At 37.1% G+C, this 51,468-nt stretch overlaps 1 protein-coding gene across 1 annotated transcript; it reads left to right on the top strand.

Annotated features, from left to right (window-relative positions):
• Positions 1-5,931: 5,931 nt before the first annotated feature.
• LOC135083829 (homeobox protein Hmx-like) lies at positions 5,932-36,399 on the top strand. Its single transcript, XM_063978570.1, has 4 exons — positions 5,932-6,061; positions 16,084-16,393; positions 30,530-30,636; positions 35,585-36,399. Exons 2-4 carry the CDS (start codon positions 16,110-16,112, stop codon positions 36,226-36,228), a joined length of 1,035 nt encoding a protein of 344 aa, XP_063834640.1. The 5' UTR covers positions 5,932-6,061; positions 16,084-16,109; the 3' UTR covers positions 36,229-36,399.
• The last annotated feature ends 15,069 nt before the right edge of the window (positions 36,400-51,468 follow it).

The raw sequence follows: 51,468 nt of genomic DNA, 5'->3' as shown, positions 1-51,468 counted from the left end.
AAAGTATTTTGAACATAAACCAACGTTTTTTATTTAAGTAACATAAGTTACACATACTTTAAGTACCTACCTAAAGTGAGCGTCAAATATAGATCGCTTCATACATAGGGTTGCCAGGTCCAAAATCACAAAAGCCGGACTTTGTGCTTCATTTGGCCGGACATTTTACCCTAAAAGCCGGACATGTGACGGGGGGGGGGGGGGGGGGGTGCAATTAGTGTCAGCTCATGAATGAGTACTATCATCATCGGTTGCTAACCAACATCCTGATGCGTGCGCTTCATATGATTCTGTGGCTCGACTTTCGCCTGGCGCGGCAACCAAATAAAAAGCCGGACAGGCCGGACAAGTCCCTAAAAAGCCAAACATGTCCGGCTAAAGCCGGACGCCTGGCAACCCTATTCATACACGAAGACGGGTGTCACGAACTATAGATCGCCTTTTTGATGCTGACTGTAGCATAGTATGATTCAATACTCAATTACTTTATTGCTTCCATAAGTACTTACTTTATCTACCTAAAGACTCATCATCACCAGTCATTTCGTCTCTAATGCAGGAGTACGAACTTCCCTCTCTAAGTTACCTGAGGCAAATGGAGGATTTGGTCTTCATTTTCCCACCCTGGCCTGTCGACTTCACCTGGTCACACTAGAAAAGTTGGTAGACAATTGAAAAAGAAAGATATTTTTTTATTTATTTTTGATAGAAAAAAATGTTTGGTTGCGGCGATGCTAGCGCCATCTTTGATAATCTAATGGATTTTTATTTAGTTTGCAACAGCGACATCTGTGTCAGATACTCTGAACTTAAACCTAAAAATTTATTTACAAATAGCGAGAGATGTTGGAATTGGTTACCGCTTTGAAAGACAGATGTCACTATAAGTAGAATACTTGTTCAGTAACCAAGAATTTTCTTAGAAAATTGTTGAAGGAAACAATAAACACAAAATAACTGAATTCTTGTGTTTAATTTATGTAAAAATGAGTTTGAATAATAATTCTTCTGAGTATTTACACTCTTGACAGAACAATTCAAGAGTTGCCTTGCCGAACAACAGGGGCCTCTATGAAGTCGGTTACTAACATCACAAGTCACAACATTACAGGAAACGGAGTCGTGAGCCATTCTTATCTATGCGTGAGCCACAACATGCTACGATTTTAGCCGCTTTTTAGAAGCTGAACGCAGCGACCACACATTCCACACTGCAAACTTAAAAACGCCAAATTCGATGATTGAGTCGCTTTCGGTAGCTCAACGCAGCGACAGCAGTCGCTAAATTCAAATTCAAATTCTTTATTTGCTTATAAACGCGAGATTATGTTACTGCGTCCGAACACATGAAGTCGTGAAATCGCGATGAGCTGCATCGAATCATCGATACAGTCGCAAAATCGCCGATGCTAAGAGTAGGTAGCATGGTGAATGTGTGCTGTGGTTACAATAGTATCAAGTGATAGCAACTGGAAACAAAAAGGAACTGTGAGAAAAATAACATTATTTTGTTGCAAAAATATTTAATGGGTTCGCAAATTAAAATTATATCGGTTGGTAGGTAAACGAACGTAAACGCGACAGACTCCGTGACAATCTAAAATGCATGAAGCCGCGGGCTGTCGCTAGTTAACTCGTCTTCAATAATATCATCACATCTGAAAAGGCGCGCGCACAAAAGGTGTCTCCTAATTGTGCTAACTGCGCGTCACCGCGGCCAACCGCCCGCCCAAGCCGCCCGCCCTAGGCTAGGAGATCGTTTACAATTAAATTCAACAATTAAATCTATCTATACATACATGCTAATACTTGTATATTATTTGCTTTTGCCCGCGGCTTTACCACGGATTTGTAATAACGTTATAAATTATTTAGCCCTTTATTCTGACGTATACCTAAGTAATAATATGTATGTACCAGTGTACCTACACCTACCCCTACTTACTGTAAAGTTCGATCGAAATCCGTTATTAGTTTATCATCACAAACTTTTTAATATAATATTAGGTTAAAATATTTTAGTGGGATTATGGAGTACCTACTTATTGATATATCCAAAATACGTTGTAACTCTTCACGGAGAAACTAAGAAATTTAAGTAACATAAGAATAGCATATTGTAGGTATTACGTTTCTTTTTATCTAAAAATCTTACTTACAAATAATTCTGAACCAATCATTGAGTTCGCAGAGTCACTTTACTTAATTTTGTAAAAATAATTTGGTTAATGTATGGGCAATTATTGAATTTGCTAATGGTGCTAATAACTACCCAATCAAATGAAAGTTTTTCTAAAACTAATATAAAACCCTGTGCCCGCGACTTCATACCTAGGTACGCGTGAAAATGGTTAAATATTTTTTCTCGTTTTTTGCCATATTAAATTGATGCTCACCCACCCACCCTCACCTTGGGGCTACTGGATGTAGCGTGATGATAACGCCTAAATCCGAAATTGCCTATCTAGGATAGATAGATCTATCTAGATAGGTTTGTATCTAGGATAGATAGGCTATCTCGATAAATGGAAAAGAACTTTTTAAATCGTACCATTATTTCCTGAGATTAGCACATTTAAACAAACAAACTCTTCAGCCTTATAATAGTACCTATAGTACTCGTAGATTCTCATCTCCGACTCCGGTCCCCTGGCCTACGAATGTTAGCCGGCAGCGTTTCCGCGGCGGTGGAAGCGGCGACTAATTTGCGCCTAATTGGTCTTGTTGGTGCCTCCTCCTTCCGGAGGGCTTCCGTAGGGCTGCGGAGGGCTACAGCCAAGCAGAGGCTAATTCTTACGACAATAGGCCTAACGGGTTGGGTTTTCGGATTACCTGGGAATCGAATCTTTCGGGTTAGTAGTAGTTTCGCACGATTTTCCTTCGCACGAATGTGCGAAACGTCCCCTTTCAATAATATTTTTTTTTTAGTAGGCGTTTCGCCCGGATGATTCAAAAGTATTAAAAACGGGTGCGAATCGACCCCTTTGACAACTAGTAATATATCGCATACTAGTTACTAGTTCAAAAAAGAGTCGATTCGCACGCGATTTTAATACTTTTAATACATTCGGGCGAAACGCTTACTAAAAAAATTGTTATTGAAAGGGGACGTTTCGCACATTCGCAAATTCGCAATCGTGCGAAGGAAAATCGTGCGAAACTACTACTAACCCGAAAAATTCTTTCAATGTAAGAAATCTCATTTATCGAGGAAGGCTATAGATAGGCTATACACCATCACGATACGAGTAATAGGAGCAGAGCAACAATGAAAAATGATGCAAAAACGGGTTTTCACGCGAACGAAGTCGCGGGCACAGCTAGTTAAAACGATAAAAGGTGATAAAAGGAGACCATGAGTGATAATACAGAGGTACAAATAGTTCTATTGGAGCCATTGTTTCCACTTTGAGCGTTTATTACTTAGTGGGCGATTGAAAGATATGAGTTTGCGGATTAGGTACCCACCCGGTGGTGGGTTTTGGTTGCGGGTTTGTATCTTGAGAGGTGCAAATGACAGTTACAATGTAAGCCTTAAGCATTAATTTTATCTGCTAATTATTAAATAAGTAGATTATGTACTGTAGCTACGAGTAAATTAGTTTTGACATTTTCAAACAAACTGTCCTTTTTTTTAAATATTGTTCAACAATTATGTATTTTTTAAACGGAATATTAAAATAAGTAGGGCTGTTTTCTGATCGCCGTACACTCTTTTGCTTACTTTGCTTATTGTTGTGAGAACTAAGAAATTATTAATACCTACCTAAGTGTTTTGTGTTAAAGATATACTATGTCGAAAGAGTGGTTTGAGTTGGTTCCCTGACCGGAGGTTCTTATGTTCCTGTTTTATATTTTATTTTTTATCTTTAAGTATGTTGTTTAGTTTGCAGCGTAATTTGTGGCGTAAAAAGTATAAAATAATTTAAGTACCTATATTAGTAAACATTATTTCAGTTATTGTATGCGAAAACATATAATTGGTGTAAAGCTTTATATTCAGATAGTAAATAAGTCAATTAACACTGTTTGTTTTCCGAATAAAGTAAATAAAATAAAATAAAATAAATAAGTTTATTAACTCTCCATAACTGTAACATACTTTATTTAAAGAACACACGGAACAAAGGAAATATTAGGTGATGTCAACTTAATATTTCCGATTAGGAGACAAAATTAGGATTTTGTCAGGACAAATTAGAAATACTTAATAGAATGAAGGTCAGCTGGTAGAGAATGACTTATGGCATTAAGCTCGCCTTTTTGTACGGAACATTGTTATGTGTGTGCAATAAAGTCTTTAAATAAATAATAAATAAATTATTTCCTTAGAAACAACGACAATCTCAAATCTCCTTAGAGTAGAGATCATCAAGTGGTCTTTATATTATAAGAGTTAAAAATAACTCTACTTAAAGAAGCGAGAAAGCCTACGACTCTATTCGGTGATATTGCAATTTAAATTTCAGACTTTTCAGGCTGAAAACAACTGTAGGTATTATTTGCGTCTGCTTGTGACCACGGCTGCAGCATCGCAGCCGAAACGTCAAGCCGTGAGTACATAATGTAACTCATTAATAAACGTCGCGTTAAGACCCGTGTCTTACTATTTTAATTGAAATGGAACGCGAAAGTTTAGAATCTTATAAGACATGTTATCATGATCCAAAGAGCACAGTCTCCTCATCGGTCCACGTCAAAGGTAGAACTACGTCGAAAGCCTATACCTAGCTCATAAAGTTTGACACGCGCTAGGAACGTGATCTATTTGGTTAGACCTATAGTTAGTCCTAAGAGGCGACTTAGGGACTACACATCAAACAGAGAACGGGCAGCAGCGCTCTCTGAAAAACATCAATCTTTTAAACTGCGATCTCTAACCCGCCTGCCAAGCGTGGGCAAAACCCTCCACTATAGTGGAGGAGGCTCATAGTCCAGCAGTGGACTGTAAAAGGCTGTTGATGATGATGATGATAGTTAACCTGCAAACTACTTAAATAATCGGGTATTATTTTTAAATTGACCTGTAAAGGTCAGTGTAAAAGCAGCAAGACAAAAAAGCTTCATTAGATTCTTACTTTGAAATTTTATAACATAGAGAGAGATTTATCGTTATATGATTCGTTTTTCTCGTGGTATTCATCGAAAAATAAAAATAAATAAAGTGATAATTGAAGAGGAAACCACTAACACGTTTCATCAGATTGAAAACAGCCTTAAATGTTTGCAACAAAGAAAAAAATCAGAGCAATCAATGCCTAAACCGCGCCGCGCTCTCTCTGAACAAAACAGGGAATCTATCTTAAATGTTAAAGAAAAAATAAAAATAGCAAACTACCTAACTACATACAATAAACCTACGTTCAGATATTAATTAAACAGAAAAAGCTAAAACGTTCCAAATTCAAGTGAAAAAAAAACGAAATAAAATCTAACTACAAGTAACTGTTTCTATGCTGGCACAAAACAAAAAACCAAATCACGATCGCTCGTAAACGAGTCCCCTACGCCCCATCCCAACAAACACTACCTCTAAATAACATCTAAACCCCCAAGTAACAAAGAATTAAAACAAAACCAATTCAACCCTGAAATAATCAGGCAAAAACGCCGCGAAATCGAGCCCAAACCTTAATCAGTGTCCGAGAAATTGAACGTATAAACGACAATTCACAACTAAATAGTATTGTAATTCCTTGAAATCATACGAAATTCGGTATTGATCTTAGTTCACAACATTAATTTTACGAGTGTACGTATCGTAATACAAGTGGATACGGTCGAATTTTGCGCAGCTGGGTTTTCGAGGGGAGAGGAGTGTGTGAGCGAGCCAGGTATAGGGGTGCTCCGTAATTTTGGGGGTGGTTCTACACAAGAGTTACGCCCCAGTCGTAAGGGTAGTCAGCAGTCTTAGAGATATAGCGGTGGCGCGACCACGCGGGGTGGAAACCGCCCGGTATAACCTATAAATTGGATTTTACAGTTGAATTTGTTGTTGATCGGACTCAGTGAGTGTTGATGATGTGCTAGTGTTGTTAAGTTGTTGATTTTTTAGTAATAGGTAAGTTAAAAATAAAATTTTAAACGATTTCATACTCTACCTAGTGTTATTTACCGCGTGAACTGTAATAGAGCCGGATTTTCATGTATTAAATTATTAATTGTCTGTGATGTTTTTTTGGCGCCCAACGTAGCAGGGCAGGTGTGTTATTGCTATGCATATTTAGAAAAATATTATATTCTGGAAGAAAAGATTTGTAGGTAAAATAAGAATACTTGATAGGTAGACATTGTATAAATGGATCGTACACACATTAAAACGTTTATAGATTTATAAACGTAGTGAAAAATATTAGAACACTTCGACAAGGTGAGAAATTAATCGGTTTCTTACAGTTGCTGCCATAAGTTATCGGTTTCTAAGTAATATTTTTTTCAAGTAAAAGCTCATATTCTGTAAGTATTAAAGAGTTAATAAAACAAAAGTTATTGAAAGATTACAAATTATTTGTTTACACGTGGAACTATATAGTTTTTGGAACAATGAATCCGGGATCAAAATCGGCTTTTAAGCTTTTATAATGAACATACAAAGCTTTGTGTTCAAATATTTTATTTTATTTTATATGGCAAGAATTGAAACTGTTTTCCTAAAATATGCATTAAACAATTTTTTTCCATAATATTATGAATAGTAGGGTGTTTTTTTAAAGATTTCCTGAAGTAATACTAATAACCACCTACCTAATTTAAAAAATTAATAATTCTAGAGTATAATTTTAGAATCGAACTGTATACACACACACATAAGTAACATTTTTGTAAATTACTTTATTCTCTTTATCTACCTATATTGTACGCCCGAAATGGGCAAACTGTTGGTTCCTGTGTTAATTAACATCTATGTAGGTAACAACAATGTATGCACAGTTTTGACAATAAATGACTATCTATCTAATAATTAATCTTCGGAGAATAGAGATGGATTGAATTTAATAGTGCTAATAAAGATTCAAGCTTTAGCTTTCGTGTAAGCTCTACCATTAGATTTTTCTTAATCTATAGCAAGGGTCTTCAAACTTTGAAGCCTTGGGGCCATAATATAAGCCATAATATTTTTTTGTATGTTGCAAGGGTCATAACAATTATAATTTTGTCGGCCGTTTGGTGTAGTGGTTCGAAACGGACTACTATTCCGGAGGTAGCGGGTTTGATTCCCGCACAGTACAAACATTTGTGTGCATGAACATATTTGTTTGTATTGGACTGGGTGTTTTCTATGTATAATAAGTATGTATTTACAAAAAAAGTATTTAAGTATGTTTATATCCGTTGTCTAGTACCCATAGTACAAGCTTTGCTTAGTTTGGGACTAGAAGCGCAGTGTAAAATGTCTAAGGATATTTATTTTATTTAATTTTTCTGTCCACCTATGCAAACATAGGTCTTAAGCTGTCGCGGGCCGGATTGATGGCAGTGGCGGGCCGTAGTTTGGAGACCCCATTCCCTGAAATATAGTGTGCTTGAAGTTATTTGTTTCCGTATGTTTTTATAAGCTCGTCATTAGTTATAGTTTTTTAATTAATAAGCGCTAAAACGTTAACTTACTAACTCCCTTTTTGAAACCTTCATAAAACAAGAGAATAAATTGTTTATTTTTGAGCTGTATTTTAAATGCTTTTAATTTTAATTTTAATTGAATCGATAACCGCAATATAGCGATATCTGATTTTGATACAAAAAATAATATTCTAAGATGGCCTTCTTCATTCTTGACACTTTTTATGCTTCGTCGCATTTGCACACCGACTTTTTTGTTTGAGATAATTTCTCACTTAAAACGGGTCTTAACGCGACGTTTATTAATGAGTTACATTATGTACTCACGGCTTGACGTTTCGGCTGCGATGCTGCAGCCGTGGTCACAAGCAGACTGGGCGGCTCGCGGCGTCGTCCGTAAAAACATTTCTCACTTGAAAAATTGATTATTTAGTCCGAAATTGCACTGTTATGTAAAATACGTTTGTGTCCGTTGTGCTATGATTTAAGGCCCGTTTTATATCGGATAACTAAATTACCTGATCATTATAATGAAGTACTCATGTACTACATTATAAACGCCGCGTCAGAGCCAGTTACTATCATCTTATGTGAAATATTATAAAGAGGAAAGATTTGCTTGTTTGTATTGAATAAGCTCCGAAACTACTGGACCGATTTGAAAAATTGTTCCACCATTAAAATCCTACACTATTTCTAATGAACATAGGCGGTACGAAGTTCGCCGGTTCAGCTAGTCTTTCAAAGTCAGAAGTCAAAGTCAAAATTTCTATATTTGTTTAGACTAATAAATAGTACTTACAAATCGTCAAATATGTTGCTCTTAAGGAGCCTTTACATGTCTCATAATAATCTTTTTACCCTACCAGCGCTTCGAGAGCAACATTTGGCAAGTGCTGAGAAGAAGCGCCGCAACAAACTCAGTCACCACTGTCTGCCGGTTAATATAAATAAATAGAAATAGCAGTTTATAATTAGGAATTTAGGACCGCCGCGCGCGCACGCGTGCTAGTAATATAATTAATTAGCGTCCGATTGGCCACCCCTGGCCATTCCTAAATGAACTTTTAACAGCGCCATAAAATTACAAAGTCAAATTATATAACCCTTTACGTGCAACTAAGATGAGTTTCGGTGTTTAGAGTCAGCTTTTACATAGAGGTGAACGTTATTTATTTGTCAAATACATAATATAGAGTAAATAAGAGCCTTAAATGTACTCGTATTTTAAAACCATTTTAGTGATGACAGTTAAAACAGGAAAATAAGGGAAAAGTTAAATCATTGTCAGAAAAATTGGTTGATAAATAGGTAATTAAATGTAGCGTCTTAAAGATAGAGTAAAAGTAGCAAATGTACATTTTAAAAATATTTCTCAACTTAGATCTGAAAAAAATTAATTTGTCAAAATTGTGTTTCAAAAATACTTTTTCTGTCATGAATTCTATTGTCAGCAGTTTTTCCTATTTTATCATGTAGTTTGTAGGATCTGTCTGTCACTGTAGCTCATCTTAACTCTTTATGCATAACATCCGACATTTCAGGTTTAGAGAATACGTAGTTAGTCCCCCCGTCCCACATAGGTCACTTTGACGTTTTTAGGAATTAATAATTATTTTTTTCACTATCTAAGAATTGACTTGAAACTTTTTTTATGAATAGAGCAATATGTGGATAGTTTAAAACTTATTCGGTTTTGCATTGTTATGGCATTATTTATGAGTTAGGCACAGGGAAAGTTACTATTGCCGTATTTTCTTGTGCGTTTGGTGAATTATTACAAACTGAATTATAATAATTTTGTATACATTTTGCTTAGCTTTGGAAAAAATAAACGTGATACATTTCAAGCTAAAGGTGTGTACTCACATTTTATTATACTTCCTAAGCCATACAAGATATTTATTTACAATATTTAAAGCCTCAAAGACAACCTTATCAAAATTGCATTTAATTTTTTAAGAACGAGTCCCGATATTCCGATATTAGCGTGTATTTATAGTAATTTATTTTTTTTATATATCGAGACATTATGGCGATGAAGATTCAATAGTTATTTTTTGCAGCCAGTTGCAACCTTTTTAGTTGTGATTTTTTTTTATAATATTTAATATTCTTTCTAATATCGTCTGACCCGGTAATTTCGTCATTGTCAAAATGTGTTGGCATAAGAACTCACACAGAGCCATTGAATACAGATATTTTGAGTCTTTTACAAGACCCAGATTTGTTGTGTGATGACGAAGAAGACAAATTAGTGTATTTTTGTACCAAAATGATTTATTTATCTTCACACATTCGATTTCACACATATTTAATCAGAAAATGTACGCAAAATTAATATTATTATTTATTCATATTTTTATTAACGTTCTTTACGGTTAACGTTTTTTTTTAAATATATGATATAAATGTGTTTATTTTAATGAAGTATTATTCATATAACACATGTTTCGCAGTTTATTGTAATGCTTGGACATTTTAATGACAGCCATCAATTATTACAACCTTGTATTTATCTGTTATCTACCTAAAAAAAATAATTTCACCTGCACTAATTATTAATTGCTAGAAAAATCAAAGTGACCACTGTGCGTCCCCCCTAGACAGAGTTACAAACGTGACAGTTGTAATTCCGAAATCCATACACTTCGGTGTTTTTATTATTTAGTTACTTCGCTCCATGAAGCGAATTCAAAATTAAAACTGTCACGGATGTATTAGGCCCACTTTCGTCTAAAACTCCCGCTCTACGTTCGTTCATAGCTACCATTCGCCGGTGTAACGTTACACTTCGGTGTGAATGACGGCGGTCGTTGATTAGCACGGTTACTGCCAAGTTTACAGCCGATCCTATCGCCAAGTGACCATCTGCCGAGCTTTGTAGTCGGTTAGCCAAGTTGTGCTTGGCGTTTGCTTTCTTTGAATATTTTATAGAGCTGCTAATGGGTAGGGTTGTAGTTAACGGAAAGATTTTTACACCCGTATTCACAAACGATGCTTGCTTAAGTGAAGCAGCAAATCGAACGCACAGCGGTGAATAGAGCTCTGTGATTGGTTCGTGTGTCACCCTGTGCGTCCACGCGCACTGTGAGACCTCATAGTAATGTTTGTGAATACAGGCGTTAGTTCGATGGCACTTGGGTCATAAGTGTGATGAAAATTAATATATTTTGTGGTTAATGTGATAGCTATTATTTTCCTAATTGACTCTGTAGTGGATAAAGCTGGTGTCTGATTGACTATGTATATTTCTACTATTTTTCATATTGTTATAAATTATTTTTTACCTAATTTCTGCGCAGAAAATTTATTTCTGATAAGTTATTCGTGTATCGAAAAACCGCCTCTGAAATAATAAATACTTAGTTTACCTAGGTACTTCAAGAAAGTAGCATTTTTCTAAAAAAGATTTTAACCTTCGGCAGGCAACACTTTTTTTGTATACGTAAAAGGCAACAGGGGTGACCAGTCACCCCAAAAATTCAATTTGAAATAAATAGCTTTGTGATGAAAAATCAAACTAATTAATTATAAGATCTATTACTTTGTTTCATTATAAATCTAAAAATGCTTTCATTCAACAGTTTATATATTTTTAATAAATATTTTTTTAACATTAAGCACAGTTAAAGCAAATATCTTTGGGATGTTGAGGGCATGAGGGTAGTTGCTTCTTCTTCTCAGCACTGGCCCATTTATTGTCCTGAAGCAGTGGTAGGGTTAATACTGGGACGTGTAAAAGTGCTTTTTTTAAGCCTATTTACAGAAATAAATGAGTTTTAATGAGTTTTAATGAGTTTTAGTTGACATTTTATACGATATGTCTTAACTTTTTTGTCCAGTTTTCTTTGACACAGCACTCACCTTGCCTGCTTCTGTAACTTTGCTAAAGGTGCACCCTCAGGAGGTCTCTAGTTCATATTTAGAATGTCATGTGTAATTGCTCTATAATTCTCGTATCTCTAGCAACAGTTACTTTATTTCGTCGTGATGTTTGACTCCAAGGTGATGGAACCAAGAAGACCAAACATGTCCGTTCTTATATAGTAGCACGTTATGTTCGAATTGTGCTAGTAGAACGTCATCGTCGTAACAATTTTTCGCTATTGGAAATAAAGTCTTCCTCCTCCGACTGAACTGAGATATCGTCTTAAATTTTGGAAATCTTATTATCATATGAGCAGCGTTTATCATAGAAATTGACATCAGCAAGTCTATAAATGTATTTTTCGATTTGACCATCCGAAAACAAAGCCATTTTTACTCCAAAGCCAACCATTTACTTTAGCAACACGAAAAAATAAAGTATACGTAAAAGGCAACAGGGGTGATGAGTCACCCCAGCAGTGTCAAAATATCAAAAACAGGAACCTAACGCTATAAGATGACGAATGCGACTAATAGCTTATCCTCCAATTAGAGAATAGACCAAACGACAGAAAGACACAACATCAGCAACGAAACGTATCAAGACTTTTTTGAACTGGTGGGGTGACCAGTCACCCCTGTTGCCTTCCGAAGGTTAAATTAACTGCAAGTATAGATTTTATTAAATCCATTTTCGTATTTAGTTCAAAATAACCAACAAAACTAACGTTCCCACTTTGTATTTGAAAGCAACTAATTAAAATATCTCTCAAACTATCAACCGAGAAACCTAATATCGTTTCAAACATCCGCTCTACCGTGAGAAAGTTATTTTTACCCGAAAAACATTTTGACAGGTCAAAGCCATAGATAAAATTAAAAATCGGTATGATTAGGGAGTTTAATCGATAGAAAGTATCGATTTCAACACGCTCGGTTGATTCGGCAACACCGGGCGTGATTCTTTGGTGTTAGATTTCACAATATTGATTGGTTTTGGCTAGTGGTTTCCTGTGAGTTCGTATGGTTAGTTTTATAAGGTTCAGTAGGTTATATTTTTATATTAAGAAGTGAAAATATTTCAAATTCTATAATAATTGCAAAGAAGCTCTTGATGAATGTATGAATAGAGATAAAATTGTGACCTTATACTTAGTATATTTAATACAGGACGAATATTTTATTTTTAATCTAATTTCGTTTTATTGATTTTTGACACAAACGTTAAATAGAAACTAATTTCGTTAACCTTTCCACTGAAAAATCATTCCGCACCCACAACACCAACCGTGTGAACTATTTAAAAGCCACGCATACAATGAAAATGGTCCATTTATACCACAATAATGATATTACTTGGTCATAGCGTGTATTATTCTTTAATTTATGTGACTTTAAACATCGCCGGCTAGATATTAGGCCGAACCTACCGGTTTTATTTAACTAGTCACGCAATCTAAACACTTGGATCTACACTCTACAGGCATAATTTGATGATAGTATATTTTTAACGCGATATAGATACGGTAATGGCCTTAAATTGAATTTTTATGTCTGTCCTTGAAATAAACGGCAATTATTTTATGTGTTTTTAATTTTCATAGGGAATTAAGTGCTATAGGTAAATTTGGCATTGAATTGACAAAAATTAAAGAATGTTCTATTACTTATGTGGCTGTACTCAATGTTTGGAAGCTGGAAACATTGAATTTTTGGATAGATCTAATTTATTTTGTGTACTATTATTGATATCGTTTGATAGAGCTCGTGAAGCACTCACGACCAGTAACCAGTTTTTCGATATCTTGTATACTTTAGAAATAATCGAGTGAGATCACTTATCGTTTCCACATTGTATACTTACCTACATTTTTATTGCAACATCGCTTCTAATGCAACTATACTCAAAAGATGTCATAGTCACATTATTCTCCTTGGTGCCCTCGGTATAATGTTGCCAATACAAAAAAGTACTCACGGAACACTAAAGGTGACATAAAATAGAGTTAACTTTGACTGCGAGGCGTGGCGGTGGTTAAACTAACTACTGCGGGCACGTTCGGGACTAATTATATGGCAATAAACCATTTTAATAGGCCAGCTCTACTTTAAAAGCACGACTTTGTAAGGTAAAGGCCGCAGTAATATTACTATGTATTACTTTAATTATATGACCGTGTGAAAAAACCGTTTGTTGGTTCGTTCGTTTCAGCCAAATGACGTCCACTGCTGGACAAAGGCCTACCCCAAAGGCTTTCCATAATGACCGGTCCTGTGCTGCCCGCATCCAGGTTCTTCCCGCGACCTTCACCAGATCGTCGGTCCACCTAGTAGGAGGCCTGCCCTCGCTATGTTTTCCAACCCGTGGTCGCCACTCGAGAACTTTTCTGCCTCAACGGCCATCGGCTCTACGAGCTATGTGCCCCACCCAGTGCCACTTGATTTTAGCAATTCTGCGAGCTATGTCGGTCACTTTGGTCCTCCTGCAGATCTCCTCATCACTGATTCGATCACGCAGGGAAACTCCAAGCATAGCCCGCACTATCGCCCTTTGGATGACCGTGAGCCTTCTATAAACTGTAAAAAAAGTATTGTCGGTTAGGTTCGTGGTAGAGCTTGATCTGAGTACGCCTACCACTAATCTTACTCAAGTCTGTCGCCATAACAACAATGTTAACAGCATTGTTCTGTTTCGGTAGTTAGAGGTTAGACTCACTCACTTTTTTCTTCGGCCTGATCATCATTTTCCATCAGGAAAAGCTTTTTCTTTGGGATAAAAAACTTCTTTTTTTTCACTAAAGACTCTAATATATCGGAAAAGGGTAAGTACGGAACATGAAAATGGTTTCCTGGAAAGTGTAAAAGTTTCAGTGAATTGAAACTCGATAACCACAATTGAGGATTAATTAATTTTAATTATTAACTGGAATTGATACTTTGTACGAACAATCCGAAAATTAACAGGCAATATTTCCAATTTATCTACTTCATTTACTAAGACTTACTAATGAAAACACACAGGTTCAAAATTTAATAAACGTTTTATTCAAAAATTTTCCTCGCAAATGATATAAAACCTAATTTAAAACTAAAAAATCTATGACCCAAAGCACTACCAATTAAAAAAATAAAACAAAAGCAACACCTGTTTAGTTCGCAAAACAATTTTCGAACGTTTTCAAATTTCAAACGCGGAATGTTCCGAATCGCTGTCGACACGGCGACAACATTCGTGCGGCAACAAAATTCACGTTATTTCGCGGTTCGGACACGCTTTTGGCGGGAATTGCTCGCACAGTTTCGGGTTTTATAATAAATCGGCGTAAACACCGGTATTGGTGGATGTCATTTTTGTAATGGCCGTATCATTTGGAGTTTAATTCGACGGCAATTTCGCAGTTCGTACCATTTTATGAATGCATTAATGGCCGATGGCATAGTTGAAATTGATTAATATTAACCCGTCAGGGATAGAGCGTTTTGTTAATTTATTGCCATTTAACGTAAATGGTGTTTATGATATTACTAGGCATATTGGGTGGTAATAATTTTTAGTTAATTGTAATTTCAATTAACTGGTAGGGTAAAAAGATTATGAGACATGTAGAGGCTCCTTAAGAGCAAAATGACGATTTAATTTTGTAAGAACTATTTATAAGTCTAAACAAATAAAGAAATTTTGACTTTGACTTTGAAATGGTTTCAGCCTTTTTACCCGACTGCGCCAGAAGGAGGGTTATTTTTAATGTGATATTTCTAAGGTTCTTGGTGACATTAACTTCTATGTATTCTCATTGTGGTACATGGTAAAGATGATGGCATATCAACATAAATACTTAAAAATCTTATAAGCCTAATATGAAATTGTATTAAAATGAATATAGGTAAATGAAACTGATACTCTCGTACCTACAACTCAAATCTTACTGTCGCTAACTAAGTATAATGCTTACGATTAAACTTAAATCCAGCCTCCCCAGGTGTTCTGGGAGAAATCGCTTCCTAGCTAAGACCTTCCACCAATACGGCACAGTTCGATCCGAGCCATCTGAGACGTTTAACGCATTTATAATTCACGAGTCTTAAGTGCTATATTGTTCTAGCCTTATTTAAGGGTCCCCTGGGCCGTAGTTTAATATTAAGGCCCACTCGTTGTCTGAATAAGTAATATTACGTCAGCATTTTGGGAAACCTTTTGGATTATACGTAATCGTATTTGCTTGGTTATGGCTTTGTTATTGTAATGTAATAAAGCATTAAGTTGGAAAGGTTCTTTATTGTGACATTTGTGACGGGCTTAGAGGGGTTAACGTAGGAGGCATAGTCAACATTACAAAAATATATTTGAATCATGATGGTACAAAAAGTGACACATATTTTTAATCTAGATTTGTATTTTTGTTTGCAGATTCTTCCAGGATAAGAAATTGTAAAACCAAAGTATTGAATTAATTATACTTAGTTCAATTTAGTATGGTTTCGGTTGAAGCAGTTAACCAAGTTCAAAAATATAGGAAAAAAATATAGAATTATACTAGATGACCATTATATTTTAAAGTGAAAACAAATGCAAACCAATTTTCGAACGTTTTTAAAATTCGAACGTAGAGCTTACCCTTTTCCCCACCATCCTCACCTGACCTCTTCTTCCAGGTACAAACCATGAGGTGCTGATCACCATGGATTCCCCCGCGTCCTCCCAAGACGACCGCGACATCGAGGTCAACGTGGTATCAGGCGCTAGCAGCCCCGACATCCCCTCGTCTCCTTCTAGAAAAGACCAGAAGAGCCCCTTCTACGAGCTCAAGAAGGACAAAGAAGAGAAGGCGACAGGCAGTGCGCCTTACACCAGTTTCTCTATAAGTTCTATACTGAACAGAGCGGAGCCTAGAAGAGAGAATGTGCTAGAAGCAGCCTTGGCGGCGAACCAGTTTGGGAATGCGAATGATGCTATGCTATCCAGGTCAGTATTTTTTTTTCTGTAAAGAAATAACGTACTAAGTAGCAGACGTATTTAGCATGTTTCCCACTCGGTAGACTAACGGTCTAGTGAAGGTCATGGATGGCGCAGAAAACGTTGTAAATCCTTGAAAGAGGCATATTGGGTTGTTCTTTTTTTTAACTAGTCCGTTGTAAATACTCGTAAGTGTACTTTTTTTTATCCACAACGGGGAAGCTCTTGGCCTGTATCTCACCTGATGGTAAGTGACGATCAGGCCGAAGGTGGAAGCGAGCTTCACCCGGAATCCTCAACCACGGAGGAACTGGCTATCTCCTCTAACTGCCGGAACACAACAATGCTGTTAACATTGTTGTTATGCATGTACATGCTCTAAATTAACTGCCTTTTATAGGCTTTCGAACCTCGTAACATTACTGACATCTTGACAAGAATTTATAACTAATCTCTCTCTCAAAATAATATACTTACACATAACTAAATGACATTATCCAATGAGCAACGCGAAAACCTTATGATCTTTCGAAATTAAAATTAATGGAAGTAGGTAGTTTAGGTAGATCTAAAAAAAGTACTAAAAATGAAAACTATAATTACATACCTAGGGTCAAACAAATTTGACTAATGAGACAAGAAGAGCTGTTGTCCATCTCCTCCACTTGAATTAAGCTCAATATTCCACTTGTACAATGCTCAATCTGCCACTTGTATGATGCTCAATCTGCCACTTGTACAATGCTCAATCTGCCACTTGTATAAGGCTCAATCTGCCACTTGTGTTTGGTTAGTGGCGTAGAGCTGGCCGAGGGATAATGGCAGGATCGATTGGCCGACCGCGGTCATTACGGCTTAATCTGAAGACTGTGCTGCGTTTGGTTGGCAAGTCGACTTGAAAGACTTGTTATGTTGTGAGTTGTTGCATTCGCTGTGGGCCACGTGCCCCTCTCTCATGGTGTCTGCAGAATACCAGTGGCCGTAACGTGCTCCCGAGTACGTTATGGCCTCATACTGTGCAGAGACCAATTTGGTACGAATAATTCTTTTTTTGCTCTTTATGTTGATCTGTATTGTAATATATTTGATACTAAATAAATATTTTTTCTCTCTTTCTTTCAAAGAAATAATGTTTGAGTTATAGAGTTATTTCAGAAACCTTACTTGTTAGGGGTGCGGACTGCGGGGTGTGGTAACGTAAAATGGCAATGTCTACCATTTTGGCAACTGCCAAGCCAGATTGTTCGCGTCGCGTATCACCTCTGTAGTAAACTCGGATCCTGGCGGAAGCAAAAACATAGTAATTGGTCGGATATGTTTATAGAAACGTGTATTGCGTTTAAGAAACCTTTTAGGCAGTCAATTGACTTGATTTCTTGTGTATTGCTTCTGTTTCTGTAGTTGTGGACTTGAATCTTACTGGAAATAAAAGCTTAGTAGAGACACGCGACGTTACTTTTTCCACAAACATATTTTTTTTTACATTTATTTTTCCATTACTTACAAGGTTAAATTATTGGCTAATCCATCATTAGTTTACATTATACACTGTACTTTTCCATAACAATAAATGTAAATACTGAAACTAGTGTTAGGTTTTTTCCCGAACAGACTTGTTCAAGCAACTCTCCTCAACCCCTAAGTGTAAACGCAGCACCATACTCCGTATCCGCTTTAAACCTAGTTTGCCAAGTAGCAGGGCCACTTACACCGGGCTTGATACTAAATTGCGGCGAGAGCAACTTGCCGATCGGTTGGGCCTGGGCGATCAATGGTTCATGCTTCGTCTTAGGAACTAGTCTCACTGATGAGAAAGCTACTAACTGTCAACTGTCAATGGTTTTAAACCTTTGTTTGTCACCTGTCATCCGCTTTGCAATGGAGGGAAGTCGAACCTTAATTTCTAACTCCTATGTTCTTCTGATTAATTTCGTTGCGGGTTCAATAACAGTTTAACTTTCCCCCCGGACAAACTTTTTTTTTTTTTACTTGACTTTCATTGGTTGGGTTCTTATGGCGGTCAAGCTGTAGATCCTGGCTACACAGGAGTTGCAGTGGTGGGAACGAGAGGTGGGAATAGTCCCGTTTGTCAACTGTCAACTATTTAACAGTTTTGTTTTCGATGCAAACTCGCGGAGATGAACAGGCCTGCCCGTATTCACAAACCATTGCTTAAGTGAAGCAACAAATCGAACACAGCGTTGAATAGAGCTTTGTGATTGGTTCGTGTGTCACCCTGTGCGTCCACGCGCACAGTGAGACCTCATAGTAATGTTTGTGAATAGGGGTAAAAGACACGTTTAGTTGTCAAGTCAAATGGCTATCATCGCTTCATCAGGCACACACCGACATCGTTTCAAGTAAAAGACGTCCATTGCTGGACAAAGGCCTAATGATTTCCCGTAACTTGAACTAGATCGTCAGTCCACTGAATGGGAGATCTGACCACACTACGTCTTCCAGCCAGTGGTCGCCATTCGAGAACTTTTCTGCCCCAACGGTCATCAATATTGTGAACTATGCAGCTCTATGAGCTACATAGAGGAATAAAATAAAGCTGGATGATATGTTGACGGGTGTTTAGACCGCCAAGCGAGCATTGATAGCTTTTGTCACTCCGACACAGCTACAGTTTTTGTCTCTAAACTCTTTTCTTTTGTATATCCTAGACTTGACCATAAACAAAATGAGAAAAAGAGAGTTCTTGCCGGCCAGTATAACAACCAATTTAACAAACAATTCATTTATTTTATTGACAGGGAATACACCTATTGTACGTATACTGAGCTAGTATAACCTATTTACTTGCTTGACTATTGTCAATAGACAATCGCTTTGGTGATCCAAGTGCTTTACTTTGATTGTTGAGAGCATGCCTATTGTTGTCGATTTGATGTTATTGTATGTTTGTTGATAACATCTGGCCTTAATTGAGGCTTCAAGCGTCTATTGTCTTCTAATTTACATCTTAGATGTCCAGTTAACCAGTGTCTATAGAATATTCTAGGATGTTTACCTTTACTTATCTATAAAATGTTTTATAACAACTATGTACCTAAAATTACAATGAAAGTGTGAGCGCTTAGGTTATTTGTGAGTTCGTTGGTCTCCGTTAAAATCTATCGGTTTCTTAAACATAATTTTTCACTTAAAATAATCGCCACGTAATCTCACTCAGGTAGAACTTGTGTCTTGTAACTTCGATTTTCGCTTTCTTTTACCTAGCGACTATTAGCAACTAATTAAGTTATAAATTCATTGGCATTGGTAAAGTACTAATGTTTGAAAGTAAGCCATAAATGCAAAGTCTCAATGTAAACTGAAGGGGTACTCTCTAACTAAAGAATATAGGAAAAGACAAAAATTGACACAATCAGTTTCTTTTTACCCGACTGCATCAGAAGGAGAGTCATTTAATTTGTTGTTTTATGTACTTTTGTGTGTAACTATGACAACAAAGTGTTTTAATTCAGTTATTTCTTAATCTATCTCAATTAAAACCTCTTAATTCGTTCAATTAATCAAATCCCCGTCATTACCCAACATGAAAACCCTCAACCAACCAAAACCAAAATAGCTTGGCAAAACAAACTGCCTCCCATGTCCAACTGGCTTAAACGTCACCGAGCGTGTCAGACAAGACAGTGGCCGTCCCTAATTTGTTACCCGACTCGTTTACCCATTCCCCGACTTTATGCCTGTGTTGCCCGATAAAAGGGTCGTGAAAGCCCTGTAAGAGGGGAAAAACTACTTCTTACGAGGTTGATTAGATGGGTAATGATGTTCCAACAGGATTATTCGAGAGCTAAGAGCTTTGTTTTTATTTGGTTTGGGTGGGGGGATAATGATAAATGAAGCCCTTTCTGTGGATTGGGGGTTGAATTAAAGGCTTGTAGACAAAGGTGTAGGAAGGAATCTTAGGAAGGTTGTATAAAAGACTGCGAATTCTGATTCACTTATTTAATAAAAATAAATACTATAAAATCTGGTGGAGAACTTGACAAGCGTGATGTAAGAAAGAGTAAACATACAAATCTAGGTACATTACACAATAATAACTATTGCAAATTTGGTTTGGTCTCATGATAAGAAATGTCTGTCTTACAATAACTGGCACATAATTCTGTGATTATTTTGTGAAACAAAAATTCATAGAAGTCGGAAAAAGATAAGTTTAAGTTTACAGTTTCTTGCTCTTGCCACCATGCCGTCACTACTTCGAAAGTAGGTATCACATTTCATTAAAATTTATTTACAAAGTTTTTACGTATAAAATGGGAGTCAATGTCTTTCAATTTTAATTAAACTCCCTGATCTGTTTCATGAATTTATCAGTGTCACAAAATGTTGTAAATAGCATCTTCAAACAAGTCTTAAGATTATCATAAAACATCTTCATTCCAACTTTTGTCCCCTCGTAATTAGGCGCGGACATTTTGTTGTCATGTAAACGATCTGTCATTTCTCCCGCCTTTTTTGACGTCTCGAAGTATTCTTTTTTATTTTCTTTTTAATTCCTCACGGTGTTTATCCTTGTTTTGTCGGCAGCTTCTTAAATGGCTAATTAGGTATTTTCAGAAGGAAAAAATAAGAAAATCACGGCTCTGTAATTAAACCTCTGTAGATTAGGGGAATAATTGTCAGCTTTTTTCTTTTTTGTTAATTAGTGTTAGGGTAGTTCTTGCACAATAAAATGTTTTGTTTTTTTTTATTGTTGATTTTCGTCAAATTAACGTGAGCAACCAATTTGATACTAATCAATTAGTTCAATTTAGTCATGATTTAGATAATCATGAATAGATTGAGAGCAACTGAGAGGAGTAAATGAGCAAGGTTTTAGGCAAAGGTAAACTAACAATCATCACATAAGTTTTTAATATGTTTTTATTTAAATGATGTGATAGTGTTTGATTAGCCATTACACTCCTATGTTCTTCTGATAAATTTCGTTGCGGGTCTAATGACAGTTTAACTTTCTCCCGGGACAAACTTGACCTTGGTTGGGTTTTTATTGGTCAAGCTGTAGATCCTGGCTACACAGGAGTTGCAGCGGTGGGAACGAGAGGTGGGAATAGTCCCGTTAGTCATTGGCCAAATTTCTTCTGCAAAGGATTCTTGCCTTCCCTACAATAATAGAATATTATTTTCATCTCTATAAGATAACGGCATAAATTGCCTTTAATAATCAATTGGATGAAAGCCTCTATCTATAAACCCGCCACAAAGCGCATATCCCAAAAATCCTGCAAATCCTATTCAATCTCACCACAAAGCTAAGGACCGACATAACGAAAACCTAATAATTCTCTATTATATTTGTATGGAGGGTTTCAAAGGGCACATCGATCCCTGCGTGACGGTGATCCCGTGATATACCGCGTGTTTACGGGAGTAATTCCCCTTTGATATGTGTCTGATGTTGTTTGAAATTATATTTGCTATGTAGGTACCTAGTTTGGGGTCGGTCTTGAGTGCAATGTTTAGGAATAACGTCATGAAAAGTCAAGGTGAGTATCACAGATATAGATATACATCTGTGGTGAGTATAGACTAAAGCATTTACTTGTAACGAACAACGAGCCGCTCTATGATATGTTTTAAAGCAGTGGTTCTTAACCTTTAAGTTACCAAATTTCTTTCTTGTCAGGGACCACTTTTTTTTTTCGAAATCCTATGAAAGAGGAGGTCAATTTCCACTGTGCGCCGTTTGCGTTGTGTTGACTCGACTCATCACGTCACGTCTCTTGTTTATTACGATGTCTTCGCGGACCACTTGGAATGCCTCCAGGGACCACCAGTGGTCCGCGGACCACCGGTTAAGAACCACTGTTTTAAAGTATCACCCTTTCACGAACCAAACGTATCGTACATTTTACCTGTAATGTAATATTGGAAAGAACGTTACATTACATAGAAATGCTCGAGAAAATGCTCTGTCTATACTAACCTTTAAAATTAAAATAGAAAATTACGGGTCAATCGCGTTGAGACCCGTTTGAGAAAGAGATCGTTCTTTCTTTACATTATTAGCATTGAAATAGACTTGCAAATTGTAAACATAATAATATGAATAAATAGTTAATGTGTCTGTGCCCTTTAAATGTGTCATTATTACGCCCGTATTCACAAACGATGCTTACTTAAGTGAAGCAGCAAATCGAACGCACAGCGTTGAATAGAGCTCTGTGATTGTAGGCCGATCAACGAAGCTATTGTAACCCGAATAATTCGAATTATTTGGAAGTCTCCATATGACGAATCTCCTCGTTGATCGGATTATTGGCTCGTGTGGTGTGACCCTGTGTGTCCATGAGCACTGTGAGACCTCATAGTAATGTTTGTGAATACGGACGTAAGTTTTCTGTGTGGAAAGTTTGGTTATTACTTAACGAACTGGGAAAAATATTTTTAAAAGATCTTTACGAAGTGCCTATCTCGTAGGTAGGTATAAACGTCGTTTTCGTTATTAGCAGTCAATTTTCGAGACATTCCCCATAGCAAGGGTTCCCTTCCCCCTATTTCGCCATAGGCAACGTGCCTTTTGGTAACCACATAACAATATTTACAAACTTGAGTACCTAAAGCAGATTTAATAGGATGAGTTATTGGATGATTTGAATAAAATCCGTGCTTTTTTTTGTATGACACTTTCCAAGTATGTAGTAGATTACTCGTTACGTGCTGTGAGGTCATTCGTCAATCCATACAAAACTTACTTTATGCGTATTAACGCAGATATACACCTTAATTTTTTTTTAATTTGATTTTGAGGTGGACCGACGATTTAATGAAGGTCGCGGGAATTACTTGAATGCGGGCAGCGCAGGACCGGTCTTTGTCGATATCCTTGAGGGAGGCCTTTGTCCAGCAGTGGATGTGATTTGGCTGAAACAGTTAGTAGACAACTTGAATGCAAAATTTATATCTTAGAAACATTCATAGATGCAATTTAAAACAAAAAATTAAAAAAATTAAGCATAAACTAAGGAACGTTTTTTTCTCACTTTTCTATACACTATTTTAATTAAAAATAATGCTAACCTCTATTAAGAGTCTATTACTATGAAAGAAAGTACATGACGTAAGACTTCAATTATAATATTTATAATTAGTAACCAATCCGCAACGACCAAAAAATTTCATTTCTCCAACCCATCATCACAGGACATTAAATATATCAAGTTACTCCAAAATTTAACAGGAAATAATTCTATAAGTACCGCTAATCGGTCCGTTATTTTTCTCAAGTTACGCTAACGGTCCCGCCCAAGCCAACCCATAGGGCGGGCGGCGCCCCTCTAATATGGGACCGCTTGTTTGTCGGGTGATGGCTTGAGATTTTATTAGCTTAATAATGTTTATTAATGGATGGTTAAGCTTATGTGTGACGTCACTTATACTTATGAGTGATATCATTCGTAGAATTATCTTAATTATAACTGTGAGTGAAAATAAATTAATCAAAGATTACTTTAGTAGAACAATCTTGACTTACTTGACTTAAGGTCCTATGTCCCCTAGATGGGGCAGAAGGCGTCCACAACAGTCCTCCATCGCGTTCGGTCTTGAGCTTCGCGTTTGATCTCGCTCCAAGTCTTGCCGATTTTCTTCGCCTCGTCTGCTACAGTGCGCCGGCAAATAGAACAATTTAAGTATAAAAATCTACTTTTGCCCTCATGCATTTCGGCCTGTCACAATAAGATACTATAAGAATACTTGTAATATAAAGCCTAGCTCACTTAGAAATATGTAATTTTCATAAAGAACTATCAAAATCGGTTCAATAGTTCCAAAGACTACTTCCTGAAATCAAACTTACAGACTTTTGCTTCTTAAAATCTTACAATAGATAAATAAGCTTTTAATAACTTATATTTATTTTTTCCAAGAGTGAAAATGAATTATCTCAAATACGATTTTAATGCTACATTTATGAAACGTAATCTACAAAACAACTTACTTCTATTATAATCAAAAACTTATAAAAATTCCAATCTTAACTTACATGTAGCCATTTTTTATCAAATAAACATTAACCAAAAAAAGAACCCAAAAGAGTTGTTTATTTTCAACAACTCTCACCCCAAGTGTACCGCTAAGGAGGGGCAGGTACTTACGAGGTTTGGGTTCGAAGCCCCAATGTTGCAGGGCCCTTCAGTTGGGGCTTTGATTCCAAAGACTTAATGTTATTAACGTCTAGTGGCGGAATGAGATTATAAGAGTGTTTTTTCTTTCTTTCTTTATTCTTTTATATTCTTTGCGCATTTTTATCCTCGAAAGAGGATCTGGGTAGAATTGGGGAGTTAAATATTCATGATTTATCCTATTAGATGTTCTACGACAGAAATGTCAACGCGATACAACGCTACGAACTGACTTACGACCACAAACATTACTATGAGGTCTCACAGTGCGCGTGGACGCACGGAGTGACACACGAACCAATCATAGAGCTCTATTCAACGCTGTGCGTTCGATTTGCTGCGTAAGCAAGCATCGTTTGTGAATACGGGCGATAGTATTATACTGATACGTAACCGCATCCAGGGAATAACAATATACATAGTTGGTTTCATCGAGCTTCATTTGTGGCTGATGTAAATTAAAAAGTAATTTATTATGTTAATAATATCAATAGATATTTATTTGAATTAATTGACTGTTTGGGGTGAGATGGACCCATTGATCTTTCACCTCATTGGCGACAGCTTTTTAACCACTACGAGTAGACACGGAAATCAATGTATCGCTTATATTTTGGAGTACAATATAATCAAGTATTGATAAGTAAAGAAGGGAGTTAATTTCACCACAATCTATCATCTTAGTACCTTATTATAAAATAAATGTACCTATGTGATTTCAGTGGCCTTCAACAGAAAATTCAATTGTAAGAAAAAGTTAAGTTTCGAATGCATTTTATATTTCTACAGACATTGCCCTATAACATAAAAACAGTTCCCGTCCCAATTGAAATATATCTGTACAAGTTAAACCCATTTAGCGGAGTGCAGCTGTATCAGCGCCCATTAAAAACGAATCGTACAATTCCCCGCGCTATAGTACCGCTAAGGAGGCTAGTGTCATAACGACAAAGCCTTCCCAGATGCTTTTAAGCGGCTATCCCTATCTGGACCAACAAAAGGCTCCCGCGTCGCTTGCACAACAACGGATACAAGTAAACACTTAGCGCAGCCATTATTAGCAGTAGAAGTGTCGCCGACGCGTCGCTGCAAAAAGACGAAGCGACGAGCGAGCATCGATTTTTATACCCTCACAGGGGGGCGGGGTCAGGAGGCGACCAATCAGAGCGCGGCGAGCCGACCAATCACGTGGCTTCCTCCCTTTCAGGAAGAAGCGCCATGTAATGGAATTTGGTTTTGGAAATTTGCGCGACGGGATTAACCGTCCAGTGCAGATTGGTGGTGCCTTTTTATATCGATTTTCCTTTACTTTAAGCGTAATTAGGAGTTAGATATGCCGAGTTTAAACTTTTTGAGTCGTGCGTTCTTTGTTAAGTTGGCAACAATGTAATTGTGTGGAATGAGTTCTGTTGGCATCTTTTGTGGTTTTCATAAGTCTTGATACGTGAATACGGAGTATTTTTAGACTGAATGACTGATTGTGTACGAGTATTTACTGGTTTGGCAAAAGCCGTCGGCGGATCAAGATTTGAATTTAGTCGCCAGTCACAAATATTAGAAAGCAATTAAATTTATTTTACAGTCCTTATATCCTATTACTACAAGAACTTTCGGAATGATTTTGTTCCTACAACACCCATTTTTTATTTCGACTTAAGAAATAAATATGAAACGAGTAGAATCGAAAGGAAAACACAATCAACTTAGATTTATTGTGAACAAATCGAATAAGATCGATAGTAAATTCATCCGAAAGCCGTAAACTGTTCGAAAGAGGCCTCCCCAAGGATAGACATACAAAATATTCAACCTGAAAAAATATGTTACACAGAGTTGGGTAAGCTTGACTGTGGAAATCGAACTCGTAATAATAAGTAACTGAGACAATCAAAACTACCCGCATTTTGCTTCAACCGCCTCACAAATAGTTATTCCCAGCTCTCCCGAACAACTAGCTAAATAAAAAACACTCGATCGGCATACATTGGCTCCGCTCCCGGCTTCGGCTGTCGCCGCGAAACCGCCATTGTTCGGATATCGATAAAAATAAATAGTGCCTCTATCTGAATAGGCTGCGGTAGGGCGGGGATGTGTCGATAGTTTTATCGAGCATTCAAATGAGCTTGAATTTTCGTATTTAATCTCAACCGCGGTTGTGGTTTGTTCAAATGAGCAATTTCAACGAACTGGTCTTTCTCTTCGTTCGTTTTAGTTGATGTTTGTAAGTTATTCGTATAATACCGTTCTAACTAGTAATTAATCTAGTAGTCTAGTTCGGAACTAGGCAGAGCTTAAGTTAACTACAATTACTTATAGTTTTTTTTTAAGAAATAAGAGAAAACATAGACCGGTCATTATCGAAATCCTTAGAGAGGCCTTTTTCCAGCAGTGGATATCGTCGAAGAAAAAATTTAAAGCCAATCGATCTTGCCTTTAAAATGTACAAAACTCGCTGTCGTAGCATTTAACTGCGTAGGCGCTTGACTACGAATCGTCTACGAAGATGCTACAGATGCTACGGACTGACTACACTCGTAGGCGTTCGTAGTAAGCGATCATCTAAAAAGTTTTAAATGATTTTTGTTAAGAAAAAGTTTGTTTATTTTAAGTAATTTTGGTGTAAAAAATTACTAATAATATTATCCTAATTCATTCATTCAAGTAACGGTTGTGATAGGTGTAGGCTCACTACAATAGATCAACGATGATCGAACTAGTCGACTTATTTCGTGTCAAAACCTTTATAATCCGGGCCTTTTCAAGGCGAGAGTGAATAGGCAGGATAGCATCTCACTTAACACCAGGTGCGATTGCGGTCACATACCTGCCTTATTATGTACTAGCGGCCGCCCACGACTTCGTACGCGTGGATCCCGTTTTACCCCCTTCACATATCTTACGCGGTTTACATTTTTTCATACAAATGCTTTTTCCGGCTAACTCCCGTTCCCGTGGGAATTTTGCAATATCCTGTTGTAACTAAGCTTTAAGTTTATGAGTGACAAAATTAAGTAACTTTGACCCGTTATAATTCTTAAACTACTGGTTCAAATTGAATGAAATTTTAAATATACCGTGTCTTTACAATGCCTGCATAGCTAATGAAAATTCAGCCTTCTAGTTTTATCCACAACGAAGTTACAGGCGGTCGAAAATGGCCTGAATTGCTTCGAGAAAAGGATGGTACGGCCGTGCCGCTTTTTTGCTCGACTTGGTGGAGGTCGAGTATCTTAATCTGGGGGCACGGCAGTGCCCCCAGATTAAGATACTTGCATGCCAAATTTCAAGCGTCTAACTTAAGCGGTTTAGATTTTTCATACAAAAGGATTTTCCCGCTAATTCCCGTTCCAATGGGAATTTCGGGAATTCCTTTCTTAGTGCACCTCTGCGGTACCTAAGCTACGTCCCTTCCAAATTTCAAGTGCTTACGTTAAGCCGTTTAGGCTGTGCGTTGATATGTCACTAAGTCAGTCAGTTTCTCCTTTTATATTTAGAAGAATAGAAGATAAAAACTTAGTTAAATGTTTTTAATTACCGTCACCTGGCCGTTATCGATATCACATCACTAGCCACAAGCGTCGCTCCCAAGAGCGTAGTGCTGCAATCCCCTTTGCCAAACAATCGATATTGATACCGATCGGGGTAAGTGTGGAAGCCTGTTTTTCCCAACAAATTGATTTATCACTGTTTTGTTGGGACTGCTTGGATATAAATCGTGCACTTAGGTTAACACTACTTTGGAGTTTGGATATAGTTGGTCTTTGTGATTGCAATGAGCGGTTTTTGAACAAATGAAAAGACGTGTGTGTCTATTTTGCTAGACTGCTTTCATATTTTGTAGTTACAAATCTTTTAAATACCGTGGGCCACGGCATATGCTGAGTGGGGTCCCGTTGCAGTGGGCATCTTGTTGGTGAATGGGTGGCCCTGCTCAGTTTACTCTTGTTTTTATTTTTTCTTGTTCAATTATTATGTGCCACTGTCATGTCTATGTAATTGCCTGTATTTGTGTGATGTCCATTGTAATAAATGTATCTTTCTTACTTTCTTTCTTTCTAAATACACTTTTAAATAAGCTGTAGTTACCATCCTTCAAGTACTCGTATCTGGGGGCACGGCAGTGCCCCCACCAAGTCGAGCAAAAAAGCGGCACGGCCGTACCATCCTTTTCTCGAAGCAATTCAGGCCATTTTCGACCGCCTGTAACTTCGTTGTGGATAAAACTAGAAGGCTGCATTTTCATTAGCTATGCAGGCATTGTAAAGACACGGTATATTTAAAATTTCATTAAATTTGAACCAGTAGTTTAAGAATTATAACGGGTCAAAGTTACTTAATTTTGTCACTCACTGACTCACTGACTCACCGATCATCAAAATTCTAAGGCACTTCTAGCAGACCTAGAAGCTTCAAATTTGGAATATAAGTAGTGTTTGGTGTATGAATCAAGGAAAAACTAAAATATTTGGGGGCACGGTAGTGCAACCGCCAAGTCGAGTAAAATTTTTCAATTTCGGTCCAGTTTTCTAGATACATAACTGCTGTCTACAAAATACAAAAAGAAATGAGATTTGGGGGCACGGTAGTACAACTGCCAAGTCGAGTAAAATTTTTCAATTTCGGTCCAGTTTTCTAGATACATAACTGCTGTCTACAAAATACAAAAAGAAATGAGATCCCATCAAAAACAATACTTGTCAAAAAAACCAAGTCTCGCAACTCAGTTGTTCTACGGTAAAAAGTTGTGAGATCCATGTAATACCAAGTCCAGGCCAGGAAATCTTTAACGTTTTACATAAATATATTGACTTGGCCATCGCATGAAAACACGTGTAAATTAAATTATTTAGTGCGATGGCCAAGTCAATAATTTATGTAAAACGTTAAAGATTTCCTGGCCTGGACTTGGTATTACATGGATCTCACAACTTTTTACCGTAGAACAACTGAGTTGCGAGACTTGGTTTTTTTGACAAGTATTGTTTTTGATGGGATACTTTTTACAAGCTGCAAGCATATTTATTTAAAACCTTCATGCACATAAATCACGGTACAAAAGGCGGACTTAATGCTATTCGGCATTCTCCTCCAGTCAACTTTAGGGCCAAACTGAGAATAGAACAGTAATTCGGATGACCACACATGTCATGGAGCTGGTTTTAGTATCTAAGGATGATCTAATAAATGAAAGCCTGTTTTTCCCAACAAATTGATTTATCACTGTTTTGCTGGGACTGCTCGGGTATAAATCGTGCACTTAGGGTAACACTACTTCGGAGTTTGGATAAAGTTGGTTTTTGTGATTGCAATTGGTGGATTTTGGACAAAATTGTTAGGTATTTTTGGTTGAACTAGTAATGTTTCCACATTTCATCCGTCTCCATCTTATATCTCACTTTGGAAGAAAGACACTTTTGGGTTTAAGGAGTTACATTTAAATATTTATATAATAATGAGGCATAATTTATTTAGCTGATTTTACTAAAATAGTTTTTACTTTTTCTTAATTTAATTAAGTTCAGGAAGGCACTGGATGCAGGCCACTACCAACCGAGCGATGTGGAATTCATTAGAGGAGGCCTGTGTTCAGCAGTGGACGTTCTGTGACTGAAATGATGATGATGATGATGAAGTTCTTGTCACTTAAAGATGTTTTGTGTGATAATGAATAAAACACCCGTATTCACAAACATTCCTATGAGGTATCACAGTGCGCGTGGACGCACAGGATCCCAAAAACCTATTCATAGACAACACTTAAGTGGCGGAGTGCCATGCGTACGACTTCGCATAGCGTTGCTGCTTCACTTAAGCAAGCATCGTTTGTGAATACGGGTGTTAGAATCGGTGATCCTTTGCGCCCATTTATTTTAAAAATTGGCATGCTTATCGAAACATCTGCCACACACATCCGCTCGCCATGCCACTCTTGACCTCTCCGGGCACCAAACCTGGAACTCTCCAACTTGTAACACCAGTCAACCCAAATGTTTTGTTGCAGGTTGGGCCTAATATCGCAGTGGAGCGCGCTGGCCGGCCGGTACGGGGGTTTGGTTCCCGCGCCGTGGTACTGGCAGCGGCCGCAGGAGAGAATCTCGCCTCCCAGAGGTATGTAGAAAGAAAGAGGTTAATTTGGAAGAGACACATTATTACTATAAGTAATGTATTATAGTTGTTGTAATGAGGGCTATCGTTTTAGCGCAGCTTACCAGTTAGCGCCACTGTAGAGTAAGGTCCTGTCACTTGCTAGTAGCGAAGACAGTGGCACCAACTGGTGAGCGCTAAAATGGTAGGAGGACTATCGCATTTGCACTCATCAAGATGGCGCCACTGTAGAGTAAGGTCCTGTCAATCGCCAGGGGTGCCAACTGTTAAGTATAAAAACGATAGCCCTCATTCACGAAGGCTACTAAGCTTTACATGTGTGGTGGCTCGCTACTGTTCGTTTTTCAAGTTTTGACAGACATTACACTATCGTTATGTGCATGTACACGTACGCACAAAAGTAAAGCTCACTCGCCTTCGTGAGTTGCAAGAACTTTAATAAAAAACATTGTTTGCAGTCAAAAGTGACTTTGTGAAAGAGACAAAACCACTTTTGACTGAAAAATCAGTCACATCGATAACATGGCGTGATAGCCGCTTATCGCGGCACGCATTCTAGGCCTACTGATAAGCTTGTGTCACAAGTGGATTCACCATATTCCAGCGGCGCCATTTTGTTGAATATTTGTTTAATAACCTAAAATCTTTATACTTAAAAAAAGTGATGTGTAATAGCTAACTTATTTTCAAACACCCCGTACAAACGCGCGCGTTACGGAATCGAATCGGACGCAACACATGTCGCAGGATTACGCACCGGTATGGCCGCGGCTCGCGTTACCGTGATTCGACGGTGTCGGGTTCGCGCTTCGGCGCTAAGCGCGAAAGATGGGGCTTTAAGTCTATGGTGGCGCCACTGTGGGATGTCATTTAAAAATAGAACAATTTGAAAATGATGTGATTTGAAAATTATAAGTTTTTTTTATTTATGTGCGAAAGCTTGGAGCTGGAGCTGGCTTTGGAGTGTTTATGATGGCGCCACTGTTGTCATTTGAAAATAGAACTTTTCGGAATTGATGTTGTTTGAAAACGGAAACTTTTTTTTCATCTAGGTGCGAAAACTGGAGCTTTGTAACGTTTAAATTACGTTACATGGCGCCACTGTAGAGGGATGGAAAATGTTATTTGAAAATAGAACACATAAGAAATAACATAAAATTAGAAACTTTTTGCCTCTCTTGGAGCCTAGATCTTTCATTTAAAGGCAGCATTCAAATGGCCGATAGATGTCATAGTCAAGTCATTGAAGTTAATCTAACTAACTAACTTAAGCTAATCTCTGAACTCAATTTAACTTCTCTGTGTCTTGGTCATCTTCAAAGGGCTGATTTTCATTACGTCAAGTTGTTAAATATTGAAATATTCTAGTACAATTAACTTTCGAAGCATCTAATTGGAAGCCTAATGCTCTAACTCTAAGATAAGTAAAACATAGAGTCTATACACACACTTTCTCTGACAAAAATGTCACAACTGATTAAGCATTCTAACTCCCTAAACTTCAATATTAATAGCACGCTTGAACTCAGTCGAAAAACATTACGTCACAGAGCACCGGGCCCGAACAAAGCCCGTTGCCCACCTCGCCATAACACACATGGCTAAACAAGCAATCGTCATCACTCCAGCCCCGTTTTAATTTTCCAAAACCCATCTTTCCAAACAAAGAGCACGCCATTTCACACGGCCTAAACCGACCAAACAATACTTTTCTACCATCCACCCACGATTATTCGCGTGTAGCAACACTGCGCACCGCAGAAATGTCAAACGTATATTATGCATCTCTTTTTGACCCATTGTGAGGATGTCGTGTGTCTTCGCGCCAAAACGTGTTGCCAGTTTGGAGCCGTTTTTAATTTTCGAATGCGGTTTGCCTTTTGGCATTGTTTTTTTTAAATGTAATGACTTCAGCCAGTACTTTGCCAAGTTGGAGATACCGCAATAATTGATGAACTACATCGATGATTGATTGTTTTTTAACTGTTTACCTGTCACTCAAACGCTTATTAGTCACTTTAGAAGTATTTCTTTTCTCGATTTTCTTGCTGTAAGTCGTCTAACATTGTTGCTCATCTTATTTTTTGTAACCTACTTCAAAAGCGTTTTAAGAACTTATCATCCAATAATATTAAGTTCCAAGAAGCGTCAGGTATTATGTGTTATTCAGGTATCACTAAGATGGGTCCTGAAGGCCAAGGCACTTAAGTTACTCGTGTCTCCAATCCTTTTATATAATCACGAAGCGCTACGCAATATATTACAAAATGCATATTCGTGCAAACTTCTAAACTACTTATCTACTAAGCGTTTGTGTAAACAGCAAACGAGCAGTAACAAAGGATTACCTACTTGGCTTCTAAAATCAATTGGAATCACACGACTGACCAGTCGACTAGACCTCCCATACATAATAAACCAAACTTCACCACAGCTCAAGTTATACTGGCCCACTAGACACGCGTGAACTCGAAAATGAAATCAGTGCAATCCAGATTGAGCTTTATGGCGAAAGGGGTAAGGTCCTTCGGGAAGATTACGCAACTTTTGATTGTAGTGATTCATGCAATGCATCGATGACACGGTTTGAGCTCATGTTCCATTCAACTTTGAATATCGAACCGTATTTATTCCTTTTTTTTCTATGGCTTACAGTTTATTTTTCTTTAGTTTGCAAGAACATTGCCAGTGTCATTTCTAAATCGAACTCTTTTGAAGTGACATAATTATTTGAAATTCGAATAATTTGTTTTCATGTTAATTGGGTATTTCCCAAAATCAAACCTCCTATTTAATGAGTTAAAACTTTGTATTTCTTACAAATTTTTTGAGAAAATTCTAAACTCTACCTTGATATTTTCGTAACAATTGAATCGATTCATATCAAATCAACATTGTTTGCAAGATAGAGCTTACCAAAACACGTCTATCACAAAATTGTTTAATCCAACTGTGTCGAACTCGAACTGTCCACCAACCAAATGTCACATACCGATACGTAATTGGACTAATCCGTGGATTAGTTTAAAGAGGAATCCGTCAAATTGCCCAACGGCAGGCGTCGCGTAATTGGATCGTGACGAATTCACACGAGCCCGACTGAATGCTAATCCGTGATTTGTTTTGCCGATGCTTGCTGATGAACACGGACACGTCTGTGACAAGTGACGTGACGTTGTTTTGTTGCTTTTTGATTTTGAAAATGGAACGCAACAGTGACTCGAATACTAAAGCCCGGTCTGTGAGCACGTAGAATTTTGTCCAATGACCCCAAGCTACCCATCCTTATCGCTCGCGCGTAATTATGTTGCTATCGCGCTCGCACACTCACTGCGGGTACCAATCGCACAGTCGCGACAGCAATATTTAGAAGATTTTTCATGTCGTATGTAAAATCTTCCTAAGTCCTACTAACTACTAATAGTTTAAGCTTCATGCCCGTCGCGACTGTGCGACGGGCGCCCGCAGTGTGTGTGCGAGCGCGAGCGATAAGGATGGGTAGCTTGGGGTCATTGGCCAAAATTCTACGTGCTCGCAAACCAGACTATACATAGCGAAAGAAAGTCGCATGACTTTTAAAACTAGGAAATGACATAATGTGGATTTTGTTGATTTTTGATTTTGTAATTCGAAATAATCGAATGCAATAGTGACTGCACGGACGCGACTAGGAAGTCACGTGAAGTTGATTTCATTGTTTTTTCTTCGGTCTTTCCTGGTGAATCCTTATTCCAAAGGTCAACACCTTCATAATTCAACTGTGGTAAATCCACTCTAGGATATACAGTAGTCGTGGGTTCGAATCCTACTGGAACCAAATGTCGTTGATGAGCTAGAGTCATCGGACTGGACAGTTTTGTTGCATAATCGCGTCTATTACAAGTACAGCAGTTCGTACAGCCCTAATGTTGACTGGAGGATAATGCCGAAAGGCCGCTCTAAGTAAACTGTTATATGTGCATGTAAGTTTGAAATAAATAAACTATAAAATGCCAAAGTTAATTCGTTGTATCTTTGTAACAGATGACAGTGCTTCAACGTAAACACTATGACGTCTTCTGTAGTTGTAAAAAGTGCTATTTTTCATAAAAAAATGTAGAGTCATATGTGCTGTTAAATGTACTATAAATCAACCAGCAAATTCAATCTGTTTTCTATTAAGCTGCTGAATTAAATTAACTGAATCCCGATCGACGCCATAATCCGCTTAATTCGGTTTATTCTAATGCTCGGTGACTAAACACGGCCTTGCTTATAAAGCTAAACTACACATTCGTTACATAAAGCAATTAGCCTATATATTAGTGAAATAATAAATGCTTACGTAACGGGTTATGTATTTACAAAATTATGAGGTGAAATTAAGATTTCAAAGAAAATAGCTCGGATATTACAAGCTTAAACTATCCTTGAATGATTTTAAATCGTTTATAGAGACATGAAACTTAAAATAGTAGTAGTCCTTAGGAAGATTTTACATACGACATGAAAAATCTTCCTCAGTAATACTACTACATGCGATAAGTTAGTCTGCTGCTGTAGTAATTTCATGCTGAATTTAACAAAACATATTCAATTTAGGCTGAGTAGCACCACCTAACTTGAACGGTAATTATAACGATAACCGGTGCTTATTCTATAGTTTGAAAGATTTTTGACGTTTGTCAAAGTTAAAGTAAGATGGTGCAACTCAGCCTTAAAGTTTCTAACCCTTTAGACTAGGCGCAGACCATCGATTTTTAGTTGGCCGATAGTTGTGCCCGATTTTAAATTGTATGAAGAATCGGCCAAATTGAATCGGCGTAATGTGCGCACTTCCATACATGCCCGTACTGATCAACTGCCCGACTAAACTATCGGTCGACGAAAAATCAATGGTCTTAATAAATAGTTAGGTTTTCCGCGTCAAATATTAACACTTTTTCTAACAAAATCCCTTCTATTGTTACAGAGGATTCAACAACCAACGAGGAAGGCTCAGCTGGAGGCTCCCCGCGCCCGCGCAGCCCCCCGCGGGCGCCCACGCCCCCCTCCCCCTCCCGCTCGTCCCCCCGCTCCCCTCGCCTCCACCCCGCGCTCTACCCGCAACAACAAGACCCCCAAGACTCCGACCCCGACGTCGACGAAAGCGACGACTTCGACAAAGACGAAAAAAGAGACCACACCGCCAACCTCGGCAAAAGAAAGAAAAAAACCAGAACGGTCTTCTCCCGATCACAAGTGTTCCAACTCGAATCCACTTTCGATATGAAGAGATATCTTAGCAGCTCAGAACGGGCCGGTCTAGCTGCCAGCTTGCATCTCACAGAAACACAAGTCAAAATCTGGTTTCAGAACAGAAGGAACAAGTGGAAAAGACAACTCGCTGCTGAATTAGAAGCGGCGAACATGGCTCACGCCGCGCAACGACTTGTCCGAGTCCCAATTTTATATCACGAATCGCGACCGACGTCTATGCCCCACACTCCATTACCTATTCATCCCCAATTTTCGAACGAACCCGGAGTCTACTTCCAGCCCCAAGCCCCGCAGCAGCTGCAGCCGCTGCCAGCGTCTCCAGTCACCTCCCGAGCGCCGCTGTCCAGTCTAGTGTAGTGTTCGCTTGAAGCCGCTCGCCGGAACGACAGCGGTGCGGACGGACAATTTTGAATTTGAATTTAGAACGGACTAGTCATGTCGATGTGTCAAAAAGCCAATCGTTCAAAGAGGTGCGACAAGCAGCAGATTTTTCAAACGTTTGAAAAAGGAACTACAAACTTTTTTTGAAAAATAAAAATAAGGTGGTGTCTTCCGTGACGTTTGGTTTTAACTTATCTCTGTTGAAAAAGAGTTTTGTGTTGCAATAATTAACTTTTTAAAAAAATAAAACCGACTTCAAATGGGTGAACACAAAAAAAAACTAAAAATTAAAAATATTGCGTATAAAAAAGTTCAACCCCAATTTTCCACCCTTGGGGGTGAAATATTTTCTTCAAATTCGCATGAAACCACCCTTTTGATAATACCTATTCAACAAAAAAATAATCGTTCAAATTGATTTATAATCGGCGGAGATATTGCGTATAAAAAAGTTCATCCCCAATTTTCCACCCTTGGGGGTTATTTTTTCTATTATTAAATTTAAATGGGACCACCCTTGAGGTATTACCTATACGCCGAAAAAAGATTTGTTCAAATCGGTTCATAATTGGCGGAGTTATCGCGTAACAAACATAGAAAAAAAAAAAAAAAAAAAACATACGGGTCGAATTGATAACCTCCTCCTTTTTTGAAGTCGGTTGAAAATAAGAATAATATTGCTTTTTCAAACTTGTCGCACTGTAATTTTTGTAATTTATATTTAAGTGTTAATTAAGGCCTAGTGATAACGACCTAGTACATTTATTTATTAGAGAATACAATAGCTATGGAGGATAATCTAAATTCAAATAAATGTAACGTACAAAAATCATCGTCATTCCATGTTGTATATAGTTTTGTAAATAAGAATGTTTTACGGATTCCATGTATTTATTCAGTGGTAAGTATATAGATAATTTTGTACATAGTTATTAAAAAGAACTGACTAATAGCTTCTTTCTTTAAAGATTTTACTTGAATTTCTTGTTATGTGAAAAAAGTTTTTCTCGGTTTTCCCAATAAAAGCAATAATAGTAAAAGATTAATTACTATTTTGTATTTTCCTAATACTCGAAAACAATATTTACTTATCTTATTTCTTTAAGTTACTTAGAATTGTTTCTTTTTCATATCATAGTATTAAATTGTTACCAAAACCAAAATATGTTTAACGTTAACCGAAAAAAATAAGTATATGAACACCAAAGACGATAAAATAATTTTAATTCAGTGTTGCCTGTTCTACCAATAGATTGTAAAAATGTGTTGCCATGTTGCTTCGATGTAATTCTGTAATATTGCTAGCCTAAATAAATGAATAATGCTTAATTCTAAATATTAATGTTATTTATTTATAGTAGTTGGATGATCTTCGTCATATGCATTGTAATATTATGATTCTGCTGGGATAAGGCGAGGAATAAAAGAAATATGCAATATACACTGCATTTTATTTTTCATCATCATCATCATCATCATCGTCCGTCCACTGCTGAACATAGGCCTCCCCCAATGCTTTCCATGTTGCCCGGTTGGTAGCGGCCTGCGTCCTGCGCCTTCCTGCCTTCATGATGTCGTCGGTCCACCTTGTGGGTGGACGTCCCACGCTGCGTTTTCCGGTACGCGGCCTCCACTCCAGAACTTTGCTGCCCCATCGGCCGTCGGTTCTGCGTACTATGTGCATTTTATTTTTACCTGACTGAAAAGATTCTTTAAACTTTTCATAAATTTCTAGTTAGAAAAAACAGTTAAAATTAATAAACAGGCTGAGTTGCAACTTACTTTAACCGTAACTATGACAACAACCGGAGTTTTTTGTATGGAGTATTACAGATTTGACGTTTGTTAAAGTTGACGAAAGATGGTAAAACTTAGCCTTAATCTAATACTCACATCTTTTAAGCATTTTCTAATGATTATTAACACTTCAATTCTTAGCTTAGTTTCAACAATAACAATCATTAGGTATGTTTTTCTAACTTAAGTTTTACTTAAATTACAGTATAGAAAAGAAATAAAAAGTTATGAATGAAACAATTATAAATTCGATTTTTTTTTCAGTGTTAATATTGAAATTTTACATGATAGTGGTCACTTATAAAGAAGTCACAGAGAAAAAAATCCTGGACCAAACTAAAAAAAAGTAATAAAACTACAAAAAAGGCCGTCCATAATGAGTTTCTAATGTAACACGGGCCAGTCGCGTGCCAATATTTAACAACGTTTACAGATAACATCGTTAGGGTGCTAGGTCTGGGGTTCGAGCCCGAGTGCAGTCACGAAGGTGATAGTAAGTCATCCAATTAGATTAGATAGATTCACATTATTTATTGTTTTGGAGTTATCAGTTTTGTAAAGTGGCAAATGCTGCACAATTCCTTACTGAAAAATATCTTTTTTTTAAGAAACTAAATCTTATTAATTGTCACTCTATCTATCATAAAACCGACTCCAAAAAACCTACACTAAAACGTAGAAAAATAATTACTAATTACCTACTTATTTATTAGGACGAATTATTAATATTTATGTAGGTATACCATGATTGATACTTCTGGAGTCGGTGCCAAGATTATGAAACATGTAAAGTTTGCCTGCACCGACTCCAAAAGTATCAATCATGGTATACCTACATAAATATTAATAATTCGTCCTAATAAATAAGTAGGTAATTAGTAATTATTTTTCTACGTTTTAGTGTAGGTTTTTTGGAGTCGGTTTTATTTTTTTTTATAAAATTTTACTTATTTCTTGCTTTTTAGTTAACTAATTATTACCTTGATGTTACCACTGAGACCAAAAAAAATTGGTTCATAATCGGCGGAGATATTGCGTATAAAAAAGTTCATCCCCAATTTTCCACCCTTGGGGGTGAAATATTTTCTTCAAATTTGCATGAAACCACCCTTTTGATAATACCTATTCAACAAAAAAATAATCGTTCAAATTGGTTTATGATCGGCGGAGATATTGCGTATAAAAAAGTTCATCCCCAATTTTCCACCCTTGGGGGTTGTTTTTTTTATTATTAAATTTAAATGGGACCACCCTTGAGGTATTACCTATACGCCGAAAAAAGATTTGTTCAAATCGGTTCATAATTGGCGGAGTTATCGCGTAACAAACATAGAAAAAAAAAAAAAAACATACGGGTCGAATTGAGAACCTCCTCCTTTTTTGAAGTCGGTTGAAAATTATAGCTCGTAATTCTTATATTTCATGATTTTGTCTCGTCAACCTCTATTAACTAAAATCAGCATGTGTTTGTAAGATAAAAGTCCTTTATCAAATAAAAAGATTTAAAAAAAAACTAAAATCGGTCAAGCCGCTTAGGCTGTATGCCGTGCCAAACAAATATACACTCGAAAAAACATAACCCTCCTTCTGGCGCAGTCGGGTTCACTCTCAAATTAAAAATTAAAAATCAACTCTGAAATATCAAGTATATTCAAATTTAAATTTTATACTTGAAACTTTTCATAAATTGCTAGTTAGAGAAAAACAGTTAAAATTAATAAATAGGCTGAGTTGCAACTTACTTTAACCGTAACTATGACAATAACTGGAGTTTTTTGTATGAATTTAATCAAGTCTAGTAACTTACGAGGGGCGGCTAAAAGTTTTGAGCCTAAGTATCTTCAAGTGTTATTATTGACTCGGGCTAAATTTAATTAATTTGCCAATAACCTCATTAGTATATGTACAAAGTTTTATTTCATTAGCGTCATCACTCTTTTAGTAATTCATCCGTAAACATCATCATGTCTCAGTCATCCGCGCAATGTACGAAATTGAAGTACACAGTTGTCTTAAAATACCTCAAAAAGAGGAACAAAACGCTGACGGTAACATTTGATGAGATGTCTACAGTTTATGGGGAGTCTGGGCCTTCATTTGCCATCATGAAAGATTGGATCCGATAGTTCAAGCATGGCAGGGAGTCGCTAAAAGATGATCTCAAGTCAGGGCGGCCAGGTTTCACCATTAACGAATAAAATAATGAAAATTTAAAGAATCTTGCTTTAGAGATCAGCGAATTAAGCTGTGACATATAGCTGAAGCCATAGGCATTAGCAAGGAACGTATTGGCGATATTTTTCATACTCATTTGCACATGAAATAGGGGTGCGTGCGATGGGTGCCAAAAATGCTCACGCCGTTCGATAACCAGACTCGACGCACAACTTCGCAGGAGTTTTAGGACATCTTTGGCCATAATCCTAACAATTTTTTTTCTCACATTGTCACTATTGATAAATAATAGATCCGGCAGTACGATCTAGAGTCAAAATAAGAGTCAATGCAATGGATTCAAAAGGGAAAACGCCGCCGCGGAAATTCAAAGTGGAGCGATCGACGCCCAAGCCCATAGCCACTATTTTTGGGATTGTGGAGGAATCTTATTCATTGACTACCTACTTAAAAAAACTACAATAAACGGTGATTATTATGCTGTACAGTTGATAAAAGTGCGTCAAGTGGTTGTTGAAATATTAAGAGGCAAACTGGCGAAAGGAAATCTGTTATTGCAAGACAATTCGCCCGCGCACACCGCGCATTTTGCATGGCTTGCCCCGGGTAAAACTGGATTTCAAGAAATTAATCACCCACCACACAGTTTAGTCCGAATCCCTAGCTATTTTGTCTAATTCTTAAATTGGAAAAAAGACCTCCAGGAACTAAGATTTTTGAGTGACAAAGAAATGAAGGCGGCGCTAAAGACTCATTTCGAAGGCAAAGATTGCGAATTTTTTTTCAGTGGGTTAAAAGCTCTTTTACACAAATGTAAGAAGTCCGTTGTAGTAGAGGGAGATTAAATAGAAAAATATATTTTTTATACTTTTCTATCGGCATTTTTAATACCCTAGGCTCAAAACTTTTCAGCCGCCCCTCGTAACAAAGCTTTTTGCATTGATGCAATCGATTAGCCGTAAGTAATTGAATACACTGAATGAACTTTAACATTAATTTTCGTGTTTTCAGAAGGAGGGTTATGTTTTTGCTGTTAACCTTTCGTGTACCATCTGATAGCGATCGTAAGTGGCGCCACGCGGCTGTGTCCGGTACTAAACCGCCGTGTCCGGTTGGATAGGGTTAAATTTTTTTAAAGTTTTGGTTTATTGTTGCAGTAACTATAGGTACGTTGAGTTTGCTTAAACGGTTTAAAGCTTAAACCACACCAACGCGCGCAGATCGCCGTCGCTGCCGCGATCATAGGCCAATGACATTTGACAGGTCGCGCGACTTAAAGCCTATGGTAAGTGTGACATTGTTCGAGAAGGAAATTTTCTTTATTATTCAGATTACAATACGCCAGTACAACGCTCTACAAAGAACGACGTACGAAGAAAAGCAAAATCATGGTTGATGATGAAATTGTAGTATGGCGTGCACTACACTTGAAGACTATTATTATCACCTCACGTCCCCAGTGCAACCTTATAGGTAGATGAAATTAGCATAACCTTAAAATAAAGACCTCAGACTCCTTCCAAACCATTTTCACGCTTTAAAATAATCATTTTCATACAGCATTTTCATGTCACGTGGCCACATTTAGCGCTATCTGCGGGTGTAAGCGGCGCGGCTGCGTCCGGTACAAAACCGCTGTGTCCGGTCCGGGCGGCGTCAAACGGGTGCATTATGAATTGGCGGGAGAGATTTATTGCCCATTTGAATTTGGATTTGGAATTTTTAACGGGTTCGCAATAGTGTTAAAAAACAATGTGAATGTGCGGTTGAAAAAAAGGAATAACTTTTAAATCAACATAAAATAGGCAGTGAATTAAGGACATTTTTGTTTTTTTAGATATTATGTAGTTGCATTTTGTGGAACCAATAAATGAAAGATAGGGCGTTAAGATTTGAATTGAGTTTTTTACACACAGTTACTTACGCATACTAACAGAGTTACTTAAATACTCGCTATCTGAAATATTATCAAATCGAATAAGAAAAATAAAAACAAAAGCAGCTTTATTACGTGAAGTTATCCTTTTGATCAACTCATTAGTAATTATAAAATATACTGGCCGCAAAAAATATGTTCGGCCACCGAAAACATATTCTTAAATCCCCCGCAGCGTTCCAAATTCAATTCCGATAATGAAGTGACAGTTGACAACAACAAAACTGCGGAAAGCCACGAACAATCGACGGCGTGACAAAAACGCTCCAATTTAATTAAATTAAGATTCGAATTTCGAACTCTATCTAAAGCTCGTCGACTTGAACTCTACTCCCCACAAATAAAGACCACTTTAATCGCCTTTTAATTTGTAAATGTTTTTTCTAAATGCATTTTAACCTCTCGGCTTTAGGATCCATTTTGATTCGCTACAATCGGATGGCGTGTCTATGTGAAAGCATGACAGTAATTAGACGATTGTCGTGATAAGGCAATGTAATCTCTATTAGTGGACGATAAAATCCAAACTGCTTTACGGTGATGGCCGGTTCGTGCTTACGCGCGATAAAGGTCTGTTGTAAGTTTTTTACGAGCGCAGTAATAATCGAATTAATAATGGCGAATCGCTTAATTAAATAGATATCCCATGGTTACAAAGAAGAGAAGGCCCGATATTTGATTATGATGACATTAAACAACCATGATGCAATTACAAAAACATGATAAATATGTTTTTTTCCAGGAACTTAATGCAGAGTGCAGAAATGAGGATCAAGAGGAGAAGAATAGAAATGAGGGTGAAACCATTTATTTCAGGAGAGTGACAAAGTTGTAAACAATATTATTAGAAAAGTATATTTTACATAAATATGACATCAAATACATAGTTATATGGATTTCAAATATTTTTACCAGTATGTTTATTGAATCTCTCACAGAAATTTTCACATAAGTATATATTGCTATAATCGTGATCTCTTTTGGGATTTTTGTTCGATCTATGAAAGATAGAATAGCGTTCTATCAACCCTGGTAAGAAAAACTCCTTAGGTTTCAGGTTTTTTTATTTTAAAGTCAGCGGACTTACTGTCCGTCTTCCACGTACAGTCAAACGCGAAAAGGGCGTATCGTCGATTGAAACGTTACGAACGCGTTAACTGCCACTAATCGCAACGACAGTTCTGATGCTTTTGCGTAATGTCGTAAAGATGGCGGCGTGTTGTCAACAGCCATGTTAATTATCGAATTATGGCCTTTATGGTGATTATTTTGAAGGCAAGTTAAATACTAAACTTTAAAAGCTCTTTACAGAGCACTATACTTATCACAATTCAAGCTATAATATTACACACACCTACCTACCACCAATTCAGGACAACCTGGATATTATTTTTTCAGCAGATACATGTAAAGATAGAAGGTTTTGTCTCAAAACAGGTTATAGTTACAAAGTCGCTGAGGAAAAGTTACTTAAGAGACCTTGTCAGCCTAGACCAGTGGTTCCTAACCTGGGGGTAATTACCCCCGCAGGGGTAAAACAGATATTATAGAGGGGTAACACGGGATGGCACGAAGAAGTATTAAAATAGCAATACACAAAATAATAGTAGGACGTTATAGGCCGCGCCAAACTTATTTAGCAAAAAATTGCGTGTGGGGATAATTTTGGCCGTCGTAAAATGTATCGTATGCCTTCGGTTACAGCGACATTAATTTACTCCCACCACGAAATTCTTATATTCTGTAGAGCCACAGGAGACCGCCGAGATTTTTGTGGTTTTACTTATTTCAAATTAGCTAGGGGTAAACTCAATTCTCATACTTGTTCACAGGTGTAGTGACATTGAAAAGGTTAGGAACCACTGGCCTAGACCTTCTAATAATACAGGAAAAGTCGACAATATAGGGAGGGTACGCTAACCTGCGTCTGGTTCCCCGGTGATGGAAGGGGGCTGGTGGAATCAGCTCGTGTAATTCCTTCGCACATTCTCCGAAGAAAACCTGTAGAAAACCGTTAGAGAAGCTACTTTACGGAGGTGGTCAAGTTCCTGGAGCGACGCTTCAACAAGGGTCGGGCCGTCGATTAGTCTTTTGGCACGCCTTTCCACCGAATCCAAAGCAGCCAAATGTTTCTTGACAGAGTTCCAGAGGTGGCAGCAGTATTGTTAATCTTTTTCAACGATGTTACTCCACTATTTCATAGACTATGCATAACAATAAGGAGATTAATAACTATTTCCCACGGCAATCGGATATTGCGGGATCCAGTAATGCAGGAGCAGGACACACTGTAAATTGTGTGTCATGAAGTAGCACCTAGGTTATTTAATTGTCCAGCAAGCGGGATTGCTTAAAAATAGGGAAAATTAGTCTTAAAAAATGTACGCCTTAAATATTATTTACATACATTGTATTGCCGTATTCTGACAGCAAAATAGCGTTAATTAAATATTTTTACATGATTGCTGGTGGTCTTAGTTTTTATAAAATTTTGCACAACGTTTTACAAGACAACATAAAAGCTTATCTTATCAACAATTAAGTGGTTCCTTTAAACAACATTAAAGAAATAATGGTCAATTTAACTCTGATATGGGCGATCGTTGTGAATGACCACACACAGGGCTTATTAAACTTGCTGTAAAACCTACAATGTGGTCAAAATATCATGTAAAGTGACGTCACGGGCAGCCGCCCAAAAAGCATTAATTACAAGTTAGGTTATAATTTACGCGCGCTGTCAGTTTTTGTAACAGATAACACAAAACATGACTCTAATGGCCGCTCGCGCCAAAACATGTTTGTTTTCTTCAGAACTGTCAATTATTTAAATTTCGAACGGCAGATGTTTTGACCGCGATAATCGATTTTAAACGGGCGTAACAAACTTTTTTGAACCCCTCCCTAAATGAGGTACAGACGAAAATCAACCTTATTTACACTCCATAAATGTTAATAGCGATTTTCATAACAGCAAAAGTAATTTTGGAAGCATTAGAAACGCCAACTTATTTTATTGCCCATAAACTACTTTTTATTTAATTCTCAACCAAAATACCATTGAAATAAGGTAGCCAATTACCAACACATATTATCCTATAATTTTGTATTGTTATGGTATTTTTCGGGTGCATTTCGAGTGGATAGTTTCGAGCCGCAAAACAGTTAATGATCTGTTTAATTACTATTAGACAATTATATTAGTTAGCAATTACTCAGGTTAATGACACGTGGCGAGTGGATATGATACTAATTCGTCAAAAAGACTTTTTTTATGGTTTGCATATTAGTTAAGATAGTTAGGCCTTTAGTTAACTTTTTGTGCTATTTCTATGGATTACTAAGCTTAGGTATTTATCTAGTGTGTGAAATATGCAATATGCATAAAGTTATAAGTATTTTGCAAACAGGCTTTTAAAAATCGCTTGGGACTAATAATAAGTTAGGGCTGATAGTAGGGAATTTAGTGCAATGATTTGTATGGAGACCCCTCCACTTTGGTATAGAAGGCTCATTTTTGCACCAGTTGTTCTTTGGGTGCTCCTGAGTAGATTTCTGTCGGTAGACATCGGGAGCCCCCCCTGTGGTAGCAGGGGGAGGGGGGGCAAGTTTCCTTCTGCCGCGCTTCACTTTAAGGCCCATATCTTCAAAACTATGGGTATTAGGGCAAGTGTGGTGTCATTTATCACATAAAAAAAAAAAAAAAAAAATTTTTCGGATAATTAAAGGATGGCGAATTCATTTCTAGAACAAACTTTTTGCCTTCTCATACAAAAAAATAGAAATATGGAGTAAAATTTACAAAAACCAAAAAGTATTTTTTTAAATAAACGTCGTTTACTTTTAAACCACTGGAGATAATCTAATAAAAAAAATATGTCCTGAAAGCTACATTTATCAGGATTATAAATATGTACCATTGTATGGTACTTTTTTTGAAAAAAGTAGGTGAAATAAAATTTTTCTTCAGGACACAGCGGGCGAATTTTAATGCGCGTCGGAAAAAAATATTTATTTTATCCATGAATTCATACTATTTGGTTCATAAGCAAGTAAATATTATTATTTTAGAATTTATTTAGAGTTCCTGGCACATCATGCTACCATGATTTGTATTTTTTCTTCAATTAATTTTGAACTCTATGTGTAAGACATAAGGTTGAAAATAGTTTAAATACATTTTATTATTGAAAATATCATAAGAAGAAAGCACTAAATAAAGAACTTGAATTTGTCTAAACGTCTAATGATTATTATTATTATTTTAATTAACATTTTTATTTCTACATACTATTGTACCAGTGATAACGGAAAGGTAAGTGTGAGGAACGTGAGGATTGATATTATCATAGTACGGGAGATTATTTTTAACACAAAGGCTACGGCTGTGACCATTATAGTTGTTTTTTCAGACAGCACCAGCTTCTGCACTACTTCTTTCCAGGCAAGCTTCGGCAGCTACGGGCAATTGGTCCATGTAGGCTCCATGTTGCTATCGATTCTGGTCCACCCCCAACCAGTCGGGTAAAGGGAAGACTGAGTCGGTTGCTTGCAACTGACCCTATACGCGAACCCCTTGAACCAACTAAATTTTAAATAATTTGAAAAAATCATAAGGAAATAATTACTGCCCTTGATATACTGATACAAAACTGTCTAGGTCGGTGGGCACTTACAGCACTCGTTCATAGTCAAGCATGTAGTAATAAACACAGTGAACGTTTAAGGAGGTTTGCTACAGTATTTCAAGCTGAATTCTACGCTATAATTATGTGTGCATTAAAAACAGGGGCAGCCAGCCAGGCAGCACTCAAACAAAACCATCGCCTCAGTGAAGGTTGAGTCTAAAATTAGGTATTCTAGATGCAATCTTAAAGATGAACAAACTCTGAAGTCATGACAAAGTGTCCCTAATGTGGGATACCTGGACATACACGGATCGAATGCAATGAGAGAGCCGACAGTCTAGCGAGACAAGGGTCAGAGACGATACCTATTGGGTCAGAACTGATAGTACCTTTATTTAAAAGCTTAGGTACCTCATGGCCATAATATGGCCATATCCAAGAATAACAGGGCTGAATGGGAAAGCTCCAACGATATAAGCCTCTCCAAATCATTCCTAAAGGGAAATACAGGGTCATGAAGAAAACTTTTCAAAGGTAGGTATGCCCAAGCAATTACAGGTACGCAAACTGGGCATTATGGAACGAATCACATGTCCCAAAAAATGGGCCTAACAACAGAAGCTCTCTAGCATGTGGAATACAATGTGGAGTCCATGAAACACTTAATACTGTAAGGATGGGTCTGCTTGGGTCAGCATATCCGGCATCAGAAGACTATTAGGTGGCTTTCACTCAAACGCTTAATTCACTTTACTAATGGATAAGATTATTTTGGATGATAGGGAATAAAAAAGGGAGAATAAAGATCCTAATGGGTCGCTGTGGACTACGCTTAGGTGTGACCCTACATAAAATAACCCAGACAGCTTTGTATCAGCATTGGCTACTGGCAATATATCAAGGGGTTCGCGTATAGGATCAGTTGCAACTGTTGCAAGCAACCGACTCAGTCTTCCCTTTATCCGACTGGTTGGGTGTGGACCAGAGTCGATAGCAACATGGAGCCTACATGGACCGATTTGCCCGTAGCTGCCGAAGCTTGCCTGGAAATGGTGAGATGTAAGTGCAAGAAGTAGTGCAGAAGCTGGTGCTGTCTGAAAAAACAACTATAATGGTCACAGCCGTAGCCTTTGTGTTAAAAATAATCTCCCGTACTATGATAATAATCAATCCTCACTTTCCTCACACTTACCTTTCCGTTATCACTGCAACTGGTACAATAGTATGTAGAAATAAAAATGTTAATTAAAATAATAATAATAATCATTAGACGTTTAGACAAATTCAAGTTCTTTATTTAGTGCTTTCTTCTTATGATATTTTCATTAATACAATGTAATTAAACTATTTTCAACCTTATGTCTTACACATAGAGTTCAAAATTAATTGAAGAAAAAATACAAATCCTGGTAGCATGATGTGCCAGGAACTCTAAATAAATTCTAAAATAATAATCTTTACTTGCTTATGAACCAAATAGTATGAATTCATGGATAAAATAAATATTTTTTTCCGACGCGCATTAAAGTTCGCCCGCTGAGCCCTGAAGAAAAATTTTTTTTCACCTACTTTTTTCAAAAAAAGTACCATACAATGGTACATATTTATAATCCTGATAAATGTAGCTTTCAGGACATATTTTTTTTATTAGATTATCTCCAGTGGTTTAAAAGTAAACGACGTTTATTTAAAAAAATACTTTTTGGTTTTTGTGAATTTTACTCCATATTTCTATTTTTTTGTATGAAAAGGCAAAAAGTTTGTTCTAGAAATGAATTCGCCATCCTTTAATTATCCGAAAATGACACCACACTTGTCCTAATACCCATAGTTTTGAATATATGGGCTTTAAAGTGAAGCGCGGCAGAAGGAAACTTGCCCCCCCTCCCCCTGCTACCACAGGGGGGGCTCCCGATGTCTACCGACGGAAATCTACTCAGGAGCACCCAAAGAACAACTGGTGCAAAAATGACCCTTCTATACCAAAGTGGAGGGGTTCTTGCACTAAATTCCCTACTATGAGAAAAAGCAACGCAAGAAACTCAGTCAACTTTCATACCAACGAATAATATGATTTGTGAAATATTGTCTCAAAATTACAAAAAAACAGAGATTTTAGAAAAAATGTGCTAATAAGTATTTTGATATACAGGGTGTTAGGTAAATGGGTATATGAGCCGACACTAGCCCATGTTAACATGGGCATATAAATGGTATAGTGAAGTCAGAAAATTGATATCTTCATTTTAATTATTTTATTTTCATACAAATCGGATTTTATAAAATTTATTTTGTATGAAAATTAAAAAATTAAAAATGATGATATCAAATTTCTGACTTCACCATACCATTTATATGACCATGTTAACATGGGCTAGTGTCGGCTCAATACCCATTTACCTAACACCCTGTAGAAGTTATAGGTATTATTTTATTTATTTTTCGATATTATGTACCATAAGTAATGAAATACATACTTACCAAAGTATATTTTTTGTTAGCGATGTGTTAAGCTTATTTTTATGACAAGTTAAGTTTTAATTACAATGAAGTGAAGTTTAATAGCGCAAATGGCTCAGTTATTGCTTTCCGAAGGTTATGTGGAGCTTGATGTGCCCTAACGAGCGGATGCCGTGCCTTTGGCCTTAATATCGTTATTGTTTCTGTACAAAAATATAGACAGAGATGGTTAAACAATAAAACACAGTTTTTAGCGTTATTTACTGGCTAAAACGACCGTCTGCTCGTTTGCCTCTTGTCCCATAAAATAAAGTCTGAAAATAATTTATTTTTATTTTAATAAAAAATTAAGTGTTCAACACTCTGTCAACTCAAGCCTATAGAGAATTTGGAACGCCAACATTCTTATAAAAATCAAATGAAACCCGTTTGAAAATAGCCATCATAAAATATAATTTCTGCACTAAATAATGCTGACCGACCATACTCCATGGTTGTTCTTGGATGATGCGGAGATATAATCTGTGCACTGATCGAATGGCGCCAGAGTAGATGTGTAAATCCTCAGAGTACATTTTGAGTGTTTTATTCCAAAGCTATTATTCAATACATTATTAGAATTAATAGCTTTTATGATGTCGTCGGTCCACCTTACATCACACGCTGCGTTTTCCAGTACGCGGCCTCCATTCCAGAACCAACGACAAGGTGGACCGACGACATCATAAAGGTAGCAGGGAAGCGCTGGACGCAGGCCGCTACCAATCGATCAACATGGAAAGCATTGGGGGACTATATTAAGCAGTGGACGTCCTATGGCTGAAATGATGATGATGATGATGAATAGCTTGTATTGTTAATTTTGTTGTTTTTAGTTAACGTTAAACTCAAGTTTGAGTATTATTATGCAATATTTTCCTTAAACTACGATTGCCCTCGTTTCTGGCCAGTTGCCCACAATTGGGCTTGCTGTACAAACAGAGGCAAGCCGTTATTATCCACGCTATCGGAGGATACATCGCGAACGGTGCCTTTTTGTGGAGACATTTTAGGGGTCCGCAGGGAAATGAGAACCTTAATCAAAAGAGGTTTAAGCAGCTTATTGTAATCAAAATTTCTCAGTAATATACATAGTAGAACAATTTTTATTTTTAGTAATAACTTGGTTGTATTTCCTGAGTTATTCATAAGATTCTGAAAGTCACGTCGATTGAAAACAAGCAAGAAAAATACTTAGTTGTAATTAATTACGAGTCCCGCGAAACTTTTAACTATCGATACTGTGAAAATAAATCATATTTTTTTACCTGTTTTCGTTTATTCTGTAGCCTGCATTCACAGATATTGTTGTAACCAAAAAAAAATCTGTCAAAAATGTAAAATTTGATTTATCTGTAAGTACTATGAAGTAAATAGAGCCTGGTGCAATTAATACAATCAATACATTGATTTATAACTAGTGAACTTTTATACTACTCATAAAGGTAGCAGAAAGGCGCTAGATGCAGGCTACCAACCGGGCGATGTGGAAGTCATTGAAGGAAGCCTATGTCGCCTATGTTCAGCAATGGACGTCCTGTGTCTGAAATGAAGATGATGATTATAAAAACAACTCATTTTCCTCGTACGGAACCCATCCCAATAACATCCTACCAAACATTCCCCAGCTAATTTTAATTAATACCAAGATAAAACTACACGCGCTCAAATTAAAAATGTTATTATGGTAATTTATGAGTGATCCTCACGACACGTGGGGCACCAGCCCCATACCAAACATTTGGCTAAAAATTCAATTAAAGACGCGCCGGCCATTATCGAGCCATGTTAAGATTATCAGCTGTGTAATGTCAAATTTATAAAAAGAACGCTTTGAATTTTCAAATTTTAATGCATTATTTTATTCGGTTGGCGGCGTTGTTCGAAATTTAAACTCTAAAAAGTAACAATGTATTCTATCTTACTGACTTTTGATTCCACTAATTTTAAACTCGATCGTTGCTTGGATTGGTGGTTGACGTCTCTGATTGTAATGCTGCTGAGCTAGTGAGTTCGAGACAAAAATTAAATGTTAAACTTTCATGAAGAGCTTTTGGTAGTAAATCAAGCATTTAGGTAGTAATCATCTTCATCACTTCAGCCACATGAAGCGACCAGTTTTATTCAGCTGCAGCCTACCTTCTTGAGGTCGTCAGTCCATTGAGCAGGTGGTCACTCTGC

The sequence above is a fragment of the Ostrinia nubilalis genome, chromosome 24 (assembly GCF_963855985.1).
Source record: "Ostrinia nubilalis chromosome 24, ilOstNubi1.1, whole genome shotgun sequence".
Classification (NCBI taxonomy): Eukaryota; Metazoa; Arthropoda; class Insecta; order Lepidoptera; family Crambidae; genus Ostrinia; species Ostrinia nubilalis.
Note: the sequence above shows the minus strand (reverse complement) of the source record. Positions and strands in the feature narration are given on the sequence as shown.

Excerpts from the sequence above, each read along its gene's own strand:
- LOC135083829 (XM_063978570.1), top strand. The coding sequence starts at position 16,110 with ATGGATTCCCCCGCGTCCTCCCAAGACGACCGCGACATCGAGGTCAAC. Across the intron at positions 16,394-30,529 it reads AATGATGCTATGCTATCCAG|GTTGGGCCTAATATCGCAGT; the intron begins GTCAGTATTTTT and ends GTTTTGTTGCAG. Across the intron at positions 30,637-35,584 it reads GAGAATCTCGCCTCCCAGAG|AGGATTCAACAACCAACGAG; the intron begins GTATGTAGAAAG and ends CTATTGTTACAG.